Below are 59,100 nucleotides of genomic sequence, written 5' to 3' on the forward strand. Positions count from 1 at the left end.
CCTCTAAAGGGTTAACCTTCCCCTCTTAGTTTTGAATCCAAAAATGAGTTTTGAAGCGTTAGAAACAGGTTTGGAAGCATTATAATTGAGTTTTGGGGCTGGGTTTGTCAGAAAAATGGCCGGAGAGGGTGACCCACGGCTAGGTCACGGCCTGACCCAGCCGTGGGTCATGCCGGGGATGCAGGCTGGTGGGATGCTCTCTGGCGCCGTGGGATGCTCTCCGGCACCGTGGGATGCTAGCCGGCGCCGGTGATTTGATTGTAGGTTTGCTGGTGCCTAGGCAGGTGGTTTGGTTGTGTGTTTGCTGTTATCTGGGGTTTTGATCTTACTTAGTTAAAATAAGATGGGTGATGTGTCAACAAATGAATGGATGCTGCAAAACACCACTTTTAAGGACTGACCGTATAGTAGGGGATCTCTTCTCTTATAAATAAGAGTATCATGTATTGTAAAAGATATTATTTGAATAAGAGTATAATATAACGATTTGGGCTTTCTCGTGTGGACATAGGTTATTGACCGAACCAGTGGCAGAGCTAGAATTCAGATGAGGCGGTCAAGATATATATATTTTTTTAATGAATGAAAATAAAACCTTTAAAGTTTTAAAAACTTGACTAAAAATATTAAAAAAATATAACTAACGAAATAAATAAATAATTCAACAAATTTTAATTATTGTTGAAAACATATAAATATTGTAACTTATAAATTTTTTTTTTTCACACTTAGCACGTTAATTTATTGATTATTGTTACTTGATAAATAATATATTTTACAACATATTGCTATTAATATACATATATATTAATAAATAAATTTTATTATATATGTATACCCGGTTACCAGTTATAACCGGGTTCCAACCGGTTTTTTGGTTACTGTTTGGTACTCGGTTACCGATTTGTACCCGGCTATAACCAACCGACACTATAAAAAAAAAAAACAAGGTTTACTAATGCTTGGAATAGAAGCGCTTTAATCAAACATTCCCTTATAGGGACGTTTTATTGTGTAAACGACACAAAATAAAATTAGCAACGCCTGCGCAGAAAAATGTCCCCTTAATTCAGGACATTCTAATGGGGCATGGCCCAATTTAGTTAATTAAGTGCGCCTGGCTGGCAAGCGCCCTTAATTTGGGGTGCTTGCTATCCAGGCGCCCTTAGTTAGGGGTGCTTGCCAACCAAGCGCCCTTAATTAGGGATGCCTGCTAGCTAGACGCCCTTAATTAAGTACGTCTGGCTAGCAAGCGCCCTTAATTCGAGATACCTGTTATCTAGGCGCCCTTAATTAGGGGCGCCTGACAGCTAGGCGCCCTTAATTAAGTGCATCTGGTTAGCAAGTGCTCCTAATTAGGGGCGCTTGCCAGAATTCGGGACGCCTGCTATCTAGGCGCCCTTAATTAGGGGTGTCTGCCAGCTAGGCGCCCTTAATTAAGTGTGTCTGATTGGCAAGCGCCCCTAATTAAGGGGGTTTGCCATCTAGGTAAGATCGCCTGGATAGCAGGCGCACCGAAATTATTTTTAGTTAGAACATCTCCAGCAAAGTAGTTAAAATGCTTATTTAGCTATTATGAGCATTTTTTTGCGTCCAGCAGATTAGCTCCAGAGTAGTTAAACTACATATTTTCCTATAGTGAATGGTAAAAAGTAGCTATTCACTGTAGCACATTGTAGTTTTTAAATATTTTTCTCTCTTCTCTATCTCTCTCAACGCTCTTGAGATAAATGAGGATCTTTCTCTTCATCATTCTCGGCATCCTCTAAGCAAAAAGACCACCACCATCATAATCATAACACTGAATCAAACCAAACATGGTGCAGAGCTGAAACCCATCTTTCAACATCAATTTTTAAGGTTTCACTTTCTAGATTCACAACGCTGACATCGTTTTGGTGGAGAATTTTTTGTTGAAACCCCCATCTCTATTTTCTGCAAAATTGTCTTCTCTACTCGGTTGAACCCCCTCTCTCTTCCGTGAGAAGAGAGAGAGAGAGAGAGAGTATTTAAGAAAACAATTATAAAAAATAAAAACTAAATTCTTTGTTCGGCTGAAACCCCATCTTAATCTCTTCCATGAGAATTGTGGCGAAGAATCGTGAGAGAGAGGGAGAGTTTAAGAAAAGAATAAAAAAATTCGAAAAAATAATATTTTAATCAAATAGAGAATAAAATCGATAATCTATTGGAGTGTATACGAAAAAAAGAGCAGTTAAAATAGAAAATTGTACTTTTTCATTAGTTACTTTACCTAATATTGCTGGAGATGCTCTTATAGAGGGGAACTAGCTACTCAAACATTAAGTTATATAAAAATAACTTAAACACAATAAAGGATAAAAGATAAAGGAAGAACAATATAAAATTTGAAATTCTAATGTTGGCTTATCTTTTATCCTTTAATGTTGGCTTATATAACTTAAACACAATAAAAATTATTTTATTTTGTTCTTCCTTTATCTTTTATTCTTTTATAAGGGAACTAGTTGCTCAAACACAATTCATTACTGTTGACTTAAGAACATATATATGATTGCATAATATATATTTGCATCTATTTATATATTGGTGAGAATTGATTAACAAATGAAGATGAGCATGCAGCTGATGCAGAAGGCGACCATCATGGATCATCACAAAGTATGTGTAGATCTTCATATCTTAATCACTTGTAATATAATCTACTTATATATAGATTTGCACTTTCAAAATAGTTAGATATAGATTTGTAATTTAATATTTTCTTTTGGTTTTGTCATTTGCAGGTAATCGTTAAGTGACATGCGTATACTTGACATGTTAGGTCGGGAACGTATTTGACGCCAAATGCTTAGCAAACCCGTTGATTTATTTTATTTCATATGCAATATACAATTTTTGTAAACTCTTTTAAGAGGTGGTACACTTTGTTGTTATGATATCGTTTTGAATATTTTATTTCATATGTATGGTACAATTTTTGTTAACTCTTTAAGATGTGGTACACTTTATATCTATGATATCATCATTTTGGATTTAGATGTCTTATGAGATATGAGATTGTATATATGGATTAGATATGTATTGTGAGATATGTATAAGATTGTATGAGATTGATGAATGAAGAAAATATTTATGGATTAATCCAATATTTTTGGAGAAAATACGCAATGCAATATTGTATTGCATATTGTATATCAGGAGAAAATAAAAAACATATATGGATTGCATGGGAAAAACATTTTCTCCATATATTAACTATTGGAGGTGCTTCGCGGTGTAGAAGCGCTCCCATATAGAAATATGGGCGCTTTACACGCAAGCGCCCCCTTTTATGAATGGGGGCACTTGCCCACCTAAGTGCCCCCTTTTTAGAATGAGGACGCTTCCAAGGCAAGCGCCCTCTTTTAAAAAAGGAGGCACTTGCCTAGGAAGCGCCTTCATTCTAAAAAGGGGGCGCTTGCCTAGGAAGCACCCCATTTGTTAAAAGGGGGTGTTTTTCACCACTAAGTGCCTCATTTTTAAAAAGGGGCGCTTTGTTCCAAACGTCCCCTTTTCGATGCGCTTTTTAGTAAAAAAACGTCTCAAACTTAAATTCTAGTAGCCATAAAAACCGACGTGTCCCAAGTGCCCCTAATCAAGCGTTGTGAAATCAATAGAGACGATTTTTTGGACAAAAATTGCCCCAAATAACAATGTCACTAAACCTTGTTTTTTTTGTGGTGCGGGTTGACATTCCTAGATTTAACCATCTCAACAAACAGTGTGGACATGCATTAAGTTTTTTTTTTTTTTTTAATTGATTAACAAACGGTGTTCAGCTTAAATGAAACGACTCGTTTTACGTTGTTTAAATTTTAGAAATAGTGTGTTGTGAATCTCAATCTTCATTGAAAATATATGCCCCTTGATGAGTTGTTGAGAGTGGGTAATATTCAGACAAATTCTACCATGGCTAAGGAGAATTTTTGAGAGGTGCGGGGGTGTATTTGACCCCTCTCAACCCCTCCCTCTAACACTGGACCGAACCACATAAAATTATTGGGTATCTTTTATTTAATTCCGCTATTATTTAATTTTCTTTTTTTTATAATGAATTTTTCAAATTTAACTTACTATCACAATAATACAAGAAGCCACGTTAAAGGAGAATAAAACCCTAACTAGATATAATAATAATAATAATAATAATAATAATAATAATAATAATAATAATTTTTTTTTTTTTTAAAAAAAAAACCCTTCACTAGCAGACGAGCCGCCCACGATCGAAAGTAGGGGTGTCAATGCGGACGGTTTTCTAACCACCCGCTAACCGCTAACCACTATAACCGCCTAGCGGTTAGCGGTTGTTGGGTTTACTAACCGTGACCACTAACCGCCTTTTTATATGATATATTTTTTTAGTTATAATTATAATAATATTTATACATATAACATAATCAATTGATCATTAAATCACAAATTTTTTTGAGATAATTAAATCACAATTTGAGTATTAATATATTGTCACTATAATTTATATAATTATACCACATGATCAATTGATCATTAAATCATTTGGTTAAATAATAACAAATTATACATATATAATATGACATAACTCGTAACTCATAAGTATGCAAGTTCATACTAATACAACAATTAAGTATTTAGAGACTTAGTTCTAATATATATTATAAACTTTTAAGTCCATATATGTTATAAATTATAATTATACATTAATTATACATATATGCAATTATGCAAAGTGAATAATATAAATGTATAAAATCAATACTTAATCATATAATTCAATAACAATTCAAATACTTATTAAAGTGAATCATATTATTAATGTACAATGACAATGTAATTCGTATAATGTCAAATTAATTAATTGACGTTGGATTATACAATGTGCTACTTATAGCCACAATTGAAGTATTAATGGATTATCATTCTAATTTATATGATTATATAATAACAAATTATAAATATATAATATGACATAAATTATAAGTATGCCAATTCATACTAATATAACAATTAAGTACCTAGAAAATTAGTTTCAATGTATGTTATAAACTTATAAGTCTATATATGTTATAAATTATAATTATACATATATGCATATGTGAATAAGGGAGAGGCTTACTTGCGGTAGATAAAACTACCGCATATCTGCGGTAGTTTTGCTCTACCGCTGCGATTTATCTTTTAAGGGTTTTTCAACCCTTAAAGTGCAAGGTAAAAACACCGTCAACTCCCGTTAATTCTTTTTTTTTTTTTTTTTTTCAACCAAACCCCAAGCATTTTCTCTCTTTTCTCACTATACCAAAACCGACACCCGCGAGAGTCGAGAGTCATGGATACTCTCCTGCAAGCCTTCCAACATCAACCTTTGCACATGGTGGCCTTCATCATCCCCTTCCTATTCCTATTGAGCATAGTTTTTTGTATTCGCCGGAGGTTGCCGTATCCACCGGGGCTCAGAGCATTACCAACAAGTGTGTTGGATGATGTAAGAAGAAAGGGGTGAATGAAGATGAAATTCAAAATATGTTTTCCAGCAAAATTGCTTTGAACTTTTTTGCCTCATTCCCATTCTTCCACCGTCCCATTCCCCTTCTTCTTGTTTGTGCAAAAAATCCCTTTCAGTTTCGGATCTTGGTTTAAATTTTATGTTTTGCTTGTGGCTCTGGATGTGTTGTGGGTGATCTTCTCTAGGGTGGAAATTGGTGCTGCAATTGAGGGTTTTAATCCAATAGATGTCATGATTTTCTTATTCAACTCTTCTAGAAGGAGCTTGTGAGGCTTTGTTGCATAAGAGAATTGGGGTTTCTACTCCCCCAAGGAAGAAAATTTGCATTGTAAATGATGTTTCATCCTCGAGGAGCTTCCAAACACTTTCATAGTCTTCTTACTGAAGATAAACTTCAGAAGAATGCTGCAAAGGTGCAAACGATGAGCAGTGCAATATTTGATTTTGGGTATGGTGAGAAAAGAGAGAAGACGGCTTGGGGTTTGGGCAGAAAAAAACAAAAGAAATTGACGGGAGTTAACATGAAACTGACGGTGTTTTTTTTCTTTTTACTTACGTTATTAGAAAAGAAATCTCAGCGGTAGAGCAAACTACCGCAGATATGCGGTAGTTTGCTCTACCACATGTAAGCCAAGTCCTGTGAATAATATAAATGTATAAGATCAATACTTAATCATATGATTCATTAATAACAATTCAAATACTCTATTCAAGTTATTTATATTAAATTTTAACAAGTTATAATTTATATTTATGACTTTTAAATTTTTCTTCTTAAAGTATTCAAAAACTCCTCTTCTCTCTCTCTGCTAGGGTTTCTTCTCCTAGCAGAGAGCCCCGCCTAGAGGGGGAGAACAAACTTCTCCCCCTCCTCCCCTCTTCCTCCTTGGTTTTTCTTCCCCTTCCCTCCCCCTCTTTTTTCCCTTCTGCCTGTCTTTGTTTTCTGCTTGTTTGCTTATTTTTGGCACACTTTGTGGATGCCGCTCTTGGGGGATTCACTCAAACTACCCCCAATTCTTTGAGTGCACCGCTGATCATCTCCGCGCTGCTTTGTTGTCCACCGTCCACTGCCAGGTCTGTTCACGCGCCCCCCACTACATTTCACTGGCCCTATTCGCTTCCAACGCCAGCTTCGGTTTTCAGAAAGCACGCGATCAGACTTTCTTTCGGCCACCGTCATCCGCCTAGTTTGCTCCTGTTTTTTTGGCTTTCTGGTTCTTTTGCTTTCATTTCCCCTATATTTCTCGGTTTCTGTTGTTTTTTTCCCTTATTATTTGTTCCTTATTTTATATTTCATGTTGTTTTGTTGCTTGTAATAAGGCTATATTCTCTTGTTGATCCGTGAGATATTTGTTTATGGTCTAGACCCTTAGGTTGTAGATGAAATCTATATCCTAACTTTCAGATCGAGGAGGAAGAGTTTCAGTATGGGGGTTTTCTAATTCCAAGTCGAGGAATAAGAGCTACCTATGCATTGAAATGAGTATGTCTAGAGCAGATCTGTTGTTATATCTGAAGATTAGTCATGTATTACTGGATCTTGTTTGAGATTGGGATGGTTGTATATTTGACGTCATCTTTGACATTTGTAACCTCGTAACTTTGGTTATTGTTGCTTCAAAACTTTTTGCTTTGTATTATAAGAGCTTTATGCTCGTATTATTTTTGTATGAATGTGACTGGAATGTTTGTAAATTTGGGGTCAAATATTTTTTATTTTTCCATATAGGCTCTTTTTGTAGCAATTTGGTCTAAGAAGACACTAAAAATGCAAAAAACGAATGAGGTAAAAATGCTACAGTGATCCAAGGAAAAAAAAAAAGCCTAAAACTAAAAATTGGTTATATGTTTATGTTGAGAAAGCCCAAAAAGCCCAAAATGCCCAATTTTGAAAATGCAGTTATAGCAGGTGGTTAGATATTTTACTAATCGCTAACCGGTGGTTAGTAGCTAACTACTAACCGCTAGGTAGTTATGGTAGGTAGTTATAGTTGTGGTTAGTGAAATTTAATAACCGTTAAGACAGTTATTACTAGCGATTTTTGCTAATAATCGCTAACCGTAACCACATTGACACCCACCCTGCAAAGTTTTTATTAACTCTACGAATGATCAGATCCAAAGCATGTCAATATAATGTATTCTTTTTCTTTTTCTTTTTCTTCTTTGGGCAGCTAATGTTTAGGGCATTAGAGCAATTGCAGCAGCTTCTTTTTTATTTTTTCTAAGTGTATGGAACAAAACTAATTTTTGTTCGCTTATCAAAATATATTTCCCAAAGCCCCTAATCATCTTTTATCTGTTAATGGTCTCCGATCTCTTATAAGTGACAAGCTCAGTTACCGATCGTAATTGAAGTGTAGGGAGACTCTGTCAATTAAGTGGTAGTTTGAGAGATGATTTGTGGATTTTTTTTCCTACTATATATATATATATATAGTAGAGAAAAATATAAAAAAGCCTTCCAAACTAACAGCCATTTTTGAACGAGCCCCGCGATGTTCAAAAAGTGCTAAAGTAAACCATCAAACTGCCAAAGTATGTCAAAAATGTCACATCTTTTTTCATATTTCAATAATACCCTTATTCTTTTAAAAACTAAAATAAAAAATTAATAAAATTAAAAATTAATTTTTAAAAGAAAAAAAAAAAGAAAAAGGAAAGGGGTGGCGGCTTGTTGAGCCCACCACATGGTTTGATTTTGCATTTATTTATATTTTTTATACCGCACGGCACGATCAATTTGTAATTTAAGCCAACTACAGTAACTAATTTTTTTTATTTATTCCAAAACAAAAAATTGTACTTATTTTTTTGTTTAAAAAATAGTTTAGTTTATTTTTTATTTTTTAAATATTTGTATTTAGTATTTAAAAGAATATGGGTATTATAGGAATATAAAAAAAGATGTGATTATTTTGACACATTTTGGTAGTTTGATAAGCTACTTTATATCTTTTGAACATTGTAGGGCTCTATTGCAAATGATTGTTAGTTTGGAGGACTTTTTATATTTTTCCCATATATATAAAAGATAAATATTTGTTGAAAAAGTAAAACTAATGCTAGTAGAAATAGTAAATATAATCCTCATAAGGAAATGAAATAATTAAAGTACATCTAAAAGGAAAATTTTACTATATGTTATTTCCGCTGTGTTAATTATTATTATTATTATTATTTTAAGAACACTGCGTTAATTATTGTAAAAGGAATATTTTTCACTTTCGCCCTTGCATTTTAGGTGAAACGTTACAACTTCTGTTTCTCATTTTACATTTTAATTTACCCAATGCTCAAAATGTTTTTTTTTTTTTTTTTTTGATAGAAATCAGTTCAGTCTCATTCATTGATAAATGAGCATAAAGCTCAAATAACACAGAACAAAAGCTCTGAAGCAACCATAGCCGACGTTACGAGATTATAAACGTCAAAGATGACATATTACATTTTAACCTTAAACAAAATCCGCTAACCTATTACTAATGCTCAAAATGTTTTAGGGTGTAGATGATATATGTGTATGTGTTTCTACCTTAAATATGAACTCATTTAAGACGTTTATCATGTTTTGACTATTAATGTTTTTAATGTTGACCGAATGTTTCAGTATTTATTATTTAGAAAATTATTTTGTGTAATTTAATGCTCTCAGTTTCCTTGTAATTTCCTTGCAACTCAAAGGCAATTAGTTAACGCACCTATAGCAAGTCCTAACTATCCGGAGTGTTACATATATAAGACTTTTCAAAACAAAAATCATATTTTGGAAAACTTTTTACATCCTTTTATAGAAGTATTTTGAAAGAACAGTACTACACTTTTTTGTAGCCAAAAGATCCTAAATTTTATGTTCTTTTGTTTTTTTTCTTTATTTCATTTGCTTAATGCATATATATTGTGCTACATGTCGTTTTAAATTAATCTTTAAGATGCCAATTAAAAAATTGTCTTAAAATATGTTTGAACTACTACATTTTTAACATTTTGCTTGAGTTGAAAACATGATTTTGGAGTACTGTATCTTGTGGGAGAGAGTAATTTCAATTTGAGGGGTGGTTTCAATGGACCATTTTGAGAAATCTCTTAAGAAGAGAGAAAGGGTAAGGAACAAAGCCCATTGAAATATTTTTGTAAAGAAATCAATTCATATATAGTTCAATGGAATTAAGTGATATTTTTTACTTTCAATGTTATAAATGAAACTAATTAATTAACTTAATTGGCTGAATTAAGATGAGGCATTTAAAAATACGTAATTGAAATGGTCCCATGTTAAGCCGTCCTAATGGACCACTTTTTTTTAACTTGAAAAAAGTGTTGAAAATTTCGTGCGCATTCACATGGCCATGGGAGAACCACGTTAAAAGCTTGGGGCAGTAAACATGGTCCTCACAATTTTTTTGAATTACATCTGCAATAACTTCAATGATCAAGATAGACTATCATGATTGATATGTTATAATCTTATCAAATAGAATGTCTAATTCTATCATTGACTATGAACTAGGGTTAATTTGTAAGTCTCAAGGTATTATCGCTTAAATCGTATGTGTGACAATTAATGTCATTATAACACACTTATTATACCATATTCAATGTAACTTAAGGGCTACATATGCATAAATGTCACATACATGTATATAAAGATATACCCAATATTCTAATAAATTTCGTAAAATAAACAACTTTATTAATAAACAAAAAATGTCATACGTACAAAACAAATTAGATTTAGGGCATTATCCCAAACAATCTTTCACTTTCCCTCAAACCTAATTTAACATACATTCTAAAACCAATTCCCTTTAGGTGAGACTCAAAAGTGTTTTATCACCCTTCATACATTGATTTCAAATGTCATTTCCTAAACACCACTTCCACTCCCAACACTTTTTAATATAATTAGCATTAATTAAAAAAATACATAATATTTTTATTAACTGAATTAAAAAAAGAAAAACTTCTACATTCTAATTTGTAAAAAATTTATATCCCTGTGATATCGACTAACTAGCCTCAACTTTTAATTTAATAATTAAATTGCTAAAAAGTCTTCGGTTCATCACATGGCTAGAACTAGAGGTTCTCTCGAATAAATTTTTTCTTACGTATTCGGTATTCCCCACGCTGCGGTCCCTCCCTCTTTTTGACTTGACCGTTTCAGCATATTGGGTCTCTCTGTTCGCTATTGAGACCTGTACATATCAACAAATCAATTAAATGACTATTTTTTTAACCAACGGCCGTTTATTCCAAAATATAAAAAATGTATTGAGTTTTCTAATCAAAATATAAAACAAGTCCGTTGACTTAGAAGAAATATAAACTTCATAGAGTGTTTGACGAAAATTTTCAGATTTCATAGTAATTCAATTGATTCCATATTTTAGATTATATATATATATATATATATATATAACTATAATTGACAATCAGAAAAAATCGCGACACTATTTTCTTTTGTAATTCTATTACTTTAATATTATTTTTGACATTTTTATTATTTTCATTTTTCACAGTTTATTTCGTCCAAATCAAACAACAATCTTAAAGTCTTCCCTTATTATTTATTTAATTTTCTTCTGGTCGATAATGTTGACTGGTTTTTTTCTTAGAGTACCTTCCACTTTATTTAGCTTTCCAAATTAATTTTTTATTTTTATTTTTTAACGAGAATCTCTAGATTTCATTGATAAAAGATTAAGGTTCCATTTGGTTTACTGAATAAACCACTGGAATAGAATGACTATTCCTTTGGAATAATCATTATTTTGTTTGATAAGAGTTTATTCCAAAAAATAGTCATTTCCGTGGGAATGACTAATCCATTACACAGAGAAATAACTATTCCTTTTATTTTGACTATTCCTCTAAAAAGTGAGAGGAATAACTATTCCTTGAGGAATAGAATACGTTTTTCATAAATATTCATTTTATTTTAGTTTAAATTAAAAAATAATTAAAATTAATAATAAGATAAAGTGGGTGGTCAGCCACCCACAAAAAAGGTTGGGCATAGCCGAATCACCTCGGATGCCTAAAGGGACGACCCAGAAGCGTCTGGGGTTGGTCGGGTGGCCACACCACCTCAGACATCTCCGGCGACCACCCCAACAGCATTTGGGGGTGGTGCCACCTCCCACGTTGCATTTTAGCCACCTCAGATTTGTTTTAGGATGCCCACAGCTACCCCGAAGCTCCTTTAAAGTGGCCACGGCCACCCCTAGCCAATTCTGTGGGTGGCCGACCCCCATGGGTGGTTCACCACCCACTTTGTTTTTAGTTTTATTATTATTATTTTTTTAATATGAGTTGAAAAAAAAAAATTAATATGTGATTTTTAGTAACTTTAATTCAGTTATAGTATGTATGTTGTTACCAAACTAAAAAATATGAATAACTATTCCATTATGCTATCCTCTATTCCCAAAAGTAATTATTCAATTTCCTAATGGATTACGTATTCCGCAAGCCAAACGAACCCTAAGAACATAATGCTCTTATAACATAGAGCATAAAGTTCATAGTCAAATGTTATAAGGTTACACAATCATAGATACAATCAGAAAATTCTTACAATCAAGTGTTATCAATGACTTCAAGCTTTTGCTAACTCATGTACAATTACAGTTATAGAACAGATCTGCTCCAAGCATACTAGATTTAGGACATGGGTAGCCCATATACAAAAAAACAGAAAGTCAAAACTAAAAACTAAAAATCCGACTGTGAAAGATAAACCTTCAAACAGGGGTGGACCTACGTGTGTAGGTGGGGGACGAATGTTGCCCCAAAACTTTCGAAAATTTTGCTACAGTATGTATTATATATATATTTCAAAATTTAGAAAAATATGTCCCCTCAAATCACTAAAAAATGTCCCCCCAAATTATTTTTTTATTATTTTATCTTCAGCCCACTCTCTCTCACCAAATATTCTCTATGCAGTTGTCCCCATAAAAGTTTTTTTTTATTCATTTAATCTTCAACTCTCTCTCTCTCTCACCAAAAAAATCTTTCAGCATTGTCCCACCAAAAATATTTTTTATTCCTTTTACCTTTTATCTTTGAGGAGAAGTTACCCTTCCCTATGTCTTTCCCTCTCATTTCAGTTTCTCTCCGTCCAAACACCTCCTCCACAGCTCTCAACCCTTCCCTCGTTTCGCAGGCCAGGTGAAACCCAAGGCTCAGGACCCTGTTATACAACTACAAAACAAGGTTCATGTATTTGGTGGCTCTAATCGTTCGGCTCCCTATAGGGACACCACCGCAGACCCAGAAGAATCCCTTAGCTCCCTAAGTCTAACCAGAAATTTGTCCCCCCACACTCACAATCTTGGTTCCACCATAATATTCTTTCTCGACACAAAGGTCAGGAGACAATTCACATCTTCGACCCAAAGGCCCGGACGAAACAAATCAAAAAAGCAAAAGATTCCCACAAGCCACTGCAAATGAGCATGGTATGGTAGACATCTCCAGGAAAACACGTCTTGACTGATGAAAACGATCAGATCTAAGTTTAGAAAACTAGATCTAGCTCTAGATCTATGTAGATCTAAAATATTCCTTCCAAAAACATAGATCCAAAGAGACCACTGACAAAACACTGAGAACTGCTACAGGGGAGGAGGGAAGAACAACGAATCTTCCCTCCTTTATGTTTTCTTCTTCTTTGGTGTTGTCTGTAGCCCAGAAAGAAGGAGAAAGGAAATTTCTCTAGAACCTCTCTCTCTCTAGAAGCCTTTAGTAGTAAAGAAGTACTTTTTCTTTTCTTTTTTTAGGTAACTTTTCAAATTACAATCTGCAATTAGTCAGACCCAACAAACCCAACAACCCCACCAAGCTCAAATCATGACTAGTCCTAGAGTTTTTCGTAAGCACACCCACGACTAAAGTGTTCCAGCCAATTGGTCTCCCAATTCAAACCTACCTCATATAATCTATTTTTAGCTTTTCTAATTACAATCTGCAATTTCTTCTCAGACCCAACCTCTTTGCAAGTTCCAATCCTAATGGCTTTTTACATCTTCAAAAACAAACATTTCCCATTTCCAAAGCCCCTAATCCTCTTTTATTTCTTCATGCTCACCGATTTCTTCTCGCCCTACCCCCATTCACCACTGCTATATCCTTTAACTTCACCAGTTTCATTTTTGGTGACTCCTGTATAAAATACGAGAGATCTTTCACAATAAACCAAGTCATCCAACTCACCACCAACAAGGTTGGAAAAGATGTAGTTGGTCGAGCCACGTATGTCAGTCCCATGCACCTATGGGACAACCGGACAAGGCATCTGGAAACCTCATAGATTTCACCACCCATTTTTCCTTTGTCATTGTTAGGAAATTAATCCTATTTCTAAGACCCGTGAGATGCGAAAAATAAGAAGAATGCGGAATAATAAAGATAAGCAATCACACACGACACAAAGATTTAAGTGATTCGGCTTAACAAGCCTACATCCACTAGCGGAGACGACCTAGAGAAAATTCACTATCAAAAGATAAGTACAAGAGAGTAACAGGGTGAGAAAACCACTCAAACCCAAAGCCCCAAATACACCAAATTCTCACTTTGCCCAAAGGAGAATAATAACCAAAAAAAAAAAACACTCTTTCTTGCTCTCTCTTTTTCTCTTTATTGTGGGCTCACCAAAACACAAAGCAAATATTACTTTGATTTTTGCTCTTCTCATTGCTGCACAGCACTTGCCTTTATATAGGAGCATATAGTCGGTGCTTTTTTCCTACTAAAAGTCCAACAAGCAAACCCACTATCGTGTAGGACAAAAAACTCCAACTCCAACCATGAAAGGGAATTCCAAACCTTGTATAGCACAACAAAACTGATTGGGTCCCACCCCTAGGTTCAAGGCACACATTCCTAACAATCTCCCACTTGACTTGAATCCTACCAAGTTGCAACATAGTGAATCTCCTCCGGATGTCTCCTCCGCCTATCTTCAAGCCCGAAGACCAACTGAAGCTGTGCAGCTTCAGTTTCTCAATAGTCACACCTTTTGTCAACATGTCTGCTGGATTCTCAATTCCACGAATCTTCTCAAGTAACAATTGTCCACTTTCAAGAAGAGATCGAATGAAGTGATACCTCAATTGTATATGCTTTGTTCTTGAATGATACGCTGGGTTCTTCGCAAGAAAAATGGCACTCTGACTATCACTATGTAGAACGCCCTTCTCATTCTTCTTTCCCAACTCATCCAAAAAATCTTGTAGCCAAACCATCTCCTTTCCAGCTTCTATCACGGCCACATACTTCGCCTCTGTAGTGGAAAGGGCTACAATTTTCTGTATCCTTGAGGTCCAACACACGGCAGTACCTCCTAGAGTATATACAAACCCTGTAGTACTTTTCCTGCCATCAACATCACCCGCTAGATCAGCATCCATGTAGCCCTACAGCTTCAATTCTGCACCTGTGAAGCAAAGGGACATATCTGAAGTTCCTCTCAAATATTGCAAAATCCACTTGACTGCCTCCCAATGCTGCTTCCCTAGATTACTCATGTACCTACTAACAACTCCCACTGCATGTGCAATATCCGGTCTAGTACAGACCAATGCATACATCAAACTTCCGATAGTTGAGGCATAAGCTACCTTGCTCATGTATGCTTTATCTTCATCCATTTTTGGTGACTGATCCTCGGTTAGTCTGAAGTGACTCCCCAAGGGTGTGCTTACTGACTTAGCTTCATTCATGCCAAATCTGCTAAGAATCTTCTTCACATACTCTGTGAAATCTTCAGTGTACTATTGGCCCTGTCCCTGATGATTCTCATCTCAAGGATTTGTTTAGCAGCACCCAAATCCTTCATTGTAAACTGCTTTGACAACTGATTCTTCAACTTGTTGATGTCTTCCATACTGGCCCCTGGAATGAGCATATCATCTACGTATAGAAGTAGAATAATATAAGAGTTCTTAAGACTCTTGACATAGCAGCAATGATCTCCATCGAATCTCGTGAACCCAGTACTGTACATGAAACTGTCAAACTTCTTGTACCATTGTCTTGGAGCTTGTTTCAGGCCATACAAGCTTTTTCTTAGTTTGCACACTAAACTCTCCTTTCCCTACACTGCGAATCCCTGTGGCCGCTGCATATAAATTTCTTCTTCCAAATCACCATGAAGGAACGCAGTCTTCACATCTAACTGCTCTAGATGTAGGTCCTCCGCTGCCACAATGCTCAGCACAATTCTAATGTTTGTCATCTTCACCACCGGAGAGAATATGTCTGTGTAGTCAATTCCTTCTTTCTGCTAGAATCCCTTGACTACCAATCTTGCCTTGTAGCGTTTGTTACCATCATGTTCACCCTTTATTCTGAACACCCATTTGTTGTGCAAAGCCTTTTTACTTGCTAGCAACTGCATTAGCTCCTAGGTTTGGTTAGTCAATAATGAGTCCATCTCATCCTTCATGGCTAACTCCCACTTGATTGAATCTTCAACCTTCAAGGCTTCAACAAACGTCTCAGGTTCACTGCCATCCGTCAACAAAATATGAAACAGGGAGGGTGAAAAAAATGCTGTGGAGATCTAATGGTTCTAGTAGATCTACGGACAGCCACTATCAGTGTACCCTGTTCAGTCTCATGATCTACTGTTTCTTCAACTTCTAGACCATCTTCAGTTTTTTGAATCCTTATCAACTTCTAAATTCATTATCTAAGCTACACCTTTAGAAATTCCATCTAGGTTGATAAATTCAGGCTTCTCAGCCTTTGACTGTGTACTTACTGGTTCTACACTTGAATTATTCCTATACACAGCCATCTCATTAAAAGTAACATTTTTACTTCTAATGATCTTCCGATTTTGATCATCCCAAAACCTATACCCGAATGCCTCATCCCCATAGCCAACGAAATAAAATTTGCTAGACTTAGCATCTAGCTTGCTACGAGCATCAAATTCAATATAGACATACGAAACAAAACCAAAAACTTTCAGATGAGAAAGATTTACCTCCTTTTCACTCTAGACTTCTTCAGGTAGTCTATGGCCCAAAGGAACTGATGGTCCTCTGTTTATCAAGTAAGCAACAGTGCTTACTGCATCTGCCCAGAAAGTTTTCGGTAGTCCAGCATGCAACCTCATACTTCTTGCAGGCTCATTGTGGGTCCTGTTCATACGCTCAGCCATGCCATTCTACTGTGGTGTCCCCGGGGTAGTCTTTTCCATTCTAATCCCATTCATTGCACAAAATTGTTTGAAACCCCCGTCTTCGTATTCTCCCCCATTGTCTGATCTTAAACATTTCACTTTCAGACCAGTTTCTGTCTCTACCATGACCTTCCACTTCTTAAAAACTTCAAATACATCAGATTTAAGCCTTAAGAAGTAAACCCATACCTTCCTGCTTGAGTCATCAATAAATGTAATGTAATACCGCGAGCCTCCAAGAGATGCCACTGGTGCGGGACCCCACAAATTCATGTGTACCAACTCCAACTTTCCCAGCTTTGGTGTTCTGCCAACTTTTGTGAAACTCACCTTCTTCTGCTTTCCTAGGTTGCAGCCTTGACACAAATCAGACTCAACTGACTTCAAGTCCAGTAGTTTCCCCTTTGACAAAAGTACCTTCATCCCTTTCTCACTCATGTGCCCAAGCCTTAGATGCCATAATTTTAAGTCAACACGCGTATCTATAACAACAATTGTATCCCTGCTAGTTGTCGTCATATAGAGAGTACCCATCTTATGACCACGAGCCAAAATCCTGACTCCTTTGCTGACCTTCCACTTTTCACTGTGGAAATGAATTGAATGCCCTTCATGATTAAGCTGTCTTATTGAAATCAGGTTCTTTTTCATCTCTGGGATATGCCTGACATTTTGCAGCTTCCATACTGAGTCACTGTGGACTCTAATGCGAACATTGCCTATACCCACAACATCCAGTGTCGTTCCGTCAGCCAAGTACACCTTCCCAAAATCTCCAGCCACATAATTTTTGAGAACTTCACGGATCGGTGTGGTGTGAAAAGAAGCGCCTGAGTCCAAGACCCAAGAATTAAGAGGACTGTCAACAGATAGAAGTAGGGCATCATGCACTTCTTCTGTTATGACGACATTTGCGGCGTTATTTTCGGTCTTCGTCTTCAGCTCTCTGCAGTTCTTCTTGAAGTGGCCTATCTTGCCACAGTTCCAACACTCAGGTTGTTGTCCAAACCTGAATTTTCTCCTACCCTTGCTAGACTTAGATCTGCCCCTCACAGAGTTTCTGTCTTGTCTTCTGCCCCAAGTCTTGAGGTTTAAAGCAGCATCAGAACAAGAGGCTCACCCGCATCTCTTCTACGAACCTCTTAACTGAGAATCAAATCCCTGACGTCTTCGTAGCTCAGTTTACTCTTTCCTATAGAGTTACTCACAGCGATCCTCACTGCTTCCTAGCTATTTGGCAAAGATGCCAAGATGATCAACACGCGAACCTCTTCATCAAAATTAATTTCCACTGAGGACAATTGATTTGTGATGGTGTTGAACTCATTGAGATGATGTGCCACCGAAGCTCCTTCCACCATCTTTAGGTTGAACAATTTCTTCATCAGACGCACCATGTTGTTAGTCGAAGGCTTCTTATACATGCTTGACAAAGCCTTCATTAGACCTGCTGTGGTCTTCTCCTTTACAAAGTTGTGTGCAATTGATTTTGACAGAGATAACCTGATAACTGCTAGGGCTTTACGATCAAGCAGAGCCCACTCGCTATCATACATGTCGTCGGGTTGTTCTTCCAAAAGAGGTTGATGAAGATCCTTCCCATAAAGAATATCTTCAATTTGTACCTTCCAATACCCAAAATCTTTGCCGTCGAATTTCTCGATTCCCATCTTTCCTTCTTCACCTGCCATCGCTCCCACTCGAACCAACCTGGCTCTGATACCAGTTGTTAGGAAATTAATCCTATTTCCAAGACCTGTGAGATGCGAAAAATAAGAAGAATGCGAAATAACAAAGATAAGCAATCACACACGACACAAAGATTTAAGTGGTTCGGCTTAACAAGCCTACATCCACTGGCGGAGACGACCCAACGAAAATTCACTATCAAAAGATGAGTACAAAAGAGTAACAGGGTAAGAAAACCACTCAAACCCAAAGCCCCAAATACACCCAATTCTCACTTTGCCCAAAGGAGAATAATAAGAAAAAGAAAAAAAAAAAAAAACACACTCTTTCTTGCTCTCTCTTTTTCTCTCTATTGTTGGCTCACCAAAACACGAAGCAAATATTACTTTGATTTTTGCTCTTCTCATTGCTGCACAGCACTTGCCTTTATATAGAGCACATAGTCGGTGCTTTTTTCCTACTAAAAGTCCAACAAGGAAAACCACTATCGTGTAGGACAAAAAACTCCAAGTCCAACCATGAAAGGAAATTCCAAACCTTGTATAACACAACAAAACCGGTTGGGTCCCACCCCTAGGTTCAAGGCACACATTCCCAATGGTCATTGATTCTCAAAATAATACTCTTTAGTCTTTATGGAGATGGGCTTGCATTCTTCCTAGCACCTAATGGCTCAACAATTCCTGATGTCCAAGGAGGTGGCGCTATGGGTCTCACAGCCAAAAACCAGTAACCCTTGGATCGCTGAAACTCCCAGAGTGTGCCTTCCAACCGATCAAGAGTAGGACCACTGGTGAAGAAAGAAGCTCTATCGACTGCTGCCTTTCTTGGTGCTCATGGTGGCCTCAGCTCTTGCTCAGCTCCTCAGAGGTGAGACTTGATCGCATTGAGGAATCGTGAGGTCATCAGTCCCCTAAGATCCATAATTGTTAGACCCTCTGAAGACACCCCGGTATGCTCGGCTATCCGGGTGATCAGGGCCCCATATAGCAGGGACGTACCTGGTCTGTCAACAACACTCACATCATCATCGTGAGGACAAAGGAACCGAAGTTTATGGGAATCCTTATCAGGATGGCATAGAGGCAACGGGCCCTCTTTGGAGTAACAAAGGCAAGGCTCTACATAGGAAGGACCCTGTTGATCATGATGTGGGAAATGATACCATCATGAGGTCGGGAGTCACCTCCATTGGCTTAAGTCTAAGCCATTTTGGAAAGGAGTCGCTAGTCCATTTGTGGAGGTTGGCATATAACTCGTGGAATAGCTCCACGATTGCCGGTCGGTGGTCCTTTACCATCTCTAGCCAGCCCTGGGCATCTAGTAGCTCCCGTACCCTAGGGGCGTGGTTGGCCACATTGGGCACCTCTACTCCCCTCTCCATGATGATCTTCCAACCCTTGTAAAGGAGTCAGTATCGGCGCTCGACCATGTCAACTCTGAAGCTGTCGCGGTCGTAGGCCCAGTTGTCGTCATCGTTATCTGTGTCGGTGCTGCCCTTTGTAAGACACTAAAAGTGTGTAAGTGTTCACCGTCATGCTCAAGGCTGCCGGTTGGGGATGTGTCGTAGATGACATCCACCATCTCATAGTCGGAGTTGGGGTCCTCGGCCTCCTATATCAGGGCCCTAGCCTTGCGGGACCGTGGGTATGCAGAGTATGAGGCTGCTGTACTCGTTTTCGTCTGTGCCGTCGTCCTGCATTGCATAAGATACCATCAATGTTGCTCCCATGTGTACCCATGCAACATCCTACCCCAACCGTGTAAAAGTATACCTAGCCCTAGAAATGAAGCTCCCTCATGTACAGGTAAAATGCAAGGGAATAAAGCATGAAGAAGGTTCAATGAGGGATATGGTCATAGAATAGAGTCGGAACACAATTAATGGATTAGGTCATTAAGGGCATTTTGGTCATTTTTGGGATTACTTTTATCTAAAATAAATAAGGAAAACACTAAAAACTCCTCTACATCGGATTATGCATCTCAAATGAAAAATACATTTTTGTTGCATTTGTGAATAGTGCACGGCTACATGTAGTGAGCACTATTCATACATCCATCTCATTAATATACTATTTATCTCTTCACATCTTTTTTTTCCCAAAAGTTGAAAAATAGAATCTTTAGGAAAAATACAATCCTTAAAAAAAAAAATTTAAAAAAAAAATTTAAATGATATAGATAGAAACAAAATAGATAATTGGATGTATGGTCTCTTTTAAAACTCATTACCTAAACTAGAAAAAGTGGGTTTTGATTAGCTATTTTTGCATAAAATATACAAAAATTAATGTGAATGCTCTTACCAAGCCAAGGACATTGAGTAATTCTATTAGTCTCTCTTGTATCACTTTTGTGTACCTAAAAAAATGAGGTGGCTTTTAAAATTACTATTTGATCAAAATCTAATAATGATCAATCACAAGTCCAATGGTAATTTTAAGAGTCACATCATCATTAGAGGGACATAAGAGTGACACAAGGACTTGTAGAATTACTCAAGGGCATTACTGGTAGTAGTAATGATATAAGGAAGACTAGAGTCTTACTTGAGTCATCCTAAGTATGATGTAGCTTTTAAAATCACAATTGAATTTAAGATGATCATTATTAAATTTTGATCTATTGGTGATTTTAAAAGCCATATCACATATTGTAGGACTCTAGTCCTCCTTAAATGTAAAGTCCTTTGCATTTGCCATTTGGACCATTTTATTACCATCTAGGTAGGTATCCATTCTTAAAAGAATAGATTTTTCTTACAAATTGGATAATAGGAATATTTATTTATTTCAGTCTTAAAAAGTGTTATGTTCTTTATTTTGTGAGAAAACATTTTTTTTAGTAAGTGCTGCTCATGTGTTTTTTTTTTTAATAACATTGATGAAAAAAAAAATGTCTCTCAAATTCACAAGAAAGACCTGGCATTTTTATCAGCTAAATTGAAGGAATACTTTTACCGCCAATTTATAAAAAATTTATGTCCCTCCCTAAATATCTACTAATTAACCATAATTTCAATTCTTAGAGCCTATTTGGGGTTGTGTTAGAGAGCTTAAAAAATAGGGGTAATTACCTTTTTTCCCCATGAACTACAATGCACTTTGCTTCCATGAACTACCAACTATGACATCTGACCCCCATGAACAACCATTTTGTGCCCAAAACCCCCATTCCGTCACTCAAAGGCCCCTTCCGTCAGTCAAAAGCGTTAACTCAGACGGTCAAAGTGACAATGCGTTGTAGTTCATGAGGGCAAAGTGACAATGCGTTGTACCTCATGGGGGCAAAGTGACAATGAATTGTAATTCATGGGGGCAAAGTGACGGGTAGACCGTCTGAGTTAACGCCTTTGACTGACGGAAGGAGCCTTTGACTAACAGAATAGGAGTTTTGGGCACAAAATGGTGGTTTATGGGGGTCGGGTGTCACAATTGGTAGTTCATGGGGAGAAAGTGCTAAGGAGTTGTCGTTGATGGGGGGAAAAGGTAATTACCCTTAAAAAATATTTTAAGTACTTCAAAATTTGTATCAAACAAAAAGCCGACCTGTTTTGTAAAAAAATTCAAAACCACTTTTTACTTTTTCACTCAAAAAATTGTCAAAACGCACTTTTGAGAAAAATGTAGAAATAAAGCTTTTTTCGAAAATCTCTTTTTCATTTTAAAAGCTCTATTTCCCAACACAATCCCAAACATTAGGGAAATGCTAGATGTTCTGGTGGTGTTTTCCTAATTCTATGTGGATATTATTTTCTAAATATTAGGTGAGAGAGAAATAAGGGCCAATTTCCTTTTCACTATTTTAGAAAAGAGAAATGATTAGTGCTAATATTTTTTTCCATATTTTCTCATCTCATCTTACAAATCAACTATTAGATTTGTGGATTTACGTAGACCTCACATTAGGGCTGGCAATTTAGTGTGTGACACGTGAACTCGACACGAACACGACACGTAAAATTTAGGTTAGGGTTGGGCTTAAACAGGTTCGGGTTGTAAATGGGTCACCCTTTTATGACACGTTTAATAAACGTGTCAGGTCGTGTCAACCCGCTAGGTTCGCAGGTTGACACGTTGACCCATATGATTGTTTTTTTCTTTGAACGTCTACAGACTAAAGTCTAAACCTAAGCTTACAACCCTAAAAAAAACGCTTACTGCCTCTATTGCATTTGCGCCACTGCCTGCCTCAATGCAATCCTGCCTCTCCAATCTTGCTCTCAGTCTCTCAACTTTCTCCGTTGATGTCTCCCTCTCTCTTGGTTCACGGCACAGCAGTACTACCTCCGTCGGTCTCTCCTTCTCCGGCCATCTCTCTGTCCGTCTCTCTGTCTCTCTTGGTTCGCGACGCAATGGCACTACCTCAAGGTATTTTATTTCCTTTGGTTAATTTTCTGATTTTCTGTGGTTGATTACTTGATTTGGTGGGTTCGGGTTTTCCTTTCAAATTCCATTGTAAGTAATTTTCTTTTGTTAACTTCACCATAAAATGATGTTGAAGACTGATGAGAGGTGGGTTCAGGTTTGAAACTCAATTGTTGGTTTGGGTTGAGTTTGTGTTGGTTGAAGATGAAGAAGAGTGGACCATGGTTGATGTGAGTCTATGGCAAAGAGATGCACAACAAGTGTTCGTCAAAATGTTTGTGTCACACGATTAGTAGATATGTTTGGTTTTGAATTGGCATGCTCTTTGTCAAGTAGATCTGTGTGAATTACTCAATTTACTCAATCTTAAACTAAATTAACTAATGATGAAATTAATCTTTAATTTAATATTAAGGGAAAATTATGCATGATGTGTGTAGGTGATGAGTAACAATAATTTTATGGAAGACATTATTGAAGAAGAATTTGAAGATGATGTGGTTGAATTAAATCTAATAGAAGAGCCTTTTGGAAGTCAGTCCAAAAATAAGAAGAAGGTAACCAAAACACTAATCGCATATTTAATTCATTCATCAACTTGTAAATTTTTTTTTTACTACACTATGATAACACTAATTACTGATTTATGATTTGATATAGTACACATAGAGATGAAGCTGGATGAGCTAGAAGAAGTTACTCTAACAACGGAAATCAGCACACCTGGAGCTATTTCTATTAATATTCCTTAACAGGAGCATGTAATTCATTTAGTTTTAACTTTGGTTTTAATTTTGGTTTTGGTTTTAACATTACTCTATGTGGCCTTGTAACTTTGTAAGCTTTGCCCTTGATGGTTTGGTTATTGTTTTAGAGGATTTTGTTTAGGAAGTAAGTAGAGGAAAGAAAAGGTTAAAAACTAAAATGATTTTACATTCGTGTCGGGTTGACCCGACACGACACGTTTATATAAATGTGTTCGTGTCGTGTTACCCGTTTATAGATTGTGTCGTGTTCGGGTTTGGGGGTTTGACACGTTTAGCTAAACATGTCGAGCTCGGGTTGGGCTTAAACGTGTCGTGCCGTAATTGGGTTAGACACGAATCCAACACGTGAATATGTTTTGCCAGCCCTACCTCACATAAGTCAATGGTGAACTCGTCAATGGTGGACTCCATAAATTCAATGGTTAATTTATTGAATTTGTAGGAGAATATAAACAAAATATAAAAAAATTACTAACACCAATCATTTCTCTTTAGAAAATATTATTCACCTAATACCAAGAAAACATAAAAGAATAAAAAGACCTAATATTTCCCTTATAGTAATTAAAGTGGACTAAAAAAAAATCTTTAGCCTCGTCAACTCTTTCTCATAAAATTTTCCACATCCTTATACTTTATACTTCAATTTGAGATTACTAAATCTATTTGATCAGCATCGGAGAACTTTCTCTAACTTACACACTCCCCAATGCCTTCCTTTTTTGACTTGACCCTTTCAGCCTATCGGGCCTCCTCCTTGTTCAGACATGTACATATCACCTAATCATTTAAATATCAGTTTTTTTGAACCAACTGCCTCTTATTAGAGACAAACAACAAGCTCAAAATCTTCGTAGTTTAAGGTTCTTATACCTTTTTGTTTTGGACAATAATGTTGATGCCTTTTTGGTGTAAGTTTGTAGTCTATAAGAGTAATTCCACTTTATTTATGAGAAATGCTAAAATGCAATCAAAAGAACACATTTTCCCCATCAAAGTCTACGTGGCAAAAATATTAAAATGAAAAAAAATTCATTTCTCTCTCTTCTATTGGTTTCCTATGACAAGAAGCCAGGTTGGTTAACCCAACCTGGGTTGATCAGCCGTTTTATTAAAAAAAAAAAAAAAAAAAAAGTGAGGGAAAGATAATAAAAAAGAGAGGGACGAAGAGATGAGAGATTGAGAGAGAGTGAGCTTAAGGGAGAGTTACAGAGAACGAGAGACAGAACAAAGAAGAGGGAGAGATTGGAGAGTGAAAGAGAGTTGTAGAGAGAAAGAGAGACGAAGGGCGGTGTCAAGGGCGTCAAGCCGCCATCCTCGCCCACTAGGGTGGCTGCAAGGAGGAAGTGGACTCGCGGCAACCCCAGCCACCCATGGATGGCCTTGTGCTAAACCTAGTGGGGAGGGGTGGCGGCTCGCCGCCCCCTGGGTGGCTTGTCCTAAAACAAATAAATAAATAAATTGGAGCTCAGCCATCTTCTGTGAATCTCATTGTCCTTCCAAAAAATTCAATCTCTCATCTCCTCATCCCTCTCTCTGATTCTCTAATAAAAAGGCTGATCAACTAGTTTCTCAAATTCTCCAAAATAATAAAAAGAAAAATAAAATCGCTGCAATTCTGGTTACTACCACAACAGGCTAAAATCAACCTCTCCACACAGCCCCACGACGCCGCCCTTCGTCTCTCTTTCTCTCTATAGCTCCCTTTCATTCTCCAATCTCTCCCTCTTCTCTGTTCTGTATCTCCTTCTGATGTAGACTGCAATGCCTGGGAGTATATAAGGAAGACCTGAATGGATGAATGTTTGAAGACGCCCAGAAAGATGGTGACAAGATCCCAGACTCGCACGGCAAAGGAAATAGTCCTTGGAACTGCGATCGATCGCACTTTGATTGCGATCGAGTGCAGCACACCTGGTATGGAGAAGACAGTCACTAGAACTACGACTGATACCCCCTTCCTCTGCGATCGAGCGCATGATTTAGCGCACAAGTCCCTGGAACTGCGACCGATACTCCCTACCTCTGCAATCGAGCGCATGATTGAGCGCACAAGTCCTTGGAACTACGACCGAGCCTACGAACGAGTGCATGTTTGAGCGCACAAGTCCCTGGTAGTGCGATCGATCGCACTATACCTGCGATCAAGCGTACTCGAGGAATTTTATGTTAACTTTCCACTGTTATTTGCTTTAAACCAACTTAATTTACTTGTTTTGCTAGGATTAGGGTTGTTGGAGCCCTAATTCCGTCCTTTATCAATTTATGTTATTTGATCAATTTTCTTTCAATAAGAATTACTCAGAGGAGTTTTCTTCATATTTTCTCTTGAAACCTTAGATATACTCTATAGCGTTGAGAAGAATTCTCAGATCTTTGATAGACTCAAGATCTAAGAATTATTTATCCTTCTTCTTGTATTGTTTTACTCGCTTCCACTTAATCAGGCTGCATCAATTGGTATCAGAACTTAGTCACTTTCCATGGCTCTAAACACAAGAGGGAGGAAGGGCAACCACTTTGCAACTATAGGAAGGGCAAACACAAGAGGGAGGGAAGACGTGTATGAACACGATGATTTAGTTCATGAAGAACATGAGGTGACACCACGAAGGCACGAGGAAGGGCAAACACAAGAGGGAGGGAGGACATGTATGAACACGATGATTTAGTTCATGAAGAACATGAGGTGACACCACAAAGGCACGAGGAAGGGCAATTTGCAACTATAGGGATCAAATTGAAGACCTCACCACCCAACTGGCCGATGCACACTTCCATGACTGGCGTCTACGTCGACCCCCATCACGCGTGCAAGAGGAGGAAGACGAAGGCGACGATGGGTATGGATTTGCAGACCCTTTTACGGAGCGCCGAATGCAAGGCCATCGACCCCCTGTGCAAGCTCATGCTAATCGGTGAGAGAACGGGTTCAAACTTTAGATTCCAGAATTCCACAGGGGTCTTCAACCTGAAGAATTCTTGGATTGGGTGGAGGCAGTTGAAAAGATTTTCGACTTTAAAGGGGTATTGATAGATCGGTGAGTTTCTTTGGTCGCAACCAAATTTTAGGGAAGAGCTGCAGCAAGGTGGCAGCAATTGAAGCAAGCTAAGGCACAAAAAGGCAAGAGAAAGCTCGACAATTGGGAGAAATTGTTGGGAAAGATGCGGCCCACCTTTTTGCCCCACAACTACCTTCGAACCATGCATCAACAGCTGCAAAATTGGAGTCAAGGTTCGAAGTCCGTGGATCAATATACGGAGGAGTTCTACAAATTGTTGACACCAGTTGATTTGTCCGAATCGGAGGAGCAATTAGTGTCCCGGTATATTGGGGGTTTGCAGCCACAAATTCAAGACACGTTGAACCTCTTTGACCCCGCCAAGGTGTCGGAGGCCCACCAAAGGGCGTTGCTAATTGAGAAGGCGTCGACACGAGGTTCCTTCAACTCATTTGGGCATGGTGGCGGTGGAAGCTACAACCGATCAAGGGTTCCGTTCACAGCTCGGGAGACCTCTCCCCAATTGACCGGCCCAAGTAAAAACCCCACACCCATGGAGCAGCCAAGCCGACCTGGGGCTGCAACCGGGCCCAAGTGTTTTCAATGTGGAGAGATGGGCCATCGAATGGCGGATTGTCACAAGGGAGAGAATTACGGTAAGGCCCTACTCGTCGATTCGGGAGAAGCCTTCGATGAGCAAGGCGATGGACAAGAGCGAGAAGCAAATTTTGACGACTTCGATGGGGCCGACGAAGAATTTGCCACTAGGGATGACAATCCTCTATTGATGGTTAGGAGGATATGTTATACACCTCAGAAGGTGGAGGCAGACAAAGGGTAGCTCCATAATCTTTTCCACACAATTTGCTCGGTTGGAGGAAAATGGTGCAAACTTGTTATTGATGGGGGCAGCTGTGAGAACGTCATGGTTGAAGAAGCGGTTCGGAAGTTGGGCCTTGCGACGGAGAAGCACCCTACACCATATTGCTTGGAGTGGCTCAAGAAAGGGAACGAGGTAATTGTATCTAAACGTTGCTTTGTGAATTTTTCAATTGGAAAGAGATATAAGGATAAGGTGTGGTGTGACGTGGTGGTGATGGATGCATGCCATATACTGCTCGGGAGACCATGGCAATATGATAGGAATGTGCATCATGATAGAAGGAAGAATACATACAGTTTTTTAGTGGACAATGTAAAGCTCGCTCTCCTACCTGATCCGGGGGAATGCCCAAACCTTCAACCGGGATGGGTCAAACTTTGTTGGCCAGACATGAGTTCATTAAGGAGATGCTAGAAGCAGATTGTGGGTATCTACTAGTGGGCAAAGAAGGCAAGAAGATAGAAGAGGTACCGGAAGAAGCCAAAGGGTTAGTAGAAGAATTTGCAGATATATTTCTAGTTGAATTACTCGATGAGCTACCTCCTCTTCATGACATACAACACCAAATTGACTTGGTGCTAAGATCGAGTCTACCTAACCGACCACACTAGCGCATGAGCCCCAAAGAGCATGAAGAGTTGAGATGACAAGTGGAGGGATTATTAGCCAAAGGACACATTTGAGAAAGCCTGAGTCCATATGCGGTATCAGCTGTACTCACCCCTAAGAAGGATGGTTCATGGAGGATGTGCGTGGATAGTAGGGCCATCAACAAGATCACCGTGAGATATCGGTTCCCTATTCCCTGGTTGGATGATTTGTTAGATCAATTGAGCGGGGCAACAATATTCACCAAGCTGGACCTAAGGAGTGGGTATCATCAAATTCGGGTGCAACCAAATGATGAGTGGAAAACAGCATTTAAGACGCGGGAGGGACTCTTTGAATGGTTGGTGATGCCGTTCAAATTTTCTAATGCACCTAGCATATTCATGAGAGTGATGAACCAAGCTTTTCGGCCTTTTATAGGGAGGTTTGTTGTAGTATACTTTGATGACATACTAATTTATAGCCCCGATAGAGACACACACATTCAACATGTGAGGGAAGTACTTCAAGTGCTCTGGAAAGAGAAGTTCTACGCATCACTGGCCAAGTGCTCATTCATGACAGATTCGGTACCCTTTCTTGGCTATGTGGTGTAAAGACAGGTTGGCAGTGGATGATGTGTGCCAAATATTGCATATTTGGACCCCTTAATTTACTTGTGTTAATCCTTTAGCTGTGTTATTATTTGATGTTTTGTGTTAGTTTTGTGTTTTTAGTATTTTGTAGGTCATTGAACAAAAACTACTTTTAAAAAAAAAACATACTTTGAGAAGACCTAGATGATGTGGTTTAGTTTAACCAAATCCAAGAAATGGTTAAATCGGATTAAAGATAAGATTGGATTAAAGTTTAGATTGAATAAAATTTCGGATTGAATTCAAATTCAGATTCTGAATACATCTCAGTATTTTGATCATAACGTTTTGCTCACATATCTGATTGCAGTGATTCAAGTGGAATTGGAAAGCTAAGTCAAGATACTACAATTTATTGTGAAATAGGATTTTCCTAATTCAGACGTTTACTATTCCAAAATCATCCTGCAATAAAAGGATTCAAACTCGGACGAATTTTATCCGATTTCAACTTGTAAAACCCGAAGTTTTAGGTCTATAATAAGGGAATTATCATATTAGTTGAGGAGGCTACGAATTTCAAGGTTGCAGAGGAGAAAGAAGAGAGTTTAAGGTTTTCCTAGCTTTTGGATCTCAACTTTGTGTTATTATTTGCAAGTACTCAATTTTACATTATGAATTCAATCAATCTTGTTTTGTCTTTCAACAGCATGAGAGGCTAAACCTTCAACTAAGGTTGAAGATGAAGCCTCACTTATGATTAGCAACTTTGTTTCATGTATGTAATATTTCCCAATTTAATGGTTTAATTGCTCTATTGTTTTACTTCTAATCAATTGGATTGAATAATTTTTGGATATCTTTTGTGATTCAAGGATACACTTGATGATTTAAGATTATTCAATACAATTGATTGCTTGGTTTTCTTTGTTAAAAATTGGATTTCCTTTGTGATTTATTCGCTAGATACAATTGATGTTTTGATAAAGATTGGATATTTTCTTGTGATTTACGAATACAGTTAATGATTTGATCGAATATTGGATTTCTTTTGTGATTTAGGTTATGAATGGATACATGAGATCTTTTGATTAATTCTTTGAAGCAATAGTAAAACAAACTTAAGATTTATATGTGAGAACTTTGGGGAATATTATAGATCATGAAATTATATTGTTATGAATTTGTGAGTGCGGATTCCGAAACCTTAGTGCTTCGTTATAGGATTTCAATCACTTTAAATTGCTCATGCTTTTGCTTCATCATTCAAGCAAAAAATCTCTCAAAAATTTGGAACTAGATTAGGGTTTAATTAATTTAGATTTAAAATTGCTTTCAAGAATACAATTTCCTGTGGGTTCAACCTCGCACTTGCAATCTATTAACTACAATTGATTTGTGCACTTGCGAGTTAAATAAATTTGCACAACAAGTTTTTGGTGCCGTTGCAGGGGATTTGTTTATTTTTTGAAACCAATTTATTTCAAAATTAGTTTTATTCTTCTACTAGTTATAATTAGGATTTTATTTTTTTGCAATTTGTTTTGTTTTAATCTTGTTACTGATAAAAAAAATAAAAAATAATAAATAATAAATAATTTTTCTTGTTTTGTTTTGTTTTGTTTTTTTTTTTTTTTTGTGTTACAGTTTTGCCGCAACCACCTTCCGCACACCCCGATTAGTGCAATCGATCGCAGCCCTGCTACGATCGAGCGCACTTGTGGCCAAGACAATGATCGAGCGCACTTGTGGCCAAGACAATGATCGAGCGCACTCGCAACAAAGGTAGCAACCGCAACAGTTCAGTAGATTTTAGCCAAAATATTTTGGTCCTTTTTCGTAAGTTTTTAGTTTCTGTTTAAATTAATTTTTGCTTGCAATTGTGTTTAATTAGTTTAATATAATTTAATTTACTTCAATTCAATTTAAGTTTGTTAGTTTGTTAGGTTGTTAGTTCCTTTTTGCATGTTTGGTTGTACATCTTTAAATCTGGAGTTAAACACTTTTGATCCCGAAATTGAAAGAACGGCGAGAGAGAATCTAAGACAGCCACCAAACACACCCACCAATTCTCAAAGTTTCGAGTCTGATTTGGAAAAGTCTGTTAAGATGGGAGAACGAAATCAACCTAGATCCCTTAGGGAGTTGTTCATACCCAACATTACCAACACACCGTCTTGTGTAGTGTTGCCAGCTACTCACTTCGAGCTGAAGCCGAGTACAATAGGTCACCTTCCTGCATTTAGAGGATTAGAGAATGAGGATCCATATGTTCATGTGCGGATTTTTTTGGAAATTTGCAACATTGTTAATACATAGAATGCCCCAGCAGAAGTGGTGTGTCTTTAGTTATTCCCTCTGTCCCGACATGATAGGGCGAAATCCTGGCTACTCAACAACAGACCTAGATCTATCACCTCTTGGGATATGCTGCAAAGCAAGTTTTACTACAAGTTCTTCCCAAGTTCCAAAATCAATGCCCTCCGTCTACAGATCACCAATTTCAGACAGAAAGAAGGGGAAAGAATCACTGATAGTTGGGAGAAGTTTCAAAGGCTTACTATAAAATGTCCACCCCACGGGTTTGAGAATGCGATGCTTGTTCAAATTTTCTATAGGGAACTAACACCAAGTGATCGAAACTCACTTGAGACTATGAACGGTAGAGAATTCTTAAGTCTTACTGGGGATAAAGCCTATAAAACTTTGGACGAAATGGCTGAACGAGCACAACAATGGGATTTTCAAGATAGTTGGGACAAAAAACAATCCGCTCCCAAGACAGGAAGCATCTATGAGGTAAGGAACGATGCTGAATTAAAGGAGGAGTTCAAGGTTCTCAGGCGTCAATTTGACACTATAGTCTTAAACAAACCAGTGAATGCAGTGGATACTTACCATGTTGATGCATGCGGGTCATGTGATAGTCAAACGCACTTCACTCAAAACTGCCCAACTCTGTCAATAGAGTACCCAGCTGAGCAAGTCAATGCCTTCAATGAATACAGAAAACCCACAACTGGACCATTTTCTGAAACTTACAATCCAAGGTGGCGGAATCACCCCAATTTCTCTTGGAAGCAAAATCAGCCATTGAACCAGGGAGGTACCTCCACTCAAACTCAGAATCAATACCGGCCATCTCACCAAGCTCAAACGTCTATTTATCAGTCCACCACTTAAGTGCCACAGCCTGCACCACAATCATGACAGGAAGACATGATGAAAATATTAATAGAAAAATTCAACCAGTCCAACTTCCGAGCTAATTCCAACTCCCAAGCTATACAAGAGCTCAAAGGTTTCACCAATCAAGCTGTACAGGAGTTGAGAAATTCCAACATGGCTAATGGCAGAGACATACAAGAACTTAAGCAGGCCATGATCAAGGTAGAAGGACAAGTTGGCCAGATAGCAAATCAAGTGGGGGAAAGAGAAAGAGGGAAGTTCCCTAGTCAACCTGTGCCTAACCCAAAAGGGCAATTTGTGATTGGAAGTTCCTCTACCTCTACACATGGTCAGGAGCATGTACAAGCCATCACCACTCTGAGGTCTGGCAAACAAGTGAATAATCAAGTGGTCATGCCTGAAGAGGTCATTGAGGCTGCAGAAGAGATGGAAAACCAGGACAAGCCTACGGAAGACACAGGACCAGACATTACCATTCCAATTGCTGAGGACCCTTCCAGAAACTATATACCCAAAGCTCCGTATCCAGAAAGACTGATAGCGCCAAAGAAGAGCTCAAAGTTCGATGATATTTTGGAAGTGTTCAAGCAAGTGCAGATAAACATTCCATTCCTAGATGCCATCCAACAAGTGCCTTCTTATGCCAAATTTTTGAAGGATTTGGTCACCATCAAGAGAAAGACGAACGTCCCCAAGAAAGCTTTCCTGACTAAGCAGGTCAGCTCTATCTTACAATACAAGATGCCTGTAAAGTATAAGGACCCTGGATGTCCTACCATTGCTTGCAAGATTGGTGACTGTTAGTTCTTGTGTTGGCTTAATTCAGTTCCAAAATGCAGATGCTACTGTTCACGGCTCAAACACTGATATAGAATGCTCAGAATCCAATCTCCACCGTTCATAATGTAGATTCATGTGTTATGAACGTCTCTGCGAAATTTCAACTCAATCGGACCACAAACGCCCATCGATCGGAGCTGTTGATGAAGACTGGACAGGCCGGCCGGGTCCGGACCTCATTTCCAGAAACTAAAATCTTGCTCCGTGAAGCCGTGTCCGGACCGCCCATTAACATGTCCGGACACCCCGTAAGTTTTAGGCCCAAAAACATGATTTTAAGTGGGTTAGGTGTAGGGTTTTGTCGGGGGTATATATACATCATTATAGAAGAAAGAAGCACGAATTTTCACCCCCAGAGAGTTCGTGTGAGGCTGTGCTTGAGTGATTATTTTTTTGTGAGCAAAATTGATTCCTCTTAGAGGATTTTTGTTAGTATTGATTGTGTGCTTAATTGAAGTCTATCGGAAGGGTCCGATAAAGGAGAATCACGTTGAAGAAGATTGTGAGCGAGGAGACAAGTTGGAGGCTTGTCGATCTTACAGAGTCAAGGTCTTGCAAAGGGTTGTAAGTGTTCCTAGTGTCTGTAATCTCTGGATAATCTTTTGATAGTGATTTCCTGGGTTTGGCTGCCCTGGAGAGGTTTTACTTTTAGAACGTTTTCTAAAAGGTTTCCTCTTCGTCACCAAAATCTTTGTGTGTGATTGTTCATATTTTGGTGAATGTTTGTTTTGATATATAATTCCGCATAAAATTGTGATATTTATCTGTTTAGAATTTCTCAATTGGTATCAGAGCGGGTTCACTCTGTGAAGGATTAAATTCCTGAGTGTGATCTTTGTTTATTGTTTAAGATGTCTCAAACCCTTAACACTGTGCCTAATTTTGATGGATCAAATTATGACTATTGGAAATCCCGTATGAGATTTTTCTTAAAATCTATAGATGTTTGGCATGTCATTGAATCTGGATTTAAAGCTCCAGATAAGCCGACAGCTGAATGGTCTAATGTTGAAAAACAAACTCGTATGGCAAATGACAAAGCTATGAATGCTCTATGCTTGGCAATTTCACAAACTGAGTTCTCCAGAATTTCAAATTGTGATAGTGCCAAGGATGCATGGGAGATCCTAGAAACTACGTATGAAGGAACTAATCTTGTTAAAGTTTCAAAACTTCAAATGTTAGTTTCTCAGTTTGAGGATATTAAAATGTTAGAGGATGAGACATTCAATGAATTTTTTGGTAAACTTAGTGAAATTAGAAATTCCATGATAAATTTAGGAAAGAAAGTTTCTGACACTAAGCTTATTAGAAAAGTTATGAGATCCCTCCCTGAAAGATTCAGAATGAAGGTAACTGCTATTGAGTCATGCACTGATCTTAATACCATGAGGATAGAAGAGTTAGTTGGTGCTCTTCAAACTTATGAGTTTTCCTTGCCTCAACCTAGGAAAAATAAGGATATTGCCCTTAGAACTCTTAGGAAGAACTCTGATGAGTTATCTGATGAGGATTCACCAGATGATGAGGAACTTGCATTGATAGCTAGAAGGTATTTTAGGAATGAACATAGAATTTCCAAGAAATTTGGAAAACAAAAAGAGAGTACTCAGGGTAGAAATGAAAGAGACCCACGTGGTCCAAAATGTTATGAGTGTTCTGGCTATGGTCATGTGCAAAAGGATTGTGCTAACCTCAAGAGTAATAAGCCAAAAGGTCAAAAAGCTTTCAATATTACATTGAGTGACACTGATGAGGAAGAAACTCCTAATTATATGGCTTTTGGTGCATCTTATGATTCTGATGATTCTAATCAATCAGATGTTCAGTCTACCCCTGATAATGAATCAAATAGGGTTAATGATCTTCAAAACTCCTTTAACAATTTAATGGAAAAGTTTTCTATGCTTAGAAATACTAACTTGAAAATTGTTAAGGATTTTAAGAATCTTGAGCTTGAAAGGGATAATTTGTTGAAATCTTTGAGTGATTTACATGTTTGCAATACTCTCAAATCTGAAAATCATGTGTTAATTGCTAAAAATAAATCCCTTCAAAATGATCTGATTGCATCTACAAATCACTTGAGTAAATTCTCTAGTGAAAAGCTTGATAAAATGTTGCATATTCAAAAGCAATCTAGCGACAGATCTGGCTTAGGATTTGATAAAACTACTTCTTTGTCTTCTAACCGTGCTTCTACTTCAAAGACTGTTTTTGTTAAACCAGTGAAAGTAGAAGAATCTTCAAGTGAAGAAAAGCAAGTAGTTGCTCTGACTCCTCAAGGTAATAAAGGTAAGAAAATCTACATTGAGCCTCAAGCATCTTGCCCTACACCTAGAGTCGTGCATCCTCCTAGGAAAATACCTTCACAAAGGTTTGTCCCTACATGTCATCACTGTGGCAAAGTGGGTCACATTCGACCTCACTGTTTTAATTTGAAACCTTATGTGCATATAAATAAAAATTCCTATTCTAGGAAAGAAAGTGAGGGTTTGGTCATAATGATGAGAGAAGTGCTATCTAGGCTAGATAAGTTTAAGCAAAGTCATAAGTCTAGACGTAAGATTTCTCAAGTTTGGGTTAGGAAGGATGATACCATTCACCCCTTGAGGGGGAGTGGTGATGATCTCACCTTATGTTAGGTGAGTCACCCACATGTCTAGGATTGTTTTTCTTGCATATCTTTGCATATCCTAGAGCATGTTGTTTTTCGTTTTTCATTGCATTTTTGTTTTATTTTGTTTTGAAATTGTATTTTGTTTGTGTGCATTTCTTTTGTGAAAAATAACAAAAAGACAAAAATATTTTACTTTGGTTGTTTTTTTCTTTCTTTTCTTTATTTTGTCTTATGCAACTAGATAGTTCATTAATTTCTCATGTTGCTTTTTATGAATTTAATTCCTTACATCTTGGAATGTTCTTAATATGCATGAGATGAAAATTTGTGTCAATGGACTTGTTTTTGTGGTTACCTAAAGCCTGAGCTTATGTGGTACTTTTTGCCTATGCTTTATTTCTTGTGCACAGTTAAGCTTAAATTGAGGTTTTGTTTCACTTTATTTGTGAGGTCTGTTAGGTAGCCATATGAGGTTTTTGACTAGTCATATTTTTCAAATTGACCATATGCTAGTTGAACCTATGGCTTAAAAATTCCTGCTTTCTCTGTTGTGATAAGCACCAAAAGTTTAAGAACACTTTCTCAAAGAGAAAAATAAACAAAATAGTGAAACAAATAAAATCAAAAGATCATATTCCAAAAAGAATTTATTTCACTGTGTCAAACTTGTGCAAAATATTTTACAAAGAGAATTGTATAGGATGAGAGTGGCTAGGCCCTAGTATGATAAGGTTTGACTTTTGATTTGATATACTTGTCAAAACCTCATGGTGGTAAAACTTTCTCCTCATTTTGTAAATTGAAAATTTTTCTCTTTGGATGGCTTACCCACACACCACACAAGCATAGGTTGAATAGAACATTTTCTTGGCTTGGGTTAAGCAATATGAGTTTCTAGCCATTTCTAGTCTCATGTATATTTTGCATATTTGGAGCATGTTTGGATATTCATTGTGCAATACATGAGTCATTGATGTGTTATCATGTGTGTTCATTAAACTTTTAAGGGGGAGAAACATGCTTTGCATTTCCAGTTTTCTGTTGTTAATTGAGTCATACATTGAAGGGGAGTTTTGCTGATGTTTCTTTATAATCACGCATTCTACGTCATTTTTTTATCATGAGTTTTATTTATGTCTTCTTGTTCCACATATTCCTTGATGTATTTTGTGAAGTGTTTCAGGAAACATGAAGACCTTTTGTCATTCTGTGACAAAAAGGGGGAGTAAATATGGGGAGATGATGGGATTGGCTCGACATTTTGGTTTTGTCACTGAATTGCCAAAGGGGGAGTTTGTTAGTTCTTGTGTTGGCTTAATTCAGTTCCAAAATGCAGATGCTACTGTTCACGGCTCAAACACTGATATAGAATGCTCAGAATCCAATCTCCACCGTTCATAATGTAGATTCATGTGTTATGAATGTCTCTACAAAATTTCAGCTCAATCGGACCACAAACGCCCATCGATCGGAGCTGTTGATGAAGATTGGACAGGCCTGCCGGGTCCGGACCTCATTTCCAGAAACTAAAATCTTGCTCCGTGAAGCCGTGTCCGGACCGCCCATTAACATGTCCGGACACCCCGTAAGTTTTAGGCCCAAAAACATGATTTTAAGTGGGTTAGGTCTAGGGTTTTGTCGGGGGTATATATACATCATTATAGAAGAGAGAAGCACGAATTTTCACCCCAGAGAGTTCGTGTGAGGCTGTGCTTGAGTGATTATTTTTTTGTGAGCAAAATTGATTCCTCTTAGAGGATTTTTGTTAGTATTGATTGTGTGCTTAATTGAAGTCTATCGGAAGGGTCCGATAAAGGAGAATCACGTTGAAGAAGATTGTGAGCGAGGAGACAAGTTGGAGGCTTGTCGATCTTACAGAGTCAAGGTCTTGCAAAGGGTTGTAAGTGTTCCTAGTGTCTGTAATCTCTAGACAATCTTTTGATAGTGATTTCCTGGGTTTGGCTGCCCCGGAGAGGTTTTACTTTTAGAACGTTTTCTAAAAGGTTTCCTCTTCCTCACCAAAATCTTTGTGTGTGATTGTTCATATTTTGGTGAATGTTTGTTTTGATATATAATTCCGCATAAAATTGTGATATTTATCTGTTTAGAATTTTTCAGTGACAATCGAGTTGAAAAAACTCTGTTGGATTTCAAGGCCAGTGTAAATCTAGTGCCATATTTAGTATATGTTCAGTTGGGATTGGGAGAGTTGAAATCCACTTCAATTACACTTCAGTTGGTCAACAGATCTGTGAAGGTTCCAAGGGGAATTATTGAAGACGTGCTGATCAAAGTTAATAAGCTCTTCTACCCTATGGACTTCATCGTCTTAGATACAGAGACGAAAAATGCAGAAATTCAAGTTCCAATCATATCGGGGTGTCCCTTGTTAGCCATGGCTAATGCCCTAATCAACTATAGAACTAGAGTCATGAAGATATCATTTGGAAACATGACAGTGAAGCTGAACATCTTTGATATTAGCAAGCAGCCATTTGAGTATGACGAGGTCAGAAGCACATGCTTAATTGAGGAGATAGTAGAGAAAACTATCAATGAACTAGATATTGAAGACCCCTTAGGAGAATGCCTAATTGCACTGGGAAGTGACATGGAACTGGACACTCTATTGGAACAAGCTAACGCCTTGTTAGACTCAACTCTTAAGAAAGAAACGGAGACTGCAGAAATTACTTTGACATCATCCCTTGATCCATCTTCATTAGCAGCTAAGCCTGTCAAGCGAGAGTTGAAGCCTCTACTAGACACCTTGAAGTACAAGTATCTGGATCCTACAGAATCTCTGCCAGTGATCATTGTTTTCGACCTGGATAGTGATCAGGAACAGAAACTGCTAGAAGTTCTGAGAGAGCATAAAGAAGCAATCAGGTGGTCAATAGAAGATATCAAAGGAATCAGCCCTACAATAGTGATGCATAAGATTCATCTGGAAGAAAATGCTAAAACTTCTCGCAAGCCATAGAGACGGTTGAATTCGGCCATGCAAGAGGTAGTTCGAGCGAAGGTAATTAAACTTTTGGATGCAGGAATCATATACCTAATCTCTGACAGCAAATGGGTGAGTCACATTCATGTGGTGCTGAAGAAGGCAGGGATTACAGTTATCAAGAACAAGGAAAATGAGTTGGTCCCCATTCGTGTGCAGTCAAGATGGAGAGTGTGCATTGACTACAGGAAGTTAAATGCCGTGACAAGAAAAGACCATTTTCCTCTACCTTTCACCGATCAGATGCTAGAGAGATTGGCAGGCCATGAGTACTACTGTTTCCTTGATGGTTACTCTGGCTACAACCAAATTCTACTAGACCCCAAAGATCAAGAGAAGACTACTTTCACTTGTCCATTCCGTACGTTTGCCTATCGTCGTATGCAGTTTGGATTGTGCAATGCACCCGCCACTTTTCAGAGATGCATGATCAGCATCTTTTCAGATATGGTTGAACGTCACCTGGAGATCTTCATGGATGACTTCTCAGTCTTTGGTTCATCATTTGGGGAATGTTTACATCATCTCACATTGGTGCTGGTACGGTGCAAGGAGAAGAATTTGGTTCTGAATTTTGAAAAATGCCACTTCATGGTGAAACAAGGATCTGTTTTAGGGCATGTAATTTCCCACAAAGGTATCGAGGTTGACAGAGCTAAGGTTGATCTGATCTCTAACCTTCCATCCCCATGGACAGTTAAGGAAATTCAGTCATTTTAGGGACATGCTGGGTTCTACAGAAGATTCATCAAGGACTTCAGCAAGATAGCAAGACCTCTATGTAATCTACTAGCAAAAGATGTTCCTTTTGATTTCAATGACAAGTGCCAGGCAGCCTTTAAGATTTTGAAGAAGACCTCAACTTCTAAACCAATCATTCAGCCACCTAATTGGGGGGTTCCATCTGAGATAATGTGTGATGCCTCTGATTATGATGTGGGAGCTGTTATGGGTCAGCGAGTAGAGAAGATTCTGCATGTCATATACTATGCCAGTAAGACTCTAAATGATGCACAACTCAACTACTCCACTACTGAAAATGAGTTGCTAGCTATAGTGTTTGCTCTGGATAAATTTAGATCTTACTTGCTAGGGTCTAAAGTCTTAGTCTACTCGGATCATGCTGCACTGAAATATCTATTGTCAAAGAAAGATGCTAAATCTCGTCTCATCCGGTGGATTCTATTGCTACAAGAGTTTGATATTGAAATTCGAAACAAGAAGGGTTACGAGAATGTGGTAGCTGACCATCTATCTAGGCTGGTTGTGGACTTCACTAAAAATGCTGTGCCGATTGCTGAGACATTCCCTGATGAACAACTTATGCACATCTTTCAAACTCCTGCACCATGGTTTGCAGACAACTACCTTGTCACTATCCAGATGCCATCACATTGGACCAGGCAAGACAGATCAAAATTCTTGGCTAGGGCAAAGTACTTCTTTTAGGATGATCCTTACCTGTTCAAATACTGCCCAGATCAGATTATAAGGAGATGCATTCCTGAAAATGACCAGCAAAATGTCCTATCTTTTTGCCATGATCATGCATGTGGAGGCCACTTCAATTCTAAAAAGACTACGGCGAAGATTCTTCAAAGTGGATTCTATTGGCCCTCCATGTTTCGTGATGCCCATACCTATTGTTCAGCTTGTGATAGATGCCAAAAGTTGGGGAGCATTGGAAGAAGGAATATGATGCCGCTAAACCCGATCCTTATTGTGGAGCTATTTGATGTTTGGGGCATTGATTTCATGGGGCCCTTCCCTAATTCTTATGGGTATCTTTTCATACTTGTGGCGGTGGATTATGTTTTCAAGTGGGTGGAGGCCATTGCCTGCAAGACTAATGATCACAGAGTCATGTTGCAATTTTTGAAGGAAAATGTGCTCGCATGTTTTGGGACACCACGTGCCATCATCAGTGATGGGGGGAAGCATTTCTGCAATCGATATTTTGAGCAACTCATGAAGAAGTATGGTATTACTCATAAAGTTCCAACTCCCTACCATCCTCAGACAAGTGGGCAAGTTGAGATATCCAACAGAGAAATCAAGAGGATATTAGAAAAGACGGTGAACCCGACGAGGAAGGACTGGTCTCTTCGACTCAATAACGCTTTGTGGGCATATCGGACAGCATTCAAGACTCCAATTGGCATGTTTCCCTACCGACTCGTGTATGGCAAGGCTTGTCACCTCCCTGTGGAATTAGAGCACCGGGCTTATTGGGCTATAAAGCAGCTAAATTTCAGTCTCACCAAGGCTGGTGATCAAAGGAAGCTATAGCTAGATGAATTAGAAGAATTGAGGAATGATGCCTACAACTGTGCCAAGCTATACAAAGCTCAGATGAAGAAGATTCATGACCAAAACATTTTGAGAAGATCATTTGAAGTTGGTCAGAAAGTCCTTCTTTACAACTCATGTCTCCATCTGTTTCCAGGAAAGCTCAAATCCCAATGGACTAGACCATACATAGTGAGTGTAGTTTCTACTCATGGAGCCATCGAAATCGAGGATCCTAAGAATGGAAGTACTCTCAAGGTCAATGGTCAGCGGTTGAAGCCGTTCTTGGAACTGGAAATTTCGGGGAGTGAGGAATTGCCTTTGGAAGATCCTACGTCATCTACTTAATCATCAGCGGTGAAAAGTCTGGCTGAAGACTGTAAACTTAGCGCTTATGAGAGGCATTCCTTTTTCTTTGGTATTTTTAGTCCTTTTTTGTGTTGTTTCATTTATGTTCATTTTTGTTTTATTTTTGTGTTTTTCAGGATGGGTGTTGTCACGAGTAAGTTTGAGGGTCGTCTCTTTGCTCAGTCTGGTTCCTTATTCTTCTTGGTATTGTATTTCTGCCTACATTGAGGACAATGTGTGATTCAAGTTTGGGGGTATGGAAAAACATTTTGTCTGTTTATTTTTGTGCTTATTTGTATTGTTTAATTAAAAACAAAAATTAAAAAAAATTGTGCAATGTTGTTGTCAAGTTTGAGTTAAACTGTAACTGTGATTTGCATTTCATTAGCTCGCTTAAAGGGTTGAACACATCATTATGTCATTAAGATTTTGAGTCCTTTGACTTATTTTTGGGTAAAAGAGATTTCACTTGCTTTGAGATAAATTTTTATGAGCACATTAGCATGTTTTCTGTGAGGTATAATGTTTGAGCTTAAGCTTGTTCTCTTTGAGATTTGTTGGATGACATATTGATGAATAACCATTGGCTTGTAAGATATAAAATAAATAAATAAAAGAAGGAGAAAGAAAAGAAAGATCATGTTGAGTTTTTCACTAAGTAACTAGGCCTCTTGCCTTATTAAGCATTGAGTGTTCGTGTCAAAAGGTATGAAGTTCAGTGTTGATTTATGATATGGCTAATCTGACTTCGTAGCCTTTTTGACTTAAGTGAATAAGCCCTTAGGGATGTTCTACGTCTAGTGCCCTAAAGCCATCTGGATTGGAAGTCATAAGCCTAACACTTGTTATATGAGTCAATTAGAAAGCTTGAGGGAGTTAGACATTGCAGAGCCTGTAAAAAAAAAAACAAAAAAAAATGCATATCTTGCCTTAGTTGTTTCATTTGATAGAGATTTTTACAAATTCTATGGAACTTGTCTTGAGTTTAAACAGAAAGCTTCATGATTGTATGCTAATTGCACTTTACACTTTTCAAAACATATAAGGTCTAAATTGTCCATTTATGAGTGAATTGATTTTGGATTTCCTATTGACTGTGATGATAGTGTTTGTCTTTTTAAGCTTTCTCATGAATAAGAACCATAGTTTGTGTGAAACTTCTTTCTTGTTAAACCACATAGTGTTACAATGTTTGTGGGTATCATTCCTATTAAGCCCTCACGAAACTTCACTCGTCCATTAGGGATGCCTAGGGTTTTAAAAGGCTTGTTACATATACTAAATGCAATCGTTTCTCCCAAGAAAGAGGATTTACGTTTTGTTTTCATTTTATTTTTCATTTTGTTTTGCTAAGGGACTAGCAAAAGTTAAGTTTGGGGGTGTTTGATGTGTGCCAAATATTGCATATTTTGACCCCTTAATTTACTTGTGTTAATCCTTTAGCTGTGCTATTATCTAATGTTTTGTGTTAGTTTTGTGTTTTTAGTATTTCGTAGGTCATTGGAGAAAAACTACTTTTCGGAACAAAACATACTTTGAGAAGACCTAGATGATGTGGTTAAGTTTAACCATATCCAAGAAATAGTTAAATCGGATTAAAGATAAGATTGGATTAAAGTTCAAATTGGATAAAATTTCGGATTAAATTCAAATTCAGATTCCGAATACGTCTCAGTATTTTGACCATAACTTTTCATTCACATATCCGATTGAGGTGATTCAAGAGGCATTGGAAAGCTAAGTCAAGATATTACAATTTATAATTCTAAATAGGATTTTCCTAATTCGAACATTTACTATTCCAAAATCGTCCCGCAATAAAAGGGAACAAACCTGGACGAATTTTAACCGATTTCAACTTGTAAAACCCTAAATTTTAGGTCTATAAATAGAGAATTATCAGATTAGTTGAGGAGGCTACAAATTTCAAGATTGCAGAGGAGAAAGAAGAGAGTTTAAGGTTTTCCTAACTTTTGGATCTCAACTTTGTGATTATTATTTGTAAGTACTCAATTTTATATTATGAATTCAATCAATCTTGTTTTGTCTTTCAATAACACGAGAGGCTAAACCTTCAACTAAGGTTGAAGATGAAACCTCACTTATGATTAGCAACTTTGTTTCATGTATGTAATATTTTCCAATTTAATGGTTTAATTGCACTATTGTTTTACTTCTAATCAATTGGATTGAATAATGTTTGGATATCTTTTGTGATTCAAGGATACACTTGATGATTTAAGATTATTCAATACAATTGATTGCTTGGATTTCTTTGTTAAAAATTGGATTTCCCCTGTGATTTATTCTCTAGATACAATTGATGTTTTGATAAAGATTGGATATTTTCTTGTGATTTACGGATACAATTAATGATTTAATCGAATATTGGATTTCTTTTGTGATTTGGGTTATGAATGGATACATGAGATCTTTTGATTAATTCTTTGAAGCAATAGTAAAACAAACTTAAGATTTATATGTGAGAACTTTGGGGAATATTATACATCATGAAATTATGTTGTTTTGAATTTGTGAGTACGGATTCCGAAACCTTAGTGCTTTGTCATAAGATTTCAATCAGTTTAAATTGCTCATGGTTTTGCTTCATCCACTATTGTGCAAATTTATTTAACTCGCAAGTGCACGAATCAATTGTAGTTAATGGATTGCAAGTGCGAGGACGAACCCACAAGGTATTGTATTCTTGAAAGCAATTTTAAATCTAAATTAATTAAACCCTAATCTAGTTCCAAATTTTTGAGAGATTTTTTTGTTTGAATGAAAAAGTAAAAGCATGAGCAATTTAAAGTGATTAAAATCTTATGACAAAGCACTAAGGTTTCGGAATCCGCACTCACAAATTCAAAACAACATAATTTCATGATCTATAATATTCCCCAAAGTTCTCACATATAAATCTTAAGTTTGTTGTACTATTGCTTCAAAGAATTAATCAAAAGATCTCATGTATCCATTCATAACCCAAATCACAAAAGAAATCCAATATTCGATTAAATCATTAATTGTATCCGTAAATCATAAGAAAATATCCAATCTTTATCAAAACATCAATTGTATCTAGAGAATAAATCACAGGGGAAATCCAATTTTTAACAAAGAAATCCAAGCAATCAATTGTATTGAATAATCTTAAATCATCAAGTGTATCCTTGAATCACAAAAGATATCAAAGAATTATTCAATCAAATTGATTAGAAGTAAAACAATAGAGCAATTAAACCATTAAATTGGGAAATATTACATACATGAAACAAAGTTGCTAATCATAAGTGAGGCTCCATCTTCAACATTAGTTGAAGGTTTAGACTCTAATGTTATTGAAAGACAAAACAAGATTGATTGAATTCATAATGTAAAATTGAGTACTTACAAATAATAATCACAAAGTTGAGATCCAAAAGCTTGGAAAACCTTAAACTCTCTTCTTTCTCCTCTGCAATCTTGAAATTCGTAGCCTCTCTAACTAATCTGATATTTGCCTATTTATAGACCTAAAACTTAGGGTTATACAAGTTGAATCGGATAAAATTCGTCCAGGTTTGTACTCTTTAATTGTGAGACGATTTTGGAATAGTAAACCTCCAAATTAGGAAAATCCTATTTCCTAATGAATTGTAGTATTTTGAGTTAGCTTTCCAGTGCCACTTCAATCACCTCAATCGAATATGTGAACGAAAAGTTATAGTCAAAATACTGGGACATGTTCAGAATCTGAATTTGAATCAAATCCGAAATTTTATCAAATTTGAACTTTAATCGAATCTTATCTTTAATCCGATTTAACCATTTCTTGGATTTGGTTAAGCTTAACCACATCATTTAGGTCTTCTCAAAGTATGTTTTCTTCTAAAAAGTTTTTTTTCTTCAATGACCTACAAAATACTAAAAACACAAAACTAACACAGAACATTAGATAATAACACAGTTAAAGGATTAACACAAGTAAATTAAGGGATCCAAATCTGCAATATTTGGCACACATCAAACACCCCCAAACTTAACTTTTGCTAGTCCCTTAGCAAAACAAAACGAAAAATAAAACGAAAACAAAACAAAACAAAACATAAATCCTCTTTCGTGGGAGAAACGATTGCATTTAGCATATGCAACAAGCCTTTTAAACCCCTAGGCATCCCTAGTGGACGAGTGAAGTCTCGTGAGGGCTTAATAGGAATGATACCCACAAACATTGTAGCACTGTGTTGTTATCAAGAAAGAAATTTCACATAAACCATGGTTCTTATTCATGAGCAAACTTAAAAAAACAAATACCATCATCAGAATCAAATGGAAATCCAGAATCACATCACTCATAAATGAACAATTAAGACCTCATATGTTCTGAAATGTGTGAAGTATAATTAGCATACAATCATGAAGCTTTCAGCTTAAACTCAAGACAAGTTCTATAAAATTTGTATAAATCTTTATCAAATGAAACAACCAAGGCAAGATATGCATTTTTTTTCCTTTTTTTTTCTTTTTTTTTTGTTTTTTGTTTTTGTTTTTTACAGGCTCTGCAATGTCTAACTCCCTTAAGCTTTCTAATTGACCCATATAACAAGTGTTAGGCTAATGACTCCCAAGCCAAGTGGCTTTAGGGCACTAGATGTAGAACATCCCTAAGGGCTTATTAATTTAAGTCAAAAAGGCTACAAAGTCAGACTAGCCATATCTTAAATCAATACTGAATTTCACACCTTTTGACATGAGTACTAAATGCTTAATGAGGCAAGAAGTCCGGTTACTCAGTGAAAAACTCAACATGATTTTTCTTTTGTTTTCCCTTCTCTTTTTTATTTTTATTTTTTTTTATTTTTTATATATCTTGCAAAACAAAACGTTTGGCACATCATCTAGGTCTTCTCAAAGTATGTTTTCTTCTAAAAAGTATTTTTTCTTCAATGACCTACAAAATACTAAAAACACAAAACTAACACAGAACATTAGATAATAACACAGCTAAAGGATTAACACAAGTAAATTAAGGGGTCCAAATCTGCAATATTTGGCACACATCAAACACCCCCAAACTTAACTTTTGCTAGTCCCTTAGAAAAACAAAACGGAAAATAAAATGAAAACAAAACAAAACAAAACATAAATCCTCTTTCGTGGGAGAAACGATTGCATTTAGCATATGCAACAAGCCTTTTAAACCCCTAGGTATCCCTAGTGGACGAGTGAAGTCTCGTGAGGGCTTAACAGGAATGATACCCACAAACATTGTACCACTATATTGTTATCAAGAAAGAAATTTCAGATAAACCATGGTTCTTATTCATGAGCAAACTTAAAAAGACAAACACCATCATCAGAATCAAATGGAAATCCAGAATCATATCACTCATAAATGGACAATTAAGACCTCATATGTTCTGAAATGTGTGAAGTATAATTAGCATACAATCATGAAGCTTTCAGCTTAAACTCAAGACAAGTTCTATAAAATTTGTAAAAATCTCTATCAAATGAAACAACCAAGGCAAGATATGCATTTTTTTCCTTTTTTTTTTCTTTTTGGTTTTTTTTTTTTTTTTTTTGTTTTTTACAGGCTCTGCAATGTCTAACTCCCTTAAGCTTTCTAATTGACCCATATAACAAGTGTTAGGCCAATGACTCCCAAGCCAAGTGGCTTTAGGGCACTAGATGTAGAACATCCCTAAGGGCTTATTAACTTAAGTCAAAAAGGCTTAAAGCCAGACTAGCCATATCTTAAATCAATACTGAATTTCACACCTTTTGACATGAGTACTAAATGCTTAATGAGGCAAGAAGTCCGGTTACTCAGTGAAAAACTCAACATGATTTTTCTTTTCTTTTCCCTTCTCTTTTTTATTTTTTTTTCTTTTATGTTTTATATATCTTGCAAGCCAATGGTTATTCATCAATAGGTCATTCAACAAATCTCAAAGAGAACAAGCTTAAACTCAAACATCATACTTCACAGAAAACATGCTAATGTGCTCATAAAATTTTATCTTAAAACAAGTGAAATCTCTTTTATCCAAATTTAAGTCAAGGGACTCAGACTCCTAATGACATGATAATGTGGTCAACCCTTTAAGCGAGCTAATGAAATGCAAATCACAGTTATAGTTTAACTCAAACTTGACAACAACATAGCACAAGTTTTTTTATTTTATTTATTTTTTTATTTATTATTAAACAATACAAATAAGCACAAAAATAAACAGACAAAATGTTTTTCCATACCCCCAAAGTTGAATCACGCATTGTCCTCAATGTAGGCAAAACTACAATACCAAGAGGTATAAGGAACCAAAGTGAGCAAAGAGACGACCCCCAAACTTACTCGTGACAACTCCCATCCTCCCATAAGCGCTAAGTTTACAGTCTTCAGCCAGACTTTTCACCGCTGATGATTAAGTAGATGACATAGGATCTTCCAAAGGCAATTCCTCACTCTCAGAAATTTCCAGTTCGAAGAACGGCTTCAACCGCTGACCATTGACCTTGAGAGTACTTCCATTCTTTGGATCCTCGATTTCGATGGCTCCATGAGTAGAAACTACACGCACTATGAATGGTCCAGTCCATCAGGATTTGAGCTTTCCTGGAAACAGATGCAGACGTGAGTTGTAAAGGAGTACTTTCTGACCAACTTCAAATGATCTTCTCAAAATGTTTTGGTCATGGATCTTCTTCATTTGATCTTTGTATACCTTGGCACAATTGTAGGCATCATTCCTCAATTCTTCTAATTCATCTAGTTGTAGCTTCCTTTGCTCACCAGCCTTGGAGAGATTGAAATTCAGCTGCTTTATAGCCCAATAAGCCCGATGCTCTAATTCCACAAGGAGGTGACAAGCCTTGCCATACACGAGTCGGAAGGGAGACATGCCAATTGGAGTCTTGAATGCAGTCTGGCATGCCCACAGAACGTTATTGAGTCGAAGAGACCAGTCCTTCCTCATCGAGTTCACCATCTTTTCTAATATCCTCTTGATTTCTCTGTTGGATATCTCCACTTGCTCACTTGTTTGACGATGGTAAGGAGTTGCAACTTTATAAGTAATACCATACTTCTTCATGAGTTGCTCAAAATATCGGTTGTAGAAATGCTTCCCCCCATCACTGATGATGGCATGTGGTGGCCCAAAACGTGCGAATACATTTTCCTTCAAAACTTGCAACGCAACTCTGTGATCATTGGTCTTGCAGGCAATAGCCTCCACCCACTTGGAAACATAATCCACCGCCACAAGGATGAAAAGATACCCATAAGAATTAGGGAAGGGACCCATGAAATCAATGCCCCAAACATCAAACAGTTCCACAATAAGGATCGGGTTCAGTGGCATCATATTCCTTCTTCCAATGCTCCCCAACTTCTGGCATCTATCATAGGCTGAACAGTAGGCATGGGCATCATGAAAAATGGAGGGCCAATAGAATCCACTTTGAAGAATCTTCGCCGCGGTCTTTTTAGAACTAAAGTGCCCTCCACATGCATGATCATGGCAAAAAGATAGGACATTTTGCTGGTCATTTTCAGGAATGCATCTCCTTATAATCTGATCTGGGCAGTATTTGAACAGGTAAGGATCATCCCAAAAGAAGTACTTCACCCCAGCCAAGAATTTTGATTTGTCTTGCCTGGTCCAATGTGATGGCATTTGGGCAGTGACAAGGTAGTTCACTATGTCTGCGAACCATGGTGCAGGATTTTGAGAGATGTGCATAAGTTGTTCATCAGGGAATGTCTCAGCAATCGCCACAACATTTTCATTGAAGTCCACAACTAGCCTAGATAGATGGTCAGCTACCATATTCTCGGAACCCTTCTTGTCCCGAATTTCAATATCAAACTCTTGCAGCAACAAAATCCACCGGATGAGATGAGCTTTAGCATCTTTCTTTGACAATAGATATTTTAGCACAGCATGATCCGAGTAGACTAAGACTTTAGACCCTACCAAGTCAGATCTAAACTTATCCAGAGTAAACACTACATCTAACAACTACATTTCAGTAGTAGAGTAGTTGAGTTGTGCATCATTCAGAGTCTTGCTGGCATAGTATATGACATGCAGAATCTTCTCTACTTGCTGACCCAAAATGGCTCCCACAGCATAATCGGAGGATCACACATTATCTAGAATGGAACCCCCCAATTAGGTGGATGAATGATTGGTGTAGAAGTTAAGGTCTTCTTCAAAATCTCAAAGCCTGTCTGGCACTTGTCATTGAAATCAAAAGGAACATCTTTGGCCAGTAGATTACATAGAGGTCTTGCTATCTTGCTGAAGTCCTTGATGAATCTTCTATAGAATCCAGAATGTCCCAGAAATGACCGAATCTCCTTCACTGTCCACAGGGGCGGAAGGTTAAAGATCAGATCAACCTTAACTCTGTCAACCTCGATACCTTTGTGGGAAATTACATGCCCCAAAACAATTCATTGTTTTACCATAAAATGGCATTTTTTCCAATTCAGAACCAGATTCTTCTCCTTACATCGTATTAGCACCAATGTGAGATGATATTGACATTCCCCAAATGATGAACCAAAGACTGAGAAGTCATCCATGAAGATCTCTAGGTGACGTTCAACCATATCTGAAAAGATGCTGATCATGCACCGCTGAAAAAGTGGCGGGTGCATTGCACAATCCAAACGGCATACATCGATAGGCAAACATACTGAACGAACAAGTGAAGGTAGTCTTCTTTTGATCTTCGGGGTCCAGTGCAATTTGGTTGTAGCCAGAGTAACCATCAAGAAAACAGTAGTACTCATGGTCTGCCAATTTCTCCAACATTTGATCGATGAAAGGTAGACGAAAATGGTCTTTTCTTGTCACGGCATTTAACTTCCTGTAGTCAATGCACACTCTCCATCCTGACTGCACACGAGTTGGGACCAACTCACTTTCCTTGTTCTTGATGACTGTAATCCTTGCCTTATTCAGCACCACATGAATGGAACTCACCCATTTGCTATCAGAGATTGGGTATATCATGCCCGCATCCAGAAGTTTAATTACCTCTGCTCGAACTACCTCTTGTATGGCCGGATTCAACCGTCTCTATGGCTCGCGAGAAGTTCTAGTATTTTCTTCCAGATGAATCTTATGCATCACTACTGCAGGGCTGATTCCTTTAATATCATCTATTGACCACCCGATTGCTTCTTTATGCTCTCTCAAAACCTCTAGCAGCTTTTGTTTCTGATCACTATCCAGGTCGGCAGCAATGATCACTGGCAGAGATTTTGTAGGATCCAGATACTTGTACTTCAAGGTGTCTAGTAGAGGCTTCAACTCCCGCTTGACAGGCTCAGCTGCTAATGAAGATGGATCAGGGGACGATGTCAAAATAATTTCTACAGTCCCCGTCTCTATCTCAGGAGTTGAGTCTAACAAGGCGCTAGCTTGTTCCAATAATGTGTCCAGTTCCATGTCACTTCCCATTGCAATCAGGCATTCTCCCAAGGGGTCTTCAATATCTAGTTCATTGATAGTTTTCTCTACTATCTCCTCAATTAAGCATGTGCTTCTGACCTCTTCATACTCAAATGGCTGCCTACTAATATCAAAGATGTTCAGCTCCACTGTCATGTTTCCAAATGATATCTTCATGACTCCAGTTCTACAGAGGATTAGAGCATTAGCCGTAGCTAAAAAGGGACGCCCTAATATGATTGGAACTTGAATTTCTGCATTTTTCGTCTCCGTATCTAAGACGATCAAGTCCATAGGGTAACTTATCAACTTTGATCAACACGTCTTCAATAATTCCCCTTGGAACCTTCACAGATCTGTCAGCCAATTGAAGTGTAATTGAAGTGGATTTCAACTCTCCCAATCCCAGCTGAACATATACTGAATATGGCAGTAGATTTACACTGGTCCCCAAATCATACAAAGCTTTTTCAACTCGATTGTCACCAATCTTGTAAGCAATGGTAGGACATCCAGGGTCCTTATACTTTACAGGCATCTTGTATTGCAAGATAGAGCTGACTTGCTCAGTCAAGAAAGCTTTCTTGGGGATGTTCGTCTTTCTCTTGATGGTGACCAAATCCTTCAGAAATTTGGCACAAGAAGGCACTTGTTGGATGGTATTTAGGAATGAAATGTTTATCTGCACTTGCTTCAACACTTCCAAAATATCATCGAACTTTGAGCTCTTCTTTGGCGTTATCAGTCTTTCTGGATACGGAGCTTTGGGTATATATTTTCTGGAAGGGTCCTCAGCAATCGGAATGGTAATGTCTGGTCCTGTGTCTTCCGTAGGCTTGTCCTGGTTTTCCTTCTCTTCTGCAGCCTTAGTGGCTTCTTCAGGCATGACCACTTGATTATCCACTTGTTTGCCTGACCTCAAAGTGGTGATGGCTTGTACATGATCCTAACCATGTGTAAAGGCAAAGGAACTTCCAATCACAAATTGCCCTTTTAGGTTAGGCACAGGTTGACTAGGGAACTTCCCTCTTTCTCTTTCCCCCACTTGATTTGCTATCTGGCCAACTTGTCCTTCTACCTTGATCATGGCCTGCTTAAGTTCTTGTATGTCTCTACCATTAACCATGTTGGAATTCCTCAACTCCTGTACAGCTTGATTGGTAAAACCTTTTAGCTCTTGTATAGCTTGGGAGTTGGAATTCTTAAGCTCTTGTATAGCTTGGGAGTTGGACTGGTCAACTTTTCTATTAATGTTTTCATCATGTCTTCTAGTGATGATTGTGGTGGAGGCTGTGGCACTCGAGTGGTAGAGTGATAAGCAGGCGGTTGATCTTTGTGAGATGGCCGGTATTGATTCTGAGTTTGAGTGGAGGTACCACCCTGGTTCAATGGCTGATTCTACTTCCAAGAGAAATTGGGGTGATTCTGCCACCTTGGATTGTAAGTTTCAGAAAATAGTCCAATTGTGGGTTTTCTGTACTCATTGAAGGCATTGACTTGCTCAGTTGGATACTCTATTGACAGAGTTGGGCAGTTTTGAGTGAAGTGCATTTGACTATCACATAACCCGCATGCATCAACTTGGTAAGTATCGGCTGCATTCACTGGTTTGTTTAAGACCATAGTCAAACTGATGCCTGAGAACCTTGAACTCCTCCCTTAATTTAGCATCATTCCTCACCTCATAGATGCCTCCTGTCTTGTGAGCGGGTTGTTGTCTGTCCCAACTATCTTGAAAATCCCATTGTTGTGCTCGTTCAGCCATTTCGTCCAAAGTCTTATAGGCTTCATCCCTAGTAATACTTAAGAATTCTCTATCATTCATAGTCTCAAGTGAGTTTCGCTCACTTGGTGTTAGTCCCCTATGGAAAATTTGATCAAGCACCTCATTCTCAAACCCGTGGAGTGGGCATTTTATAGTAAGCTCTTCAAACTTCTCCCAGCTATAGGTGAATCTTTCCCCTTCTTTCTATCTGAAATTGTTGATCTGTAGATGAAGGTTATTGATTTTGGAAATTGGGAAGAATTTGTGATAAAATTTGCTTTGCAGCATATCCCAAGAAGTGATAGATCCAGGTCTATTGTTGAGTAGCCAGGATTTCGCCCTATCATGTAGGGACAGAGGGAATAACCAAAGACGCACCGCTTCTGCTGGGGCATTTTGCGTATTAACAATGTCGCAAATTTCCAAAAAAATTCTCACATGAACATATGGATCCTCATTCTCTAATCCTCTAAATGCAGGAAGGTGACCTATTGTACTCGGTTTCAGCTCAAAGCGAGTAGCTGGCAACACTATACACAACGGTGTGTTGGTCTTATTGGGTACAAACAGCTCCCTAAGGGATCTAGGTTAATTTCGTTCTCCCATCTTAACAGACTTTTCCGAATCAGACTCGAAACTTTGAGAATTGGTGGGTGAGTTTGGTGGCTATCGTAGATTCTCTCTTGCCGTTCTTTCAATATCGGGATCAAAAGTGTTTAACTCCAAATTTAAAGATCTACGACCAAACATGCAAAAAGGAACTAACAAACTAACAAACTAACAAACTGAAATTGAATTGAAGTAAATTATATTATATTAAACTAACTAAACACAATTGCAAGCAAAAATTAATTTAAACAGAAACTAAAAACTCATGAAAAAGGACCAAAATATTTTGGCTAAAATCTACTGAACTGTTGCGGTTGCTGTCTTGGCCACAAGTGCGCTCAATCGTAGCAGGGTTGTAACACAAACAAAACAACAAAACAACAAAACAACAAAAAAAAATCTTTTTGTTTTTTTTTTTTATTAGTAACACGAATAAAACAAAACAAATTGCAGAAAAATAAAATCCTAATTATAACTATTAGAAGAATAAAACTAATCTATAAATAAATTGGTTTCAAAAAAATAAACAAATTCCTTGGCAATGGCGCTAAAAACTTGTTGTGCAAATTTATTTAACTCGCAAGTGCACGAATCAATTGTAGTTAATGGATTGCAAGTGCGAGGTCGAACCCACAGGGAATTGTATTATTGAAAGCAATTTTAAATCTAAATTAATTAAACCCTAATCTAGTTCCAAATTTTTGAGAGATTTTTTTGTTTGAATGAAAAAGCAAAAGCATGAGCAATTTAAAGTAATTAAAATCTTATGACGAAGCACTAAGGTTTCGAAATCCGCACTCACAAATTCATAACAACATAATTTCATGATTTATAATATTCCCCAAAGTTCTCACATATAAATCTTAAGTTTGTTTTACTATTGCTTCAAAGAATTAATCAAAAGATCCCATGTATCCATTCATAACTCAAATTACAAAAGAAATCCAATATTCAATCAAATCATTAACTATATCCGTAAATCACAAGAAAATATCCAATCTTTATCAAAACTTCAATTGTATCCAGAGAATAAATCACAGAGGAAATCCAATTTTTAATAAAGAAAACCAAGCAATCAATTATATTGAATAATCTTAAATCATCAAGTGTATCCTTGAATCACAAAAGATATCCAAGAATTATTCAATTCAATTGATTAGAAGTAAAACAATAGAGCAATTAAACCATTAAATTGGGAAATATTACATACATGAAACAAAGTTGCTAATTATAAGTGAGGCTTCATCTTCAACCTCGGTTGAAGGTTTAGCCTCTCATGTTATTGAAAAACAAAACAAGATTGATTGAATTCATAATGTAAAATTGAATACTTACAAATAATAATCACAAAGTTGAGATCCAAAAGCTAGGAAAACCTTAAACTCTCTTCTTTCTCCTTTGCAATCTTGAAATTCGTAGCCTCCCTAACTAATCTGATAATTGCCTATTTATAGACCTAAAACTTAGGGTTATACAAGTTGAAATCGGATAAAATTCGTCCAGGCTTGTACTCTTTAATTGCGGGACAATTTTGGAATAGTAAACTTCCGAATTGGGAAAATCCTCTTTCACAATGAATTGTATCATTTTGAGTTAGCTTTCCAATACCACTTGAATCACCTCAATCGATTATGTGATCGAAAAGTTATAGTCAAAATACTGAGACGTGTTCAGAATTTGAATTTGAATCCAATCCAAAATTTTATCCAATCTGAACCTTAATCCAATCTTATCTTTAATCCGATTTAACCATTTATTGGATTTGGTTAAGCTTAACCACATCATCTAAGTCTTCTCAAAGTATGTTTTCTTCTGAAAAATAGTTTTTCTTCAATGACCTACAAAATACTAAAAATACAAAACTAACACAGAACATTAGATAATAACACAGCTAAATGATTAACACAAGTAAATTAAGGGGTCAAAATTTGCAATATTTGGCAGACATTATGAGGCGGCTACCGAAGTATTTGAGTTGATTAAACTCAAGTTGAGGACGGCCCCACTACTTGTCCTTCCAAATTTTGAATTGCCATTTGAGTTGCATTGTGACGCTTCCAAAGTTGGCATTGGAGCGGTTTTGAGTCAAGGTGGAAGACTGGTGGCATTCTTTAGTGAAAAGTTGAGTGGCTCAAGGCTCAACTATAGCACCTACAATGTGGAGTTTTACGCATTGGTGCAATCATTGAGGCATTGGAGTTCCTACCTTGCCTACAATGATTTTATCTTGTACTCAAATCATGAGGCATTGAAGCACCTCAATAGTCAAAATAAACTCTCCTCCTGGCATGTAAAGTGGGCTGCATATGTACAACAATTCTCCTTCACCATCAAACACAAGTTGGGAGTTTTGAACAAAGTGGCCGACGCCTTAGTCAGAAGTCGACACTCTTGACGACTATGGCAAATGAGGTAATTGGATTTGACATTTTAAAGGATTCTTTAACGACTGACCCTCTTTTTGACCCTATTGTTGATGATGTGTTGTTGGGAAATCGGAGTGATTTTGGGCTGCATAATGGGTTCTTCGTCTAGGGCACTAAGCTATACATCCTTGAGGGTAGTCTTTGGTTGTGGATTATTCAAGAGTGCCACAATGAAGGGCACATGGGACGGGACAAAACTTTCCAGTTGGTGACAGAGAAGTTTTATTGGCCAAGCATGAGAAAAGAGGTGGAGAAGTTGGTGTGCTGTTGTAGGGTGTGCAAAGTATCAAAAGGAGCGGCTACAAATGTTGGTTTATATATGCCACTACCTATTCCGGAGGGTCCATGGACTAACATGAGCATGGACTTTGTGTTGGGTTTACCTTAGACCCAAAAAGGTAATGATTCCATCTTTGTAATAGTTGATCGATTTTCTAAGATTGTTCATTTTATTGCGTGGAAAAAGACTGCCGATGCCTTGAACGTGGTGCAATTATATTTTTGAGAAGTATACCGTCTCCACTACCTTCCATTGTCCATAGTTTCCGACCGCGACATGCGATTCCTTAGCCACTTTTGGTGGTGCTTGTGGCAGTTATCTCACACGAGACTTGATTTCAGTAGCGCTTACCATCCACGAATGGACGAGCAAACGGAGGTTGTTAATCGGTCATCGGGAGCATTGCTTAGAAGCTTAGTGGGTGAGCACCTCAAGTCATGGGACCAGCAGTTGTCCAAGCTGAGTTTGCCTACAATCGATCCATCAACCGGAGCACCGGCCTTAGTCCATTCACCATTATCTATGGGAGTAATCCACGGGCACCACTGGATTTAGCCCCTCTCCCTGATTTCAAGCGAATACACGCCAAGGTGGAGGACCTTATTGCACATATACAAGAGGGCCACAAATTAACCATCAAGAACCTAGAAGAATCCACGACAAAGTACAAGGCGGATGCGGACAAGAAGCGGTTGCTTTGGAATTTGAAGAAGGTGATTTTGTATGGGCAGTGCTAACCAAAGATAGATTTCCTATTGGTGAGTACAATAAATTAGCGGCTTGCACAATTGGTCCGGTGGAGATTGTGAAAAAGATCAACCCTATTGCTTATCAGCTGAAATTGCCCAGCCATATCAAGACGTCCGATGTTTTCAATGTCAAGCATCTTGTGCCATTTATGGAAGATTCGTCGGAGGAGGATGCGAATTCGAGGGCGAATTCTATTCATCCTGGAGAGGATGATGTAGACTACAATGCCTGGGAGTATATGAGGAAGACCCAAATGGATGAATGTGTGAAGACGCCCCAGAAGATGATGACAAGATCCCAAACTCGGGCAGCAAAGGAAGTAGTCCCTGGAACTGTGATCGATCACACTTTGACTACGATCGAGCGCAGCACACCTGATATGGAGAAGATAGTCCCTGGAACTGTGACCGATACCCCTTGCCTCTGTGATCGAGCACATGATCGAGTGCACAAGTCCCTGGAATTGCGACCGAGCCTGCGAACGAGTGCATGTTCGAGCGCACAAGTCCATTGTAGTGCGATCGATCACATTATACTTGTGATGGAGCGCACTCGGGGAATTTTATGTTAACTTTCCACTGTTATTTGCTTTAAACCGACTTAGTTTACTTGTTTTGCTAGGATTATGGCTGTTGGAGCCCTAATTCCACCCTTTATTAGTACTAGGAGTCTTGGGGCTATAAATATATGATTATAGCCTCTTGAAATGACAATTTATGTTATTTGATCAGTTTTCTTTTAATAAGAATTACTCAGAGGAGTTTTCTTCATATTTTCCCTTAAAACATTAGATAGACTCTATAGTTTTGAAAAGAATTCTCAGATCTTTGATAGACCTAAGATCTAAGAATTATTTATCCTCCTTCTTGTATTGTTTTACTCGCTTCCACTTAGTCAAGCTGCATCACCTTCTCTGTAACTCTCTCTCAATCTCTCATCTCTTCGTCCCTCTCTCTTTCTCTTTGATTATCTTTCCCTCACCTTTTTTTTTTTTAATAAAGAGGCTGATCAACCCAGTTTGGGTTAACCAGCCTGGTTTTTTCATTTTAATATTATTGCCACGTAGACTTTGATGGTGAAAATGTGGTCTTTTGATTGCATTCTAGCATTTCTCTTTACTTATAGGTTTTCATATTAGAATTATCTGCAATAATTTATTCTCAGACCCAAGTTCCAATATTGGCCTTTTACATCCTCAACATCAAACACTTCTCATTTCCAAAGTTTCTAAGCCTCGTCTATCTAAAGTGGCTAATCAGATTTCTAAAAAACCTCTCACATTGGATTAACAAAAGAGAAAAAAATGCAAAATGAATATTTTATTGGATTAGCAAAAAAAAAAAAAATGCTACATGTACCGGCACTATTCACAGGAGCCATTTTATTTTCTCCTACTATTTCTCTTCCACGTCTCTTTTTTCGCAAAATTTTCTCTTACTATTTCTTTTTCCACATCTCTTTTTTCCAAAAAGTTAAAAAATAGGATCTTTAGGAAAACTGCGATCCTTATAAAAAATTAAAATTTAAATAAAATTTAAATGATATAGATTAAAAATATATATATATATATATATATATATATATATATATATATATATATATATATATAATCAGATGTATGGTGTCTTTTAAAACTCATTAGCTAAATTAGATGAAATGGGTTTTCATTAGCCATTTTGCATAAAAATATACAGAAACCACTATAAAATACAACTATTTCAAAAATATTATAGTTGCAAAAATGATTATTTGAAAAATAATAATGGTTGAAAAATTATTGTGCTAAACGAATTACCATTGAAAAAATAAAGAGTACGTGAAATATGAATTTTAGAAAAGAAATAAAGATAGAATCAATAAAGAGTAAAAAAAGTAATATTTAAATGATATAGATAAAAATATAGCTAATCGGATGTAGAAGGCCTTTAAAAATTCATTAGTTAAACTAGTTAAAGTGAGTTTTGAGTAGTCATTTTGCATAAAAATTTGACTCTTCCATTGTGAGTGCTCTAATGATTGCCAATTTCTTCTCATTTATCAGTGTCAACTTCAACTTCCCCAGTTTCAGTTCTTTCGAACCTGATATAAGATGTTAGAGAGCTTTCGTTGAAGATCAAGTCATCAAACTCACCGACAACAATAACTGGGTCAAAATGAACCTTATAGGTCGAGCCACTTATTCCAGTCGCATGCACAAGTGGGACAAGGCATCCGAAAACCTCATCGATTTTACTACTCATTTTTCCTTTGTAATTGATTCTCAAAATAATACTAATTATGGAGATGGGCTTGCCTTCTTCCTAGCACCTCAGGGTTCAACAATTCCTGCTCACACCAGCGGCAGTGCTATGGGTCTTACAAGGGATGACCAGCGTCTAAACTCGACGGACAGTCCTTTTGTCGCCGTGGAGTTTGACATTTATCCAAACAAACCATGGGATCCGCAAAGGTGGCCCGGTGTACATTTAGGTATTGATATAAACTCCTTGAAATCTTCTACTAATGTGTCATGGGGTTGGCTAATACTTCTACTACTGAGGGGAGAACCAATGATGCTCAAATTAGTTATAGGGTTGGGTCCTTGTATTTTTTTTTTTTTTTTTTTTTAGTGGGTTTGTGATATAGCATGACTTAGTAGGTTGCAAAGAAGAACAGCAATAACGAACGTATATGTATTTCTAGATCTTGATACTATCAAAGGATCTCATAAATCTTATCTAAACGCTAGATATTCTCTAGGGTTTGAAGGGAAAACAGAAGAACGCTCAACTTTGAGGCTTTTTATCGAACAAAACTCATATATAATCAAAAGTTCTGTTCTAGGGTCTTATAAAACATGTATTTATAGGCCCCCAAACCTAAACCTAAAATTAAAACGAAATAGAGTCGGAATTAAAATTCTACAAGGCCCGTCCGAATAGGAC

General features: G+C 37.4%; 1 non-coding gene and 1 pseudogene across 1 annotated transcript; one reads left to right on the forward strand and one right to left on the reverse strand.

Moving 5' to 3' along the window:
• Positions 1-13,524: 13,524 nt before the first annotated feature.
• Positions 13,525-58,865, forward strand: LOC148586206 (lectin beta-1 and beta-2 chains-like; annotated as a pseudogene).
• On the reverse strand, positions 31,080-31,186 carry LOC132180147 (small nucleolar RNA R71). Its single transcript, XR_009440041.2, has one exon. It is a non-coding gene; the product is annotated as a small nucleolar RNA R71 (small nucleolar RNA).
• Positions 58,866-59,100: the final 235 nt, after the last annotated feature.

This window comes from Corylus avellana, chromosome 4 (genome assembly GCF_965113065.1).
Source record: "Corylus avellana chromosome 4, dhCorAvel1.hap1.2, whole genome shotgun sequence".
NCBI lineage: Eukaryota > Viridiplantae > Streptophyta > Magnoliopsida > Fagales > Betulaceae > Corylus > Corylus avellana.